The 72,089-nt window shown below is 38.8% G+C and overlaps 2 non-coding genes across 2 annotated transcripts; both read left to right on the top strand.

Moving 5' to 3' along the window:
* The first annotated feature begins 30,464 nt into the window (after nucleotides 1-30,464).
* Nucleotides 30,465-30,571, top strand: LOC148561468 (small nucleolar RNA R71). Its single transcript, XR_015886716.1, has one exon. It is a non-coding gene; the product is annotated as a small nucleolar RNA R71 (small nucleolar RNA).
* Nucleotides 30,572-41,029: 10,458 nt separating this feature from the next.
* On the top strand, nucleotides 41,030-41,137 carry LOC148561467 (small nucleolar RNA R71). Its single transcript, XR_015887337.1, has one exon. It is a non-coding gene; the product is annotated as a small nucleolar RNA R71 (small nucleolar RNA).
* Nucleotides 41,138-72,089: the final 30,952 nt, after the last annotated feature.

The following is a 72,089-nucleotide window of genomic DNA, read 5'->3' as shown; positions in this document are numbered from 1 at the left end:
ACAAATCACATAAGGGCTTGAGAAACAAGCAACTTCCATTAACACTGCAGAAAATCAATCACTCTTATGGGAGGACTACTCACCATTAGCTGAGATGAAAGAAGAAGGAGCCACCAAGAGGTTGTATTGTCATTTAACTCCATCAGTATTGAATTGCTCAAATTTGGAAGTATGAATATGCCCATTTTAACAGAAACTGTTAGTGTAGTATGCATCAATTATGTTTTTGTAGGCTGTTTTTTTATGTGTTGGCTTGTGTGTTCATTTTCACTTAACAAGAAGTATGTGTTGTCCCCTGCATCTTTAAATTTAATAAAAGAACAGTTTGAATGTGAAGTGAAATGGTCTCTGTTAGTTAGAAGTGGAATAAAAGTAAGTGGTGGTGTGTGTGATTGCATTATAACTCACTTTAGTGAATAAAGAGCTAAGATATCTCCTTCTAAGTAGAGAATGGCCTATTGTCTATGAATCTCAATTGAATAGAATTCCTTGGTTAGAAAGAAAAACAAAAAAAGAAAGAAAGAACAAAGAAAGCTAAAAGGTGGCAAAACAAAAGAAAAACAAAAAGAAATAAAGCTGGACACCAATAGCTTGAACTCTGAAATATATGCCTGTGATGTTTTTGTACTAGGATCTGCTTGGATTAGTAAGCTCTTAGGAGTGCCTCAACACTTGGTGACTTGGGTTAACTAACCCGGGATCATCAGCTGAAAATCCACTATCAAGAGCAACCTAACTACAAAGCATTTAGTAGCCCAAAGAGGTGCTGGGCATCAATGTTTTAAGAAGGAATGTGAGCCAAGTGTCTATGGTGAATAATGTGTCAAGTATAAAAAGAAAATGAACTTGCTACACATGACACTCAAATAAAGCTTTTGAATAAAGTAATAGCCAAGGATAAAGGAATAATGAGAGGTCATAGCAGTATGTCACTTGAAACTTGAAGGAAACTTTCTAGGCCTAGGAGTCAATAAGAAGTGAGCATTTGCATATCCACATAAAACCCCATGAACTATCAATAACACTTTGCTAGCATGAACTTCCTCTTCCATTTCATTCTTTCTTCTTAATAAATTCATTTCTTGCTTGGGGACAAGCAAGCTTTAAGTTTGGTGTTGTGATGACAAGTCATCCTAGCCCATTTTAGCTAGTCTTTTTCTTTTGTTTTCATTAGAATTATGCACTTTCTTAAGCTACAAGCAAGCTAATTGAGTAGATTTTCATGTTTCCCTTGATTGAACCAACCATATGTGAATTCATGCCATTTCATGAGGTTTTGAACTATATTTGTTGCATATTGTGGAAGATTGAATACCTCATGATTTTGAGCAAAACTTTGATTAGTTTGGTTGATCAATGATAGGTGAAGAAGGCTTGGAGAAAGGTTGAAGCAAAGAGGAATGGCTAGGAGTGAAGAGAGGACAATGGAATAAGTGAAAATTGAACCGGGTTGCATGAAGTTAGCCCCAACGTTAGCCCCCTAACTTGGAGGCTAACGTTGGGCATATGAATCACTCTTTGGAAGTAGCCAACGTTAGCTCCAACGTTAGCCCCCTAACTTGGAGGCTAACGTTGGAACTTGAGAGTTTCTCCCTGGGCTACCAACGTTTGCGCCAACGTTAGCCCCCTAACTTGGAGGCTAACGTTGGCACTTAAATCACAATGGGGGAGTAGGCAACGTTTGCGCCAACGTTAGCCCCCTAACGTGGAGGCTAACGTTGGCACCAATCACACCAAGCAAGGCCAACGTTAGGGTCAAAGTTAGACCCCTAACGTTGGCGCCAACGTCTAAACCAGAAGAATGTGGTTTGCTGATATGAAAAGTTAGGGTCAAAGTTAGACCCCTAACTTTGACCCTAACGTTGAAGACCAACGTTGGCTAACTCCATTTCCGGTTCAATTGGTTCACTTCGGTTCTTCTTCAATCTTCAAGAGCAATCAACCAAGGCCTCTTTCAACCCAATTCCACCAAGAACAAAGGCCCAACTCAAGGCTTGAAGATCATTTTGGAAAGTGTATAAATAGGATAGAATTCAATTTGTTTAGAGAGCTTTTCGGGAGAGTTTTCTTTTAGAGCTTTCCTTTTAAAATTTTCATAATAGTTTTCGAAGAGCTTTTGAACTTCAGTGAACTTTAATTTCTTGCTTTCATTGCTTTCAATTTCATTTGACTTTTGTCTTGGATCTTGGATTGGAGAATTGAAGAAATTCTGTTTCAATCTCAATCTTGGATCTCTCTGTTTCCTTTACTGTTAATTGAATTAGCATTTCTGTTTCTGTTACTTGATCTTCATCTCTTTTCTTTGCAATTTACAATTTCCTTGCTATTGTTCTTGTGGGATCTAGGAAGGCATTGAGAGCTAGACTTGGTTTTCTAGTCTCTGGGTCCTGAGATCTAAATTCTCATTTCAATTCTCTGTTTAATGCTTTCATTGTTCATTTACTTTGCTGTTATAAGATCCGGTTCAATCCCAACTCCCTTTTCCTCTTCTGTTTGATGCAATTTAGTTTTCCCTTGTTTAAATTCTGCAAATCCTCATCCCAATCCCCTTTACTTTTCAAGCAATTTACATTTCTTGCACTTTAAGATTCTGCGATTTACATTTCTTGCACTTTAAGTTTCTGTCATTTAAGTTCTTGTCCTTTAAGTTTCAGCAATTTACTTTCCCGCTCTCTTTAATTTCATGCAATTTACATTCTGCAAATCACAAATCACCCAACCAACACTTGATTCGCTTGACTAAATCAACCACTAAACTAAAATTGCTCAATCCTTCAATCCCTGTGGGATCGACCTCACTTCCGTGAGTTTTTATTACTTGATACGACCCGGTACACTTGCCGGTTAGTTTTGGGTGTTTTGGTAGAAATTCGTTTCTCATCAAAATATCTCATCATCCTGCTTGTGCGCATGGCACGCCACCGGCACCACTCCTGCCCAACTCTCTGTTCAATTCTTATTTTTCTCCCACGCACATATGACGCGTTGATAAACCCCAATTTTAGGGTTTATCATGTGTTGAAATTAGAGTATTTTATCAACCTTTCCTCACATTTATTTAATGAAATAGCATGGTTTTGTGATTCTTCCTTAATTAATGCTTAAATGTGAAAACATGCTTTTAGACCTTTAATTTGATGGTTTTAATTCACCTTTGATTCCACTAGATGCCTTGCTTTGTTTTTTAAGTGATTCCAGGTTGAAAAGGCTAGGAATGGATCAAAGGAGTGAAGAGGAAAGCATGGAAAGTGGAGAACACATGAAAAAGCCAAAGATTTGGATATCTTCATCCACGCGCACGCGCACTGTACGCGCACGCGCACTGTACGCGCACGCGTGGATCGCGAAAACCTCAAGGTACGCACACGCACAATGTACGTATACACGTCGGTGGCCGCACATAATTTTGAAATAGAAAACATGCCCATCGGTTTCTGAGAAGCTGTGGGGCCCAGTGCAACAAATTTTGGCGCCAAAATGCATAAAAGGACCAAGGATTGAAAGGGAATGCATCACCTTTTACTCTTTTGCTCATTTTTACACATTAGGATTAGTTTAGAGTTAGTTTTAGAGGGAGAAGCTTTCACTTCTCTCTAGGATTAGAATTAGGATTAGGTTTAGTTCTTAGATCTAGGTTTTGATTCATGCTCTCGTCTACTTCTACTTCTTAATTCCTTGTTGTCACATTCATCTTTCTTCTATTCTTTTGTTGTAATTTCCTTTATGTTGTTCCTATATTTTGTTGTAGATTTACTCTTGTTCCTTCTATTTTCTTTCAATTCAATTAGAGGTAATTCATAATAATTGTGCTCCTTTTTAATTGTTGTTGTTAATTCTTTGCAATTAGTTGTTGTTAGATTTTGCTCTTGTTGTTGATTTACTATGTTTTCTTTTTATGCCTTCCAAGTGTTTGACAAAATACTTGGTTGGATTTTAGAATATAATTTTATGCTCTTGGCTTGGGAAGGTAACTTAGGAACTCTTGAGTTACTAATGTCCAAGTAATTGATGATTGGGAGCCATTAACTCTATATCTCACTATTTGAATTGGTGGAGAACTAGGACTTATGGACTTGGATTGATATAGCTCACTTGACTTTCCTTTACCACTAGTTAGAGGATGACTTAGTTGGATTGATCCTTGCCAATTCTTATGTTGTGGTTAGTGACAGGGATAGAGATCCTTGACCACCAACCCTTGCCAAGACCTTTCTAGTTGTTAGTTTATTGCCTTTGTCATTTACTTTTCTTGTCCTTTATTCCAAAAACCCCAAACATACTCCACAACCAATAACAAGACACTTTATCGCAATTCCTAGGGAGAACGACCCGAGGTTCCAATACTTTGGTTTCTAAATTTAAGGGTTTGTACTTGTGACAAACAATCTTTTGTATGAAAGGATTATTTGTTGGTTTAGAAACTATACTTGCAACGAGAATTCATTTGTGAATTCTAAACCGTCAAAAATCCAATCATCAAAATGGCGCCGTTTCCGGGGACTTGCAATGGTGTTATGTTATTGGTTATTGTATATATGTGAATATTGTGAATATGCTTGCCTTTTTGTCTCTTTGTTAGTTTTTGTTAGTCTTCTTTGCTTCTTATTTGATTTTTTTTGTTTTCATTTGCTCTTGCTATCATGAATTCTCACTTTGGGTATGAGTTTGGTTCTAATTGTGTTGTAGGAGATGTGAACTTCAATGATGACACTCATTATGGATGGAACCAACAAAGATGGGAGGAGCCTCAAGGAATTGATCACTCCTATTTGAAACAACCTCCGGACACTTATAGGTATAATTCACATCCTAGTGCATGTCAATTTAATGGCTATGGTGACTCTTTTTGTGATAATCAAGTAGCACCACCATATGCTTGTGAACCTTATCCTCAACATGAACCTCAACCATACTCACAAGCCTTTCCATACCAAGCATCTTCCTATGATCCATATCCATCATATGACCAATTACCCATACCATATTCTTATGACCATTATGAGCAAGAACCTTTAGAATCACCACAACTCTATCAAGATTACTACCATGAACCACCTCAATACTCACCATCTCCATACCCTTACCAAGAAGAACCACCTTCCTACTATGAACATCTCTCTAAAGTAATGAACCCTCTTATCCACCCCAAGCCCCAATAGATGATTCCCTTACCTTGCTACTTCAAGGACAAGAGAATATGCAAAGGAACACCCTAGAGTTTGTGACTAACTTGACCAAGATAGTGCATACTTTAGCCTACCAATGCTTGAACACTTAAGGTGCTTGCATAACCACATGTGAAGAATCAAGTGAAGATCATAGCATGAAGGAGAGATTGGAAACTCCGGTGGGAAATGAGGGATGTTATTTTGTATTGGAGCAACTAGAGGAAGCCATGATTGTTGAAGAAAATGAAGAAGTGGTTAAAGATTTAGGAGACGTTGAAAGTCCATGGGAATGTAGCATCATGGAGCATTCTTCCAAGAAGCTTGATATGGATGTTGAGGAGGGTGCGCAACCTCCAAGGCATATCATCGTTGGAGAATTGGAAGAGGTTTATCAAGAGGTAGATTCAATCATGGATGAATTTCTATCTACAATTGAATCCGCCCCCATTGGACATAAAGTTGAAATTATAGAAGAATGTGCACAACCTCCCATACCCTTGGTGAGCAATGAAGAAGAGAATGAATCGGAAGAGAGCTACCAAAGGGAAAAGGTTGAAATTGAAGAAGCTTGCGAAGAGGTGGAGATAGTCAAGGAAGAGCACAAAAGAGTGGAGCTTGCAAGATCATTGGGACCACCCCTTCCTAAGTCACCATCCTAAACAACATTCAAATGGGTAAAATTCTTATCCCTAAGCTTTACTTTCTCGCTTGAATATGGTTTGATTAAAAATGATGGTCAACTTAGAGCTCTTTGTGGAGTTAAGAGTAGGAAAAGGTTGTGTAATGGTTGGAAACATCATTCTAAGCTCATGACGGTTGCACGCTCAAAATTTAAGAGCAATGGTTGGTGTGGAACCAAATTGCATGGGTCTAGAAGAATGCTTGGATGCCTAAATGAGAATTCACAAACCTTGTCACCCGGATCTAATGATGGTAATCAACAACAAGATGGGTGCAAGAACAAGGTTTGGGACCCCAGAATTCAATTCTACAATCAACACTCTTGGGTCTTGTTACTTGCTCAAGCTTACCTGAAGGCTTTATGCGCCTAATTTGGGATCCCGGTGGTAATTGGAGATGCAAACAATGGTGGGGATTCAAGGATGAATTCAAGCAAAAGACACCATAGCAAGGGTCCAACTTAAGGACTTAAACCAAAAGTGCTAGGTGGGAGACACCCCACCATGGTAAACTCTTTCCACCCTCTTGAATTTTTGATTAATAAGTGATTTGAGTTACCATTGTAGGTGGTTTTCTTTCCATATACTTGTTTTAATAAATTGGTTGTAGGTTGCTTGTAGAGCAAGTCTCCCTTGCTTGTATTTGAAAAGTTTCAAAAAGCCAAAAAGATTTTTTGTTTTTTTTTTACAATTTTGATTGGTTGTGAGTTGCAGGTAGTGTTAGGAGGATTTTGAGCTATTTTTGTATTTATGAAAAAAAAGGGGGGAGGGAGGTAGGGACGCATACGCACGCCATGCACGTGTACGCGTGGATGCCCTTATTTCAAAGATTTCTTTTCATCTCCTCCTTCCATCTCTTTCCTTCTCCTTTCTTCTTTCCTTCTCCTACCCCTCATCCAACACTTCCAACACCATCTTTAACCAATTCTTAGGTTAGTCATTAGTTACTTAGTTTAGTTTTCAGCTTCTTTTCTCTTTTCCATTATAAGTGTTGAATTATGGATTTTGTTTACCATATATTGCTGCTTATTCCTAAGTGCATGCTATCTTAGCATACTGTTTTTGGATATTCTTTGTTGGATTCCTTGATTGAGGTCGTAATTCACTACTTGGTTTTGACTTTTTCATACTTAATCTTAAGAATACCAAGTGATGAGAGTTGCCTTCGAGCTTGTAGCTCTTTATGAATTGCCTGATGTAGCTAGCCACCATGTGATTTGAATGCTTTCCCTCGATTAGGTAAGTTCTTGATGGTTGATGTTGAGCATTTACCTTAATACATTGTATTTCATGGTCATATGCATCCATATATTATGGCTTGACTGCTCTCATGCTTGTTTTACCTTACGAGTTTACTTTAAGAATTTCAAGCACATTAGGATGAGTGAGCATGCTCATTTATGCTTCTTTAGTGACATCGCTTTTTATGCTAGTGTGTTCTAAACCGCGCGGAATTTAGAATTCACACACCTTTTGTCATTAATGTCACACCGATTCACTCCCTCAATTCTAGTGATTGACCTCAGACCAACGATATTTGCTTCCTTGCTTTTGTATTTTCTTATCTTATGGTGTTACTTTCTGTTTTCCCTGAACGATGCACCGCAAGCAAAAAACGGAAGCGAGACAAAGAACACGCAGCAACCGGTTGACCTACCAGCTGAAGGTAGCAATCCGGAGAGTCACCGTACCCCCTTGCTCATCTTTGAGTGTACCGAGAACGGTGCAAACTTTTAAGTGTGGGGAGGTCGTCCGACCGTTCGGCGCTTTTGGGTGACAAGTCTCTAATCCCAACACTTGTGCATTTCATTTTAGGTTTTTAGGATTTTTATTTGCATTTTTCTTATTTTTTCATATATATATACACAATAAGCTTAGTCAAAATAATGAAATTTTTCAAGATTTCTATCTATAGGGCACCTCAATTGATTTGAGTGAAAACTTTTCATAGAACTTGCTTGAATTATATATTTTGTGGGACATGTTTTGAGCTAAGAACACAAGCAAGTGAGACTTGAGCCTAATTGTGTGGTTACATCTTATAACCACTTATTTTCTTTCTTGTGTGCATTACTCTCTTTCTATGATTGTAATCTTCGATTTGTTTGATTCTTTATGTCCATTATTCCTTATATTCATGCATTTATATGATTGAGGCCATTATTTCATTAGCTCACTTACCCAAATAGCCTAGCTTTTACTCTCCATTGTCAACCAATTTTGAGCCTACGCTTAACCCAATTGTACTTTATTTTAGCACATTACAAGCCTAAAGCGGAAAACAATAAAAATCCCTTGTTTGGATCTTTGATTAGCTTAGACTAGTGAGAGTGTTTACTATTCAAGTTTGGGGAGATTGGGAACATTGATTGGGATAAAAGGGTAATTTTGTATTTTTGTTGTAAAGATTGGAAATTGGGTGCACGCTCATGTATTGATTAAATGTATAGACTTTATGCATTGATGTTCTTGTATATAGTTTGAAAGAAACAAAAATGTGAAAAACAAAAGAAAAAGAAAAGAAAAAGAAAAAAAAGAAAAAAATAATATGGAAAAGAAAAAAATAGAAAAAGAAAGAAAAAAAAAGAAAAGAGAAAGCAATAAAAGGGGACAAAATGCCCCAATGTAAAGTTCAAATAAGAATCAATGCATAAGAGTTATGATCAAGAAAGAAAATGCATGAATATGTGAAAAAGTGAAAAATGGGTAGTTAGGTTATTGTCTTAGGTTAGGTGGGAAGTCTAAGCTTATCAAAGATTCAAATTTCAAGCTCACTTGACCAAATATGCATCCTACCTTAATCCTAGCTCCATTACAACCTAAAGAAAATACCTCATGATACTTGTATGCATGCATGGGATAAATGTTGATTGTTAGATGAAAAATAAATCCTGCAAAGTATGATTAGGGGAGAATTGAGTGAATCGACCCTAAACACTTGAGCGAATAGAGTGCAAACACATCCGGTGAGGGTTCGATTGCTCAATTATATATTTTCACCTACAATCATCACTTTTCATGCAAGTTTGTAAAAATATTTAATAACTCAACTCAATTTTGGATTAGACTTGCTAGTCCTTAGCCCTTGTGCATATATGCTTCTTGGGAATTGATTTATTTTGGCCATGCGAGTGCATTCATTCAGATAGTTGCATATAGGAAGATTACATATAGTTTAGTTCCATTGAATAAATGCCATACCCTTTACTTCATTCTTGGTATAGCATGAGGACATGCTATGGTTTAAGTGTGGGGAGGTTGATAAACCCCATTTTTAGGGTTTATCATGTGTTGAATTTAGAGTATTTTATCAACCTTTCCTCACATTTATTCAATAAAATAGCATAGTTTTGTGATTCTTCCTTAATTAGTGCTTAAATGTGAAAACATGCTTTTAGACCTTTAATTTGATGATTTTAATTCACCTTTGATTCCATTAGATGCCTTGATTTGTTTGTTAAGTGATTTCAGGTTGAAAAGGCTAGGAATGGATCAAAGGAGTGAGAGGAAAGCATGCAAAGTGGAGAACACATGAAAAAGCCAAAGATTTGGATATCTTCATCCACGTGCACGCGCACTGTACGTGCACGCGTGGATCGCGAAAACCTCAAGGGAAGCGCACGCGCAATGTATGCGTACGCGTCGGTGGCCGCACGTGATTTTTAAATAGAAAACGTGCCCAGCGATTTCTGAGAAGCTGTGGGGACAAGTGCAACCAATTTTGGCACCAAAATGCATAAAAGGACCAAGGATTGAAGGGGAATGCATCACCTTTTACTCTTTTGTTCATTTTTACACATTAAGATTAGTTTAGAGTTAGTTTTAGCGAGAGAAGCTCTCACTTCTCTCTAGGATTAGAATTAGGATTAGGTTTAGTTCTTAGATCTAGGTTTTTATTCATGCTCTCTTCTACTTCTACTTCTTAATTCCTTGTTGTCACATTCATCTTTCTTCTATTCTTTTGTTGTAATTTCCTTTATGTTGTTCCTATATTTTGTTGTAGATTTACTCTTGTTCCTTCTATTTTCTTTCAATTCAATTAGAGGTAATTTATAATAATTGTGCTCCTTCTTAATTGTTGTTGTTATTTCTTTGTAATTAGTTGTTGTTAGATTTTGCTCATGTTGTTGATTTACTATGTTTTCCTTTTATGCCTTCCAAGTGTTTGACAAAATGCTTGTTTGGATTTTAGAATAGAATTTTATGCTCTTGGCTTGGGAAGGTAACTTAGGAACTCTTGAGTTACTACTGTCCAAGTAATTGATGATTGGGATTCATTAACTCTAGATCTCACTAATTGAATTGGAGGAGAACTAGGACTTATGGACTTGGATTGATATAGCTCACTTGACTTTCCTTTACCACTAGTTAAAGGATGACTTAGTGGAATTGATTGATAAACCCATATTTTATGATATATTTTGTGCTTAGTTTGAGTGATTTATTCAACCCTTTACCTACTTATTCATATTAATTGCATGGTTTTACTTTCCCTTCCTTATTATGTGATGTATGTGAAAAACATGTTTCCTATGCTTTTAAATTAATTATTTTAATTACCTTTATTTCCATTCGATGCCGTGATTAGTGTGTTGAGTAGTTTCAGATCCTCTAAGGCAGGTATGACTTAAAGGATGGAAAGGAAACATACAAAAATGGAAGGAAAGCACAAAACGGAGTTTCTGAAGAAACTGGCATCCACGCGATCGCATGTGCGACGCGGACGCATGCCAAGCGCGAATCAACAGTGACGCAGCCGCATGACTGACGCGACCGCGCGCCTTAAGAATAACACATATGACGCGGCTGCATGACTGACGCGACCGCGTGACAAGAAAAGCTCCGAATGACGCGACCACGTGACCCACGCGGATGCGTGACAGAGGCCACGCGCCAGAAATTGCAAAAAATGCTCATAGCGAATTCTGAAGCCCTTTTTGGCCCAAATCCAAGTCCAGAAGGCATAGACCAGAGGTTATGAAGTGAGGAAATGCATCCATTCAAAGGGAGCTTGCTAATTTTTACTTTCTATGAATTAGAATTAGTTTTGGAGAGAGGCTCTCTCCTCTCTCTTTTAGGATTAGGATTTAGGATTTCTCTCTTTAGGAGTAACCCTCGATTCCAAGTTTAATGTTCCTTTGCTTTAAGCTTCCCTTTCACTTTTATTCATTCCATTACTTTAGTTGATTATTTACTTTTGCAATTTGATTTATGAATTCTGCCATGTTATAGATTTTTATTTGAATTAATGCTATTTGAAGTATTTCAGTTTGACATTGCATTTTTTTATTTATGCTATTGTTGCTTTTATTCTGAAGACATTTTTATTCCAGTAGATTTACTTCCCCTTTTGGTTTTGGTTAAGAAATCAGTAACTCAGGAGTTGTCAAACTCAAACATGATTGATAATTGTTATCTTTGTTAATTGAATTGAACTTCAATAATCCCAATCTTTTCTTAGAAAATAAATATGATCCGAAGATCAAACCAATTAATCCCTTGACCTTCCTTTATCTTAGTAAAGGTTAACAAAGTGGAATTAAGATTCAATTCTCATCATCATTGATAAGGATAACCAGGATAGGACCTCTAATTTCTCATACCTTGCCAAAAGTTTATTTATAGTCATTTATTTATCTCACTTGCTATTTAAATTACTTGTTCTTCATTTACTTTATTTGCTAATTAAACTATTCGCTCTTCATTCTCAAAACCCCAATTTACAACCTCCATAACCAATAGTAAGAACATGCGTCCCTGCAGTTCCTTGAGAAGACGACCCGAGGTTTGAATACTTCGGTTATCAATTTATTTAAGGGGTTTGTTACCTGTGACAACTAAAACGTTTGTACGAAGGGATTTCTGTTAGTTTAGAGACTATATCTACAACGCAACTGTTTTTATGACATTCTTTACTGGCAAAAATCCCTAACGTCAAAATGGCGCCGTTGCCGTGGAACTGCTAACGTGTGCCTTATTATTGGTTATTGTACATATTTTTTCTTTTACTTGTTTATTTATTTTTGTTTTTCCTTTTTAATTTTATTTGCTACTATGAACTCTCACCCCTCTCGCTTTGAGTTTGGCTTTAACTCTATTGAAGGAAATAGAAGTTACAGCAGGAATATGCATCAAGGTCAGACCAATCAAGGATGGATGGAGCCAAGAGGATCTAATCAATCCTTCAGGCAACAACACCCTCCAAGATATCATGGACAACGACCATTCTACAATGCATAACCAGCTGAAAGATATGGTGGACAACCTTGTAACAACCAACAAGCCTCACCCCGTGCCTATCGACCATCCTCTCAACATAACCTCGAACCACCACACTCACAAGCTTCTCTTCACCATTCACCACTCCTTTCCTACCCTAGTTCTAATCCAATCACTACGAAGCACCACCACTTCCCTATATTTCATATCCAAATCCATCACCCAGAGAATCAGAAGTTCGCCTCAAGGCAACAGTAAATAAACTTCAAACAACAATTCGAGAACTGGAGCAAGCAGTAATTCAATTAGCTTCTAGACGCGCGAACATTCAAGGACTAACCACAACCCCATGTGGACAATCTAATGAAAAGCGTAGCATGAAAGAGACACTAAAAACTCCAGTGGACAAGACAGAGCATGAATTCGTACTAGAACAAGTGGAAGAAGCTGTCATTGTACAAGAAGAAGAGTTGGTTGAAGATCTAGGAGACGCTGAACCTCCATGGGAATCCAGAGTTGAGGAGAACTCTGTCAAGGACGTTACAGTTGATGCTAAGGAGGATATTGCACAATCCCCAAGGCAAGTCATTTATGAAGAACTAGACGGAATAACCCAGGACACAAATTCCCTTGATGATGATAGTCACAAGTCTAGCTCTCTTAGTAATGAACTTGCATCCGCAAGTGAATTCTCTGAGATCGAAGAATCTTCCCCAAGTGAATACGAAGATGACGCGGAGGTAGATTTCTCTCAACCTCCAATCTATGACTCAAGTGATAAGGAAGACATAGAAGACTTTAACCAGGACTCAGATGCATTTGAAGAACCTTACAAGGAAGTAGAGGAATTCACAGAAGAGCACAAGGGAGAAGAACATACAGAACCACCAGAAACACCTACCCCAATGTCATTACCGCCCAATACAAGCTTCAAGTGGCTACAATCCTTAACCTTTAACTTTACTTTTTCACTTGAATATGGTTTGCTTGAAACAGATGGCCAGCTTAGAGCTCTCTGTGGCTTTAAGAATAAGAGGGAAATGGCTCGTGCTCAGAGCTGGTGTACAAGGTTCAATAAGGTTCCGCGCTTCAACTTGAAGTGCACGGATGGGTATCATGTTCAATCGAATGGATCTCGGAAAATGTTTGGTCACTATGGTGAGAATCTACTTTCTAAACCGCCCGGATAGAAAAATATAGATCAACACGGAGGCGGATTTAAAAACAAGGCTTGGGATCATGGATTCTTTCTGACATTCGTCACCCTGGGAGTCTGAGACTCTGTTTGAAGCTGCTCAGAAGCTTTACATGCCTAGTTTGGGACCCCGGAGGCTATTGGCATTCCAAGCATTGGTGGAGATTTCGGGATGAATTTAAGCATAAGCCGCCATAGCAGGAAGCTCTTCCAATGTCCAACTTAAGGACCTTAACTAAAAGTGCTAGGTGGGAGACAACCCACCATGGTATGATCGTTCCTTTTGCAATTTTAATTTTATTTAGTTTTGTTTGTTTTTGAATTTTATTTTATTTTATTGAACCTGGAATCATGCATAGCATTCACGTTAAGCACTGCATTCTGCATATTGCATTCCGCATTCTGCATAAAAAAAAAGGGGTGCGCGACGCGACCGCATCATCCATGCGATCGCGTCAATAGCGAAATACACTTCCCACGCGACCGCGTCCTCCACGTGGCCGCGTGACCTGAAAATCGGCGTAAGGATCCAACGTCCAGAAAGTTGGGCTGGAATCGTGCGGCCATTGTGCGTCTAGCACAAAATGACCCACGCGATCGCGCCCTTGCACCCAATCAATCCCACGCGACCGCGTGAGCGATGCGATCGCGTCGCATGGATTGCACAAATCCCAAAAGGAGACAGAGAGTTGGGATAGAACGACGCTGGATTCGTGCGTTTAGCACAAATTTCAGTGACGCGATCGCATGCCCCAGGCGATCTCGTCCTACCCCTTTTTATCCCTTCCATGCGATCGCGCGACCCATGCGATCGCGCGACCCACGCGATCGCGTCACCCCCCATTTCGCACCAGCCACGCGACCGCGTGGATTCAAATTTATACCCCCCAGGTCACGCGAAACCCTATTATCGCGCCCCCCCGAACCCCCTGCCCTCCCTTCTCTCTTCTCCAATCCAACCACCACCACCCAGTCACCACCACAGCCACCCCCAGACGCCGCCGACCTCCCAGACGCCGCCGCCACCTTTCCCCCCTTCCTCCCTCCCCTTCTTTCTCCTTCTTTCTTCCTCTTTCCCCCCTCTCCGCCATTGCTCCTCCGCGCACCACCAACCGCCGCCGCCGCCCGTCCCAGCTGCGCCCCCCCATCCACCAGCACCACCACCCCTTCTCCTATCCCCTATCCCCCATTACCCCTTTTTCCCCCCTGCCCCGAACAGCCAAGCCGCCGTCACCACCACCGCCAGCCACCCCGCCAAACGCCATCACCACCACCGCCAGCCACCTTTCTGCCCACTCTCATTCTACGGCCTTCCAGGTTCCACAGAACGTCACCCTTTTATCTATCCGTAGTTAGTTCATGTCTAGGCTAGTTAGATATGCATGCTGTAGTGGATTTTAGGTTGTTAGGTAGCCTAGGATGTGGTTAGTGGATTTAGGTCTGTTTATTTGCGTTGTTCATGTTTTTTGCTTTATGTTTTCGCAATCCTGCTGCTGCTGTAATGTTAGTTCATATGCTGTACTCTCCTGTATATTGCTGCTCTTTACATTGATTTGTCATGATTATATTCCTTATATGTAATTGCAAGCTTTAATTTTAATTCATATGAACTATTTGATTGCTGTTTATTTTCTGAGACAATCCAATTTTAGCCGGAATGCTGCCCAAATTTCTGTAAAATATTTTCATTCATGTTTTGGTTTTGGCATTTGAACTCTGTTTTCCTCTGCTTTAACCAAACCATTTCATGAATGCCAGGGCATGCTTTCTATCCTTTTTGATTTCCTGGTTCATAAACTGCATTTGTGATGTTTTGATTCCAATTTTTTCTTTCTCTATATCTATTTGAATCAGCATCAACATGTTTTCCTTATGTGGTTATGAGTTACTTATAGCTTCTAACTGTGAATACTTGGTACTTGGAATATTTTCATTATGCCACGTACTTTAACCCACTTCCTACTAACTCACTAATGTTAACTTCCTAAACTCTTTTTCACTTCTAACCAAACTAACCTTTTTAAAATCTTTCTTCTGGTTTTTCACTTTCTTTTAACCTTCTAACCATGGCATAATGATAATTTTTCTATTTCACATGAATTCAATTACATTTTGGATTGTGCATTCTTTTTTTCAAACTTCTAACTCCTATACAATCCTTAATGCACATTTACTTAACTCATTTACCTCATTCTAATTCTCCTTTGCCACTTTGTGTTTCTTTTGACTATTTGCCTATTTGTTTTCCTATTTTTATTATATCCTGGTTTTCTATTTTTCAGGATGTCTAATTCCTAGAGAAAGGGAAAAGGAAAGGCTACCACTGGCAAACGTAAAAGAGGAGATTCATCTATGTCCATCATAGATCTAATGCATGAAGCCTCATGGCGGGAGAAACACTTTACCCCGCAGAAGAAGGCTGACCAACTGCTTCCTGCCACTGATCCAATAAAATTTGCAAGCCGATACTGTAAGCTGAAGTATCCAGTGTTTGCAACATCTAGGAACCTATACTTGGAGAGAACTCTGAAGATCCCAGAAGAACTCCAGCAGTACACTTCTGACCAAATCAAACAAAGAGGCTGGTTCTTCCTGGAGAGAAACCTGACAGAGGTCAATGCATCTTGGGTTAGGGAATTCTACTGCAACTACTTCAAAACTTCCCTAGATGCAGTGAACCTCAGAGGGAAGCAGATTCTGGTTACTGAGGAGGCGATAGAAGATGTTCTGAAACTTCTGCCTAAGACTGATCAGACAGATGGTTATCAGAAAGCTGAGGAGGATATGCGCTTTATGCGATTTGACTGGGATGCAGTAAAGGCGAGGATCGCCCATGACCCGACAGTTCCTTGGATCATGGGTCAGAACACCATCATGCCCAAGGGGATCAAGCGGATTTACCTGAACGATGAGGCTCGGCTATGGCATCAGATATTCAGCAACTACATTATGCCGGGTACTCACGAGACTGAGATACCAGCCGCTATAATCACCCTCCTTTGGTGTGTGATGGAGGATAAGGACCTGTACCTACCACGCTTTATCCGGCACTATATGGCCAGGGTCCACGTCCGAGGCACTCTTCCCTTTCCCTATTTGGTTACCCAGCTGGGCCGTCGAGCTGACGTGCCATGGGAGGATGCTGATGAGAGGCCACCTGCTGCAGAATGCAAGAAGATTATCCCGCGCAGCAAGAACTTTCTGGCCTTGGGCTACAGACCTCAATTCCTGACTGCCACTACTGAGACAGCCATACCTTCTGTCAGCCCCTCTTCTTCCACAGCCACACCTGCCACCACCACTGCACCTCCACCTGCCCTAGAGCCCATCTATCATCTAGTGCACCGCTTGTTTCGACGACTTGACCAGATGGAGCATCGCAACAAGCGACGCTATGAGCACCTGAAGCTGATGATACGCTCTAGCGACATCCCCTCCGAGCCTGACACACCATCCGAGGCATCTGAGGAGGAAGCGGATGATCCCGAGGCTGAGACTCATCCCTAGGTAGGCACAGAGTAGGCTGCACCACAGGCAGAGGTTCCACATCAGATTCAGGCTGCAGATCCTGAGATCCCTATCTAGACAGCACCTCCTCTACAGCAGCCAGATCCTCAGCCCACCACCACAGAGACCCCAGCTACCATCCCTTCCAGTGATGACACCCCTTCACACCCTGCTTGAGTGAGCATCAGGGACGATGCTTCATTTTAAGTGTGGGGAGGTCGCCATCTCTGGCGTATTATTTTGGTGAACCACTACAGATTCTTTTTCTTTTATTTTGGATATTTTTCTGTATTTTTCTCTCTATTTTTATTTTTTTTTTCTGAGTATTTATACATTGCTACTTTTATGTATTTTTACTCTATTCCTGTATTCTGCACCTTAGTTCATATTTTAGTTCTTTAGTTTAGTTTGCAATTCTAACTTATTAGTAGATTAATTAGTATAGTTTACCCTTTTTAGCATAGGATAGCTTAGTTTAAATTGGAAAATATAAAAAGGAAGTAAGCTAGGAACTTGAACATAACAGAATCAAATCCATAAACCTTGTATATGTAGCATTACATCATGTAGTTAAACTAACAACATTTCATCAAGGAGAAACACTAGAACTTTAAAGCCACCTTAAGTTTTACATTGAGAATAATGGGAATTTTTAACTAAACCTGCATGACATACATAACTGATAAATGATTTTTGAGCTAGAGAACATACAGCCTGTGAGTTTTGAGCTTAATTGTATGGTTACATTCAAACCATAATTTTTATTCCTGTATGTTCCGCCCTTCTTTTATATTCTGATGTTCTTTACTTTGTTTTAATCTATATGTCCGATTATAGAATATAAAGATACATACCAAGAGAGTGACTGAGCCCATTGTTTGATTTTAGCTCACTTTATCCCAAAATAGCCTACCTTTCACATCACCCTTGTTAGCCCCCTTGAGCCTTTAAATCCCTTTTTTATTCTATAAACCACATTACTAGCCTTAAGCAGAAAAACAAATAAAAATCCAAAGTTGAATCCTTGGTTAGCTTAAGATAGAAAATCTTGTATAGTTTGAAATGTGGGAAACCTATTGGGAACATGGATGATAAAAATAAAAGGTAGCGGAGTTGAAAAGAACAAAAATAAATCAAAATGAGAATTTTTGGGAAGCATGCTCATGAGAAATTAAATTGAAAGAATTACCATGTGCATTCAAAAAAAAAAAAAAAAGAAGAGAGAGTTATTTATTTTTCAAGCATATGAATAAGGGGATACAAAAGAATTCTCCAAATGCAAAAATAAAAGCAATGCCCATGGGACAAAAATAAAAATTGAAACATGAGCATGTAACATCAAAAGTGGGAAAAGATGGGAAAACAGGTAAAGTAGTTTTGTTTTACTAAGTATGTATGTTAGGTGAGATCTTAGTCTAATTGAGGATTCACTTATTAGCTCACTTAGCCTTATACATATATCCTTACCTTTACCTTGGCCCCATTACAACCTTAATTAAAGACCTCATGATTTTTGGTATGACTATATTCTATAATTGTTGATTGGTTAGATGAAGAACAAAGTTATAAAAAGTAGGAATAAAAAGAAGAATAGAGTGATTAACCCAATAAACACTGAGTGACTAGAGAGTAAACACAAAATCCAGTGAGGGTTCAATAACTCATCAACATATATCTATGCTTAATTTACTAATTGTTTTGCAAGTTTGTAAAATATTTTATTCTTTCCCATCTCATTTTGCAAAAGTGCTTTATTATTTAAGGGTTGGCTATGTATATATATGATTCCTTGAGAATGTGAATTAATTTAACTACATGCAAGCTTTATATATGAGTGAATAAATTAGAATTGCATGACTCATTTAGGTAGTTGCATTTAGAATAGGTTGCATTGCATAACAATCCACCACTTTAATCTTACCTTACTCTTTACCTTGGATTTAGCATGAGGACATGCTATTGTTTAAGTGTGGAGAGCTTGATAAACCCATATTTTATGATATATTTTGTGCTTAGTTTGAGTGATTTATTCAACCCTTTACCCACTTATTCATATTAATTGCATGGTTTTACTTTCCCTTCCTTATTATGTGATGTATGTGAAAAACATGTTTCCTATGCTTTTAAATTAATTATTTTAATTACCTTTATTTCCATTCGATGCCGTAATTAGTGTGTTGAGTAGTTTCAGATCCTCTAAGGCAGGAATGACTTAAAGGATGGAAAGGAAACATACAAAAATGGAAGGAAAGTGCAAAATAGAGTTTCTGAAGAAACTGGCATCCACGCGATCGCATGGGCGACGCGGACGCATGCCAAGCGCGAATCAATAGCGACGTGGCCGCATGACTGATGCGACCGCACGCCTTAAGAATAACACATATGACGTGGCTGCATGACTGACGCGACCGCGTGACAAGAAAAGTTCCGAATGACACGACCGCGTGACCCACGCGGACGCGTGACAGAGGCCACGCACCAGAAATTGCAGAAAACGCTCATTGCGAATTCTGAAGCCCTTTTTGGCCCAAATCCAAGTCTAGAAGGCATAACCAGAGGTTATAAAGTGAGGGAATGCATCCATTCAAAGGGAGCTCGCCAATTTTTACTTTCCATTAATTATAATTAGTTTTGGAGAGAGGCTCTCTCCTCTCTCTTTTAGGATTAGGATTTAGGATTTCTCTCTTTAGGAGTAACCCTCGATTCCAGGTTTAATGTTCCTTTGCTTTAAGCTTCCCTTTCACTTTTATTCATTCCATTACTTCAGTTGATTATTTACTTTTGCAATTTGATTTATGAATTCTGCCATGTTACAGATTTTTATTTGAATTAATGCTATTTGAAGTATTTCAGTTTGACATTGCATTCTTTTATTTATGCTATTGTTGCTTTTATTCTGAAGACATTTTTATTCCAATAGATTTACTTCCCCTTTTGGTTTTGGTTAAGAAATCAGTAACTCAGGAGTTGTCAAACTTAAACATGATTGATAATTGTTATCTTTGTTAATTGAATTGAACTTCAATAATCCCAATCTTTTCTTAGGAAATAAATAGGATCCGAAGATCAAACCAATTAATCCCTTGACCTTCCTTTATCTTAGTAAAGGTTAACAAAGTGTAATTAAGATTAAATTCTCATCATCATTGATAAGGATAGCCAGGATAGGACCTCTAATTTCTCATACCTTGCCAAAAGTTTATTTATAGTCATTTATTTATTTCACTTGCTATTTAAATTACTTGTTCTTCATTTACTTTATTTGCTAATTAAACTATTCGCTTTTCATTCTCAAAACCCCAATTTACAACCTCCATAACCAATAGTAAGAACATGCGTCCCTGTAGTTCCTTGAGAAGACGACCCGAGGTTTGAATACTTCGGTTAACAATTTATTTAAGGGGTTTGTTACTTGTGACAACCAAAACGTTTGTACGAAGGGATTTCTGTTGGTTTAGAGACTATATCTACAACGCGACTGTTTTTATGACATTCTTTACTAGCAAAAATCCCTAACGTCATTGATCCTTTCCAATTCTCATGTTGTGGTTAGTGATAGGGATAGAGATCCTTGACCATCAACCCTTGCCAAGACCTTTCTAGTTGTTAGTTTATTGCCTTTTTCATTTACTTTTCTTGTCCGTTATTCCAAAAACCCCAAACATACTCCATAACCAATAACAAGACACTTTATCACAATTCCTAGGGAGAATGACCCGAGGTTCCAATACTTCGGTTTATAAATTTAGGGGTTTGTACTTGTGACAAACAATCTTTTGTATGAAAGGATTATTTGTTGGTTTAGAAACTATACTTGCAATGAGAATTCATTTATGAATTCTAAACAGTTAAAAATCCAATCATCACGTGTACGCGTCAGCGACGCTTGCGCGTCGAGTGCTTCTTTTTTTTTAATGCAGAATGCAAAATACAAAATGCAGATGAAAATAAAATAGAATTAAATAAGACTAAGAATAAAAAGGAAAAATCATACCATGGTGGGTTGTCTCCCATCTAGCACTTTGCTTTTACGTCCTTAAGTTGGACGGTTGATAGGACGGAGGTTCAATTCGCATGTGGGTCAGGAACTCGGTTATCCAAAGGAAACGGATTTAACGTTGTAAGTATAGTCCCAACCCGACGAATTTACCCTTCGGATCAAATTGAAAATTCACAAGATATGTCACAAGCAAAACCAAATTAAAACCGAGAGTATTAGACTCCCGAGTCGTCTCCCTAGGAGCACTTTAGAACAATGAGTGTGCAATTTCAGTTGTAGTGATCAACGGGTTGTGAATGAAGAAATGAACATATAAAGCAATAAAAGAACATGCAAAATTGTAATGATTGAATGCATTAAGAAATTAAAGAACCAACTATGTAATATAAACAAGTAAAGTATGAAAGAAATCAACATATAAAGGTATAAAAGATTGAAAGCATAAAGAAAAAGAGTCTTGGCTTGGAGTGAGCTAAGGGTCCTTTCCTTGTTGGAACCACAACTATGACAATTATGATGGATTAGTCTCACTTGATCAACCCTCACATCGGAAGGTAAGTTAAATGAGCATTGATGCAAGAAATTGTGATTACACATTTCACAACTCTGCACAACCAACCAGCAAGTGCACTGGGTCGTCCAAGTAATACCTTACGTGAGTATGGGTCGGTCTCACGGAGATTGTCGGCTTGAAGCAAGCTATGGTTATTTTGTAAATCTTAGTCAGGAGATTAATGATAGGAGTGATTATATTTATGAAAAATAAATAACATGAAATAAATAGTACTTGTAATTCAGTAATGGGAAACAGGCTGAGGTTCCGGAGATGCTCTGTCATCTGAATCTCTGCTTTCCTACTGTCTTCTTCTCCAAACACGCATGGCTTCCTTCAATGGCAAGCTGTATGATCCTCTCGGATGAAAACAACTCCATATGCGCTGTCACTGCACGGCTAATCATCTGTCGGTTTCCACTAGTATCAGAATAGGACCCTTGTCCTTTTGCACACTGCCACTGTGCCCAACATTCATAGGTTTGAAGCTCGTGACAGTCATCCCTTCCTGGATCCTACTCGGATTACCACAGACAAAGTTTAGACTTTCCGGATCTCAGAAATGCTGCCAATTGGTTCTAGCCTATACCACAAAGGTTCTAACCTCCAGACTCGCTCCGTGGAGTAGAAATTAAGAGATACGCACTCAAGTAGTCGCCCAATGACTACGTTGAGCTCAGATAGAATCGGAGTGGTTGTCAGGCATGGGTTCGTAGAATTGAGAATAATGATGAGTGTCACGGATCATCATCTTCTTCAGATTGAAGTACGAATGAGTATCTTAGAATAGAATCAAGAGTGATTGAATAGAAAACAGTAGTAATTAAATTAATCCATTGAAACACAGTAGAGCTCCTCACCCCCACCTATGGGGTTTAGAGACTCATGCCGTCAGAAATACAATATGAAGTGTAAAAATGTCATAAGTTCCTGAATGAATCTCTAAAATTAGTTTTTTATACTAAACTAGTAACTTAGGTTTATAGAAAATGAGTAGCTAAGTATAGATAGTGCAGAAATCCACTTCTGGGGCCCACTTGGTGTGTGCTTGGGCTGAGCATTGAAGCTTTTTAGTGCTTAGGCTGTTCCTGAAGTTAAACACCAGCTTTGGTGCTAGTTTGGGCGTTTAACTCCAATTCTGGTGCCAGTTTGGGCGTTTTACGCCAGAATTTTTAGGCTGACTTTAAATGCCGGTTTGGGCCATCAAATCTCGGGCAAAGTATGAACTATTATATATTGTTGGAAAGCCCAGGATGTCTACTTTCCAACGCAATTGAGAGCGCGGATTGGGCTTCTGTAGCTCCAGAAAATCCACTTCAAGTGCAGAGAGGTCAGAATCCAACAGCATCTGCAGTCCTTTTTCAGCCTTTGAATCAAATTTTTGCTCAGGTCCCTCAATTTCAGCCAGAAAATACCTGATATCACAGAGAAACACACAAACTCCTAGTAAAGCCCAGAAATGTGATTTTTGAATAAAAACTAATAAAAATATAATAAAAAGTAACTAAAATATACTAAAAACTACCTAAAAATAATGCCAAAAAGGGTATAAATTACCCGCTCATCAAGCATAAGTGTACTTAATCCACAAATCCTAACTTGCTTGCTAATTACCTTAGCAACAAATTAGTGTTAGTGGGAACAAGGACAATTAACAACCCAAGAATTGAAACTAAATGTTGGACATTCCAACTCTAGGAACCCAATTGCTCACATTTTGTCAAACACTTGATGGGCAAAAAGCTTAAACATGAGGAAAATGAGTAAAGACTTAAAACTAAAGCAACAATTGATCTCAATCAACAAAGATAACACAAGAGAGCATATAATCAACATCCAACATCAAATTCATCAACAAGAAATTGAAATTGCAGGAGAAAAGCAAAATTGAACTATAACTTGAATTAGAAGAAAGAGCAATGACAATGTAACTATAAAGAGTAATAACAAGAAATTACTTACAATGAGAGCTTGCAAAATCCAAGATCAAAAATGGAAATGGCACCTGAATGTAAAATCCTAATATAAACCCTAATAGAGATGATGAAAAACTTAGAGAAAAACTAAACTAAAACTTCCTACCACTACTCCTAAACTATACTAAAATGATATGGTATGTTATGGCTTCATTCTCCACTCTAATATGAGCTAGAAAACTTCAGAAATGGGCCCCCAAAGCCCTCAAATCGCGAGGCACATGCTATTTTAATGAAGTCATGTGCGGACACCTGTGCGGACGTACAGACACGTGCGTCCGCACACTTCGCGAGAAATCCAGGCCTGTGCGGACCCACAGGAAGGTGTGCGCATGCACACTACGCGATGCATGCCAGGATGTGCAACGCGCTCACTGCACTCCACGCACTCTGCTTGGAAGGCTGTGCGTGCTGCGCACGCACACGTCTCTAAGCTCACTCCTTTGATTTCTCTTGCTTCCTCCACTTTGCATGCTCTTCTTCCATTTTCTCCAATCCATTCCTACCTTATACACCTAAAAGCACTTCACCAACAATATCAAGGCATTGAATGGAAGGCAAATGGAATAAAATAGATTAAATTAAGTATAAAAAAGCATATTTTCATGATCAAGCACAAATTGGGAGGAGAGATCAAAAGCATGCTACTCAAGGGAATAAGTGCGAGTTTATGTGATGAAAATCCATTCAATTCTAACAAAAAATCATCATCAAATATGGGTTCATCAATTCCCCCATACTTAAACACTAGCATGTCCTCATGCTCAACACACAAAGGAGATAGATGAAAAAGGAGAATGACTTATGCTATATACTACTTAAATGCATGCAACTATCTAAAAACTAATCTCTAATATGTATTATGATGAGAGTTGGTAGAAACAAGAGAACTTTTAGGGTCAATGCAGAGGATTCATGCATTAAGATCAATGTCCAAAGAATTGAATTGAAGTTCTGAAAACTACCCAATCAGACAACTTGCAAGAAGACGCGATATGAGGTGTAAAAACATGGAATTGAGCAATCGAACCCCTCACCGGATGTGTATCCACTCAATTCGCTCAGTGTTTAGGGTTTTACCACTCAATTCTCCTTTTATCATGCTTTTCAAAGACTTGCAATTCATCTAACAATCAACTAGTATTAATTCATGAATAACAAATATCATGAGGTCTTTAAAGGGATGTAATAGGGCTAGGGTTTCGTTAGGATGAAGTTTGGTCAAGTGGACTTAAAGAATTAATTCTTTGATTAGCTTGAATGTCCACCTAATCCTACATCACCTATATACACATAACAATGCAACCTTCTCACCCATTTCCTTTTTATATCTCATCTTACTCATGCATTTTCTTTTCAAACATGGCATATGCATCCTTTATTTGTGCTTTTTATTCATACTTTGTTAGGCACTAGTTTTTTTTTTTTTAATAATTGAACTATGAATGCATATGTTTCAATTAATGGAATGCATGAGTATTACCTCGTTACCAAAAATTTTCACCAATGCTTCCTAAAATTCTCCCACACTTAGAATTTACACACTAATCCACCCAAGCTAATCAAGGAATAATTCAAGGACATCAATGGTTTTTCGCTTAAGGGGAGTAATGTGCTATCATCAGAACAAAAGGGGATTCATAGGCTCAAAGGGGTTCACAAAGGTGAATGCAAGGTTGGCCATATAGGTTAGTGAGTTTATCATCAAAGATGGCCTTAATAATGCTAAATGCATCCAAACACAAATACAGGACATAAAGAATCATGCAAATCAATGATCACAATAAAAAAGGAGTACAATCACACACAAGAATAACATTATGATTGAGAAAATACTCCAAGGTATGTTGTTCGAGCTCTTTTTCTATGTTCTACTAACAAAATACTCCAAGCAAGTTGGTAAAACAAATGTTTTCTTCAATTCAATCAATGGTATGCCCTTAGAAAAGGATTTCATGGGAATTCCTTGGTGTTTCCATACTTATTCATCATATCATGCAAGATGCAAACATTAACTACTAAATATTCATAAACGATAAAGAAATATTCACAACAAACCAAACAAGATGCAATAGAAATAAAACTACTCAAAAATAAAGAAAAAGTACTAGAAGAGACATTGCAAAGTGTCTTTAAGAAAGAAATTTTTACCCCCCTTGAAGTCATCGATCCTTCCCCACACTTAAATTGTGCACGGTCCTCCGTGCATGCTCGCGATCCGGGAGGATGAAGAGGGGGCCACCTTCAACTGGTGGGCTCAGAAATGGGATGGTCAACTGTATCAAGCTCTTCTCCAACTAGCTCGGATGAAGGTGTAGGAATCAGGCCGGGGTCTCTTCCTTCTAACCTTGTCACTATCCACTCAAAACGCTTGTGCTCCAAATGCTCCATGTGGTGGATATCATTTGAGATGTCGCGGAATAGATCCAAAAGATGACGGAGAAAAGGTAAAGCAGTTGATAGGGTCGGTGGACTTGATGGTGGTGCTATAGGTGCCTTCCTCTTGGAGGGGGTTGTTTTTGTTGATCTTTCCAAATCTCCCCTCAGAATAAATTTGTTGCCTCTAGAAAACTCAAGCATTATATCCATTGGTTGCCTCTCTATCCCCGCTGTATTTTGCTAAATGCATCACTATCGATGGAAATGGAATGCTGACATTCTTCTTCTCAATCAATTTCCAAATCGATTTGCGCAATAAGGGCAAGATGGCTATATGCTTCCCTTGCATAATAGCCCAAAGTAGCAAAGCAGTTCTAAATCTCACATGGGTGGTATGGGTACTCGGGATGATATAGTCCGCCACAATTTGATGCCATATACGAGCTTCAACATTCAAATCAGAGTATGCAATACTGGTGGGAACAGAATTCTTCCCTTTGCTATACTCCCAAGATGCACCAGGACGGCCTATTTTCTTAAGAATGGGAGTCAGAGATATTCTTCCTTCGAAGACATCGTCTTTTATCTTGGAGTATCTGTCTTTCGCAAATGCAATGTGGGAGATGTTAAGGATAGCTTCCAGAGCTTGATTGGAGGTATCCAACATCTTACCCAGGAGAAGGACTGACTCTGTTTCCCAATCTTGGTAGTTTGCATAGAATTTCCGCACCATAGTTTCATTGACTTCAATGGGTTCTCGCTCGAGAAACTCCCAATGAAGCGAGGCGATCCTTTGGTGAATAATCACTTTGTATTGGCTTGGAACTTCAACGGCCGCTCCCAATGAATTTTATGTTTTTCAATGGCCTCGTATTGAGAGTCGGCTCTTCAGTTAACCAAGGTATCCGGTTTATTACCGCGGCAATTCCACCAAATATCAGGAGAGCGAGCGGTAGTTTTCCCAACCGGCGAAGAAGCAGGTGCCTTACCCTTCTTTCTCATCCTGAAAATACAAACAAAATAATTTCGAGATCACAGGGCAACATTAAAGTAAAAATCATTGAGGAAGCATTAATAACTTTAAAAGAAGCTTATATAAACTGTGAGATTTAAAGAAACACGATGTATATATTCCAATAATGCGCGCGGTTGGAATACACACACCGGCCGATCACTCCGGCAATCACACCCTTAAGCAATTAACAACTCGAAGATTTAAGCAAGCGCCAAAAGGGAATTAGCAATTGTTCATTCTCAAGAAGTGGTAATCACACATAAAGTGGTCTTAATTTGAGTGCAAAAGATGTTTGATCAAGACATCAACTAAGGTTGAGCCATTGTACAGGGGTTACTATATCAAAAAATTTTTTTATGAACAAACAAGGAAATGCATCGGTGAATTTACTTAACAACCATCAAAAGTCATTATTGAAGTTGCACAATTCATACAGGATGCCTAACAAGAGATAAATCGAACACATATGATGGCCAAGTCATATGAATCAAACAAAGTGTTCATAGAGGCATTTCATCAAACATGTGGTATGCAATGTGCAAGTTCATCACAATTAAGCTCAAATATGCTCAGAACCAGTCCCAAAAATCAAACAACAACACTTTGCAAATCAAGGAAACAAGAAAGAATGCAATTAATAAATTCAAAGCAATATAAAAGGAATGGAAACACTTGCAAAGAAAATATTAACATAAAGAGAAAAGGAAAACAAGAACCTTTGATATAAAGGTTGAAAAGACAAGAATGAGGTGGGAAACAATGGCACTTCTTATGGCCACTGCAAAATTACGGCGGTTGGGTTCGCCAGAAAAGAAAGCAACACCGGAAGACGGAGAGCTCACCGTTGGTGTATATAGAAAAGAGAAGGAAAGAAAGAAGGAAAAGAGAGAAGAGAAGGGAAGAAAGGGGAAAAAAGAGAGGTCACCGGCGGTGGACTGGCGGCGGCCAGAACCGGCGGGCTGGGCAGAGAAGAGGGAGAGAGGGCAACTGTGAAGAAGAAAAAGGAAAGAGAGGGCTGCCTTCCAACAGGGCAAGTTGCCTTGTTATTGCCTAGAACGCGTCCTGTGCAGATGCATAGAGATGAAAACTTGGAGCGGTGCAAACGTACACAGCGTGCGATCGCTGTGACCAGAGAGGTTGCAAAAGGACGTGTGGACGCACGAAGACATGCGACTGCACATATTTTTTTTTTTAGAAAAGCTTGAGGACAAAGGTTCGCGTGCGTGCGCACATAGGTCCGTGCGCACGCATAGAGGTTGGGAGTGGGGTAGGTTGTGCCCACGCACAAGCCGTTCCCTCACTGCCATCAGAGGGCTAACGAGTTGCGTGCGGATGCACACTTTTGTGCGGCCGCACAGATGGAGCAGGAAAGGAAGTGCGTGCGGTCGCACGCGAATGAGCGCTCGCTCAGGGTAGGGATAATCGGCAGTGCGCACGCACAAGCTGTGCTGGCACTGCCACCAGAGGGCAAAGCAAGGCTCGTGTGGATGCACAGGTTGGTGCATCCGCACACACAGCGAAAAATTCAGGGTTGTGCGGACGCACAGGTGCCCCGTTTCAGAAAATTCATTTCTTCTCAAAACCAAGGTTCCTACCCTTAGCATATCAATAAACCATACCCAAACCATTCAAATAAGCATAAATTCATAGTCCATAGTCAATATATCTTGGACAACTCAAAATTCATCAAATCAAACCTAAACTAACCATTATATCACAAAAAGGCAAATAATGCAAAAGACAATAAACAAGAGATAGAGTTGGAATAATGTCACCATGGTGGGGTGTCTCCCACCAAGCACTTTGGTTTAGAGTCCTAAGTTGAACTTGCATGGCTTCATTGGTCATTTGAGAACTTCACCAAGGAGGAAAATCTCCAACTCCTTGGCATTTTTGGGTTGAGTAACATCCTTTGAACTTGATTCCTTGGCAACATCCTCTTCTTTTTACTCCTTGCCATCCTCTATGACTTGATCTTCAACTATGTCACAACCGAAAATAGAATACGCTTCAAGAACGGACTTGTTTGACTCCTCCATGGTGAACTTGACCAACTTGCCATCCGCCTCAAAAGAATAGACTCCCGAATGTGCATCCAGCTTAAAACGGGCTGTCTTTAAGAATGGCCTTCCAAGGAGTATGGATGATGGCTTGCTTGAGTCAATGGGAGGTGTCTCCAAGATGTGAAAATCAACTGGGAAGAGCAATCCTTGAATGTTGACTAGGACATTTTTGGCAATCCCAACAACAGACACAATACTCTTATCGGCTAGCACGAACCTCGCTCCGAACCTCTTTAGGGGTGCCAAATTCAATCTTTCGTAAACGGGGAGCGGCATAATGCTCATGCACACCCCCAGATCACACATGCAATCCATGAATTTAATTCTGCCAATCAAACAAGTGACCAAACATGGGCTGGGATCCTTGCATTTTTCAGGAAGTAAGGAAGAGATAGAATCATCTACCGGCCTTGTGTTAAGGTTGCCAAGCTTTTCTTTGTGAGTGCAAATATTTTTAAGGAACTTGGCATATCATGGCACTTGTTGAATTGCTTAGAATAGAGGAACAGTGACTTCAACATTCTTGAAAAGTTCCACCATAGTGGGGTCAAGCTCTTTTTGTTTCTTAGCCTTCTTGGCTAAAGATGGGAATGTAATGGGCAAAGGCTTTTCAAGCAACGTCTTTCTCTTTGGCTCCATGACCTTAGGTGGTTCTTCTTTGCTTTTATCAACACCTTCATCTTCATCCTCATCACTTCCACTTCATCTCCCACGTCTTCGTTGTTTGTCTCCTCACTCAACTTTGTAGGTATGGCAACATTCTTATCCAATTTGGTGCCGCTCCTAAAGATAATGGCATTGATGCTACCTTAGAATTACGTTGAGGTTGGGAGGGTAAACTACTTGAGGTTGAAGCTTGTTGGGTATTTTGCGTGGTTGGAGGAGGAAGAGTTAGACGTGAAAGGGCATCGGCTATTGTAGCCATATATGCTTCTTGTTTCTTGTGGAACTCTCGTTGTTCTTGCATGAAGGTGTGAATTGTGTCATTCATGTGAGGTTGGTTAGAGGGAAGGGCTTGGTTAACTTGAGGAGGGCTAGGCCTACTATGCGGGTGTTGGTATTTCCCTTGAGGTTGAGATTGTGGGGGTTGTTGGTATGGTTGTTAGTATGGTTGTTGGTATTGTGGTTTACCTTGGGGTTGTTGATAGTAGTAGACTTGGGTGTTTTGGTTGGGATGAGCTTGAGGAGCTTGGTTCCACCTTTTGTTTGAGTTATCCCTCCACCCTTGGTTTTGGTTTCCTCTATGTTGGTTGGATCCTTGGTTATAATTTGGCTTTTGTGGGTAAGAGTTAGCTACCACCAATGTAGTGTCCTCCTTGAGCTGAGGACACTCATCGGTGTAATGAGTGTTACACGAACAAACACCACATATCCTTGGTGGTCCTTCGATCCTTTGAGGTTGAGGTTGAGCACTTATCAAAGCTTGGGGAATTTGTTGCCCTTGGGTGAGTTGTCGCAAAATAATTGTCATTTCACCAAGGGTCTTGGTCAAAATAGCATCTCCGGAGGGAGAAATTTCATTCACAGCTTTTGGTTGTGGGCTCCTCGCCCTTGAGTGCTGAGTTGAGTCTGCAAAGTCTGATATAACTTCCCATGCCTCCGCAGCGATCTTGTTCTTAGTCAATGAACCTCCACTCGTGGCATCAAGGAAAAGCTTGTCTTGGTGATGCATTCCTTGACAGAAATAACTGATAAGAACCAGCTCATCAATCTTATGGTGAGGGCAAGCCTTTAGCAACTTCTTGCATCTCTTCCAATATTCATACAAGGTCTCCCCATCCCGTTGCACAATGCAAGAAATCTCTCTTCGCAACTTGTCTGTTTTCTGGGGAGGGTAGAACTTTTCCAAAAACTCTTTACGCAACAAGTCTCAGTTGGATCTAACCTCACCCGTCTGAGTATAAAATCACTCCTTCGCTTTTCCTTCCAAAGAAAAAGGAAAGGCAAAGACCAACACTGTAGCTTCATCAGCCCCATGTCTTCTTGCAGTTGCACAAGCAACATGGAAATCCTTGAGATGCTTCAAGGGATCCTCTCTAGGCAATCCATTGTACTTGGAGAACAAGTTTATTGTGCCAGACTTGAGCTCAAAATTTGGGTCTAAGGCCGGACACAAGATCTGTAGTGGTTGCAAGTTAAGATCAGGAGCTCCGGCCTCCTTCAAGGTGATTTTCCTAGGTGGGTCTGCCATTTTGGTGTCACCTGAGTCACTCAAAGAGAATTCAGTACTCCCCACGGAGGAATATAGAGTCTCCTCGTTGATTGGAGAATGATGGTCATGGATGGTTGGTGATAGTGAATGGGAGTGCTCGTCAAGCAAACCCGATTCACTATTTACAAAAGCTAGCCGGCGCCAAGCTTGCCTTAAACAAGCTAAAGTTTGTTCAATTTCCGGATCAAAAGTGGCCAAGCTCGGGTCTAGAAGCGACCGTGCCATTCAACTGAGGAGGCAATAAAACCATGGAATTATGAAGGGCAAAACACAAATAGACAAGTAAACAAGAACCAACTTAACAACCAAAAACTACGAAAGTTAATCTAAGAGGAATGTGGTATCTACAATTAGTGCTAAGTAGCAAACCAAAATCAAGTATTCACAATATTCACATATTTACAACATCCAAAAATTGTAGCACTCATTGCACATAAAGTGAACTCCCCGGCAACAACGCCAAAATTTGATAGGACGGAGGTTCAATTCGCATGTGGGTTAGGAACTCGGTTATCCAAAGGAAACAGATTTAACATTGTAAGTATAGTCCCAACCCGACAAATTGACCCTTCGGATCAAATTGGAAATTCACAAGATATGTTACAAGCAAAACTAAATTAAAACCGAGAGTATTAGACTCCCAAGTTGTCTCCCAAGGAGAACTTTAGAACAATGAGTGTGGAATTCCTGTTGTAGTGATCAATGGGTTGTGAATGAAGAAATGAACATATAAAGCAATAAAAGAACATGCAAAAATGATTGAATGCATTAAGAAATTAAAGAACTGACTATGTAATATAAACAAGTAAAGTATGAAAGAAATCAACTTATAAAGGTATAAAAGATTGAAAGCATAAAGATAAAGAGTCTTGGTTTGGAGTGAGCAAAGGGTGCTTAACTTGATCAACCACAACTATGACAATTATGATGGATTAGTCTCACTTGATCAACCCTCACATCGGAAGGTAAGTTAAATGAGCATAAGTGTACTTAACCATAAATCCTAACTTGCTTGCTAATTATCTTAGCAACAAATTAGTGTTACTGGGAACAAGGACAATTAAAAACCCAAGAATTGAAATTAAATATTGGACATTCCAACTCTAGAAATCCAATTGCTCACTTTCCCAAAGCCAAGAACCAAAAATTTAGCCTAAAACCATGTTTGACATTTTGTCAAACACCTGGTGAGCAAAATGAGTAAAGCCTTAAAACTAAAGCAACAATTGATCTCAATCAACAAAGATAACACAAGAGAGCATATAATCAACATCCAACATCAAATTCATAAACAAGAAATTGAAATTGCAAGAGAAAAGCAAAATTGAACTATAACTTGAATTAGAAGAAAGAGCAATGACAATGTAACTATAAAGAGTAATAACAAGAAATTACTTACAATGAGAGCTTGCAAAATCCAAGATCAAAAATGGAAATGGCACTTGAATGTAAAACCCTAATATAAATCCTAATAGAGATGATGAAAAACTTAGAGAAAAACTAAACTAAAACTTCGTACCACTACTCCTAAACTATACAAAAATGATATGGTATGTTATGGCTACATTCTCCCCTCCAATATGAGCTAGAAGACTTCAAAAATAGGCCTCTAAAGCCCTCAAATCGCGAGGTACGTGCTATTTTAATGAAGTCATGTGCGGACACCTGTGCGGACGCACAAGAAGGTGTGCGCACGCACATTACGCGATGCATGGATGGACGTGCGACGCGCTCGCTGCACTCCACGCACTCTGGTTGGAAGGCGGTGCGTACGCACAGGTAGCTGTGAGCACGCACACGTCTCTGAGCTCACTCCTTTGATTTCTCTTGCTTCCTCCACTTTGCATGCTCTTCTTCCATTTTCTCCAAAACATTCCAACCTTATACACCTAAAAGCACTTCACCAACAACATCAAGGCATCGAATGGAAGGAAAATGGAATAAAATTGATTAAATTAAGTATACAAGAGCATATTTTCATGATCAAGCACAAATTGGGAGGAGAGATCAAAAGCATGCTATTCAAGGGAGTAAGTGTGAGTTTATGTGATGAAAATCCATTCAATTCTAACCAAAAGTCATCATCAAATATGGATTCATCAACGGTCCATAAGCTCATTCTGCTTCTGTTGGTGGGTCATCCAAGAGGAAGACCTTTAGCTCTTTATTGTCCTTCATCTTCTGACCATGATATAGCTTTAAGCGTTGTCCATTGACCTTGATGAAGTTGGAACTTTAAGGATGACTCAGGTGAAAGACTCCGTATGGCTCTGCCTTCTCTACTATGTAGGGGCCTTCCCATCTGGATTTCAGCTTTCCTGGCATGAGTCTCAGCCTTGAGTTATAGAGGAGAACTAGCTCCCCAGGTCTGAACTCTCTTCTCTTGATATGCTTGTCATGCACAGCCTTCACCTTCTCTTTATATAGTCTGGAGTTGTCATAAGCTTCCAGTTCTGCTAAGTTGCAGCTTCCTTTCAGCACTAGCCTTCTCAAATCCCATGTTGCGGTCCCGCACAGCCCAGAAAGCCTGTGTTTCACCTCTACTGGAAGGTGACAAGCCTTTCTGTATACTAGGCAGAAGGGACTCATTCCGATGGGTGTCTTGTATGCTGTTCGATAAGCCCAAAGCACATCAACAAGTCTGGTGCTCCAGTCCTTCCTATGAGGCTTGACAATCTTCTCCAGTATGCACTTTATCTCTCTGTTAAACACCTTGGCTTGCCCATTGGTCTGGGGATGGTAAGCTGTTGCTACCTTGTGGATAATCCCATGCTTCTTCAGTAGACCTGCTAATCTTCTATTACAAAAGTGAGTGCCTTGATCACTCACAATTGCTCATGGTGATCCAAAGCGATAGATAATATGGTTTCTAACAAAGGAGACAACAGTGTTAGCATCATTAGTACGGGTAGAAATTGCTTCTACCCATTTAGGAACATAATCTACAGCTAACAATATATATAAGAAACCACTAGAGTTTGGGAATGGACCTATGAAGTCAATGCACCAAACATAAAAAATTTCAAAGAATAGCATAAGCTGTTGGGGCATCTGATCCCTCTTGGATATATTTCCAAATCTTTGGCATGGGGAATAAGATTTGCAGAAGGCAGTAGCATCCTTAAAAAGAGTAGGCCACCAGAATCCACAGTCCAGAATTTTTCTAGCTGTTCTTTGAGGACCAAAATGTCCACCACTCTTAGAGGAGTGGCAGCCCTCTAAAATGGAATGGAATTCTGATTGAGGCACACACTTTCTAATTATCTGGTCAGCACCATACCTCCATACATATGGGTCATGTCATATATAATATTTGGACTCGCTTTTCAGCTTGTCCTTTTTATGCTTAGTAAAATTGGGAGAGAAGGTATGGCTAACTAGATAATTAGCTATAGGCGTGGTGCACGAAATTGTGATCTCCAGGCTCGAACAAATCCTGGTAATGGCTCCAAAGCTTGGTGCTCTGATCTTAATTCATAATTGTCACAACTTCGATACAACTAACCAGCAAGTGCACTGGGTCGTCCAAGTAATACCTTACGTGAGTAAGGGTCGAATCCCACGGAGATTGTTGGTATGAAGCAAGCTATGGTCACCTTGTAAATCTCAGTCAGGCAGATATAAAGTGATAATGGTGTTTTCGAATATTAATTAATAAAATAGAGATAGAGACACTTATGTAATTCATTGATAGGAATTTCAGATAAGTGAATGGAGATGCTTTCGTTCCTCTGAACCTCTGCTTTCCTGCTATCTTCATCCAGTCAGTCTTACTCCTTTCCATGGCTGGCTTTATGTGATACATCACCACTGTCAATGGCTACTTTCGGTCATCTCTCGGGAAAATGATCCAATGCCCTGTCACGGCACGGCTAATCGTTTGGAGGCATCACCCTTGCCAATGGCTTCATCTTATCCTCTCAGTGAATAATATGCTCACGCACCCTGTCACGGCACGGCTATTCATCTGTCGGTTCTCGATCATGCTGGAATAGGATTTACTATCCTTTTGCGTCTTTCACTAACGCCCTGCAATCGCGAGTTAGGAGCTCGTCACAGTCATTCAATCATTGAATCCTACTCAGAATACCACAGACAAGGTTTAGACTTTCCGGATTCTCTTGAATGCCGCCATCATTCTAGCTTACGCCACAAAGATTCTGGTTAGGAGATCTAAGAGATATTCATTCTAGCTCAATTCATGTAGAACAGAAGTGTTTGTCAGGCACGCATTCATAAGGGAGAAGGATGATGAGCGTCACACATAATCATCACCTTCATCACGTTCTTGGGTACGAATGGATACCTTAGAAGCGAAATAGGATGAATTGAATAGAAAACAGTAGTACTTTGCATTAATCTATGAGGAACAGCAGAGCTCCACACCTTAATCTATGGAGTGTAGAAACTCTACCGTTAAAAATACATAAGTGAAGGTCCAGGCATGGTCGAGATAGCCAGCCCCCTAAAACGTGATCAAAGGATCATAAGGTAATCCAAAGATGGTCTAAAAGACAATAGTAAGAGGTCCTATTTATAATAAACTAGCTACTAGGGTTTACATGAGTAAGTAATTGATGCATAAATCCACTTCCGGGGCCCACTTGGTGTGTGTTTGGGCTGAGCCTGAGTGTTGCACGTGCAGAGGCCATTTGTGGAGTTGAACGCCAGTTTCTGTGCCAGTTTGGGCGTTCAACTCTGGTTTTGGATCCTTTTCTGGCGCTGGACGCTAGATTTGGGCAGAAGGCTGGCGTTGAACGCCAGTTTACGTCGTCAATTCTTAGCCAAAGTATGGACTATTATATATTGCTGGAAAGCCCTGGATGTCTACTTTCCAACGCAATTGGAAGCGCGCCATTTCAAGTTCTGTAGCTCCAGAAAATTCACTTTGAGTGCAGGGAGGTCAGAATCCAACAGCATCAGCAGTCCTTTTTCAACCTCTGAATCTGATTTCTGCTCAAGTCCCTCAATTTCAGCCAGAAAATACCTGAAATCACAGAAAAACACACAAACTCATAGTAAAGTCCAGAAATGTGAATTTAACATAAAAACTAATGAAAACATCCCTAAAAGTAACTAGATCCTACTAAAAACATGCTAAAAACAATGCCAAAAAGCGTATAAATTATCCGCTCATCACAACACCAAACTTAAATTGTTGCTTGTCCCAAAGCAACTGAAAATCAAATAGGATAAAAAGAAGAGAATATACTATAAATTCCAAACTATCAATGAAACAGAGCTTCAATCATATGAGCGGGACTTATAGCTTTTTGCCTCTTGAATAGTTTTGGCATCTCACTTTATCCATTGAGGTTTCAGAATGATTGGCATCTATAGGAACTTCAGATTTCGAATAGTGTTATTGACTCTTCTAGTTCAGTATGATGATTCTTGAACACAGCTTCTTTATGAGTCTTGGCCGTGGCCCTAAGCACTTTGTTTTCGAGTATTACCACCGGATACATAAATGCCACAGACACATAATTGGGTGAACCTTTTCAGATTGTGACTCAGCTTTGCTAGAGTCCCCAATTAGAGGTGTCCAGGGTTCTTAAGCACACTCTTTGTTTTTGCTTTGGACCTTGACTTTAACCGCTCAGTCTCAAGTTTTCACTTGACACTTACACGCCACAAGCACATGGTTAGGGACAGCTTGGTTTAGCCGCTTAGACCAGGATTTTATTCCTTTAGGCCCTCCTATCCACTGATGCTCAAAGCCTTGGGATCCTTTTTATTTGCCCTTGTCTTTTGGTTTTAAGGGTTATTGGCTTTTTCTGCTTGCTTTTTCTTTTTTTCTTTTTTTTTTCGCCTATTTTTTTCTTTTTTCTTCTTTTTTTTTTCTGCAAGCTTTGTTCTTTGCTGCTTTTTCTTGCTTCAAGAATCATTTTTATGATTTTTCAGATTATCAAATAACATGTCTCCTAGTCATCATTCTTTCAAGAGCCAACATATTTAACATTCTTAAACAACAACTTCAAAAGACATATGCACTGTTCAAGCATACATTCAGAAAACAAGAAGCATTGTCACCACATCAATATAATTAAACTAAGTTCAAGGATAAATTCGAAACTCATGTACTTCTTGTTCTTTTGAATTAAAACATTTTTCATTTGAGAGAGGTGATGGATTCATAGGACATTCATATCTTTAAGACAAAGTTACTAACTACTAATGATCATGTAATGAAGGCACAAACATAGATAAGCACATAATACAGAAAACGAAAAACAGAGAAAGCAAGAACAAGGAATGAATCCACCTTAGTGATGGTGGCGTTTCCTTCTTGAGGAACCAATGATGTCCTTGAGCTCTTCTATGTCTCTTCCTTGTCTTTGTTGCTCCTCCCTCATTGCTTTTTGATCTTCTCTTATTTCATGAAGCATGATGGAGTGCTCTTGATGTTCCACCCTTAGTTGTCCCATATTGGAACTCAATTCTCATAGGGAGGTGTTGATTTGCTCCCAATAATTTTGTGGAGGAAAGTGCATTTGAGGCATCTCCGGGATCTCATTGAAATGAGCTTCTTGCGCCTCTTGAGCTCCATGATTGGGCTCTCTTGCTTGCTCCATCTTTTTCTTAGTGATGGGCTTGTCCTCTTTAATGAGGATATCTCCCTCTATGTCAATTCTAGCTGAATTGCATAGGTGGCAAATGAGGTGAGATAAGGCTAACCTTGCCATGGTGGAGGACTTGTCAGCCACCTTGTAGAGTTCTTGAGGTATAATCTCATGAACTTCCACCTCTTCTCCAATCATGATGCTATGGATCATGATGGCCCGGTCTATAGTGACTTCAGACCGGTTGCTAGTGGGAATGATTGAGCATTGAATAAACTCCAACCATCCTCTAGCTATAGGCTTGAGGTCCAATCTTCTTAGTTGAACCGGCTTGCCTTTGGAGTCAATCTTCCATTGAGCTCCTTCTACACATATGTCCATAAGGACTTGGTCCAACCTTTGACCAAAGTTGACTCTCCTTGTGTAGGGGCGTGCGTTCTCTTCCATGTATGGCAAGTTGAACGCCAACCTCACATTCTCCGGACTAAAATCTAAGTATTTCCCCCGAACCATTGTAACATAGTTCTTTGGATCCGGGTTCTTACTTTGATCATGGTTCTTGGTGATCCATGCATTGGCATAGAACTCTTGAACCATTAGGATGCCGACTTGTTGGATGGGATTTGTTAGAACTTCCCAACCTCTTCTTTGAATTTCATGTCGGATCTCCGGATACTCATTTCTTTTGAGTTTAAAAGGGACCTCAGGGATCACCTTCTTCTTGGCCACAACATCATAGAAGTGGTCTTGATGGGCTTTGGAGATGAACCTTTCCATCTTCCATGACTCAGATGTGGAAGCTTTTGTCTTCCCTTTCCCTCTTCTAGAGGATTCTCCGGTCTTGGGTGCCATCAATGGTAATGGAAAAACAAAAAAGCTATGCTTTTACCACACCAAACTTAGAATATTGCTCGCCCTCGAGCAATAAACAAAAGAATAGATGAAGAAGAAGAAGAAATGGAGGAGAGGGAGAGGGTGATGTGGTTCGGCCAAGAAGGGTATAGAGGGGTTGTGTTGTGTGAATTTGGTGAAGAATGGAGGTCTTTATATAGGGAATGGAGGGGGGGTTAAGGTTCGGCCATATGGGTGGGTTTGGGTGGGAAATTGGTTTTGAATTTTGAAGGTAGGTGGAGTTTATGAGGTAGGTTTATTGGGAAGAGTGGGTGGATGTGAGTGGTGAAGGTTTAGTGGGGAAGAGAGATTGAGGTGATTGGTGAGGGGTTTTTAGGGAAGAGTGTTTATGGGGTTGTGTGAAAGAGAGTGGTGAGAAGAAGTGCGTGGAGGTAGGTGGGGATCCTGTGGGGTCCACAGATCCTGAGTGGATCCTGTGGGGTCCACAGATCCTGAGTGGATCCTGTGAGGTCCACAGGTCCTGAGGTGTTCAAGGAATTACATCCCTGCACCCATTAGGCATATAAAAATGCCTTTGTACCCAACTCTGGGCGTTCAGCGCCAGGTTGGTGGCCATTTTGGGCGTTCAACGCCCATTTGTGTGCCATTTCTGGCGTTGAACGCCAGAACCATGCCTGTTCTGGCGTTCAGCGCCCAGAAGCTGCCCATTTTGGGCGTTCAGCGCCAGAACCATGCTCTGTTCTGGCGCTGAACGCCAGACAGATGCTCCTCCAGGGTGTGATTTTTCTTCTGCTGTTTTTGATTCTGTTTTCAATTTTTCTATTTATTTTGTGACTCCACATGATCATGAACCTAAGAAAACATGAAAAACAATAAAAATAAGTATTAGATAAACATTGGGTTGCCTCCCAACAAGCGCTTCTTTAATGTCAATAGCTTGACAGTGGGCTCTCATGGAGCCTCACAGATGTGCAGAGCTTTGTTGAAACTCTCCAACACCAAACTTAGAGTTTGGATATGGGAGTTCAACACCAAACTTAGAGTTTGGTTGTGGCCTCCCAACACCAAACATAGAGTTTGACTGTGGGAGCTCTGGTTGACTCTGCTTTGAGAGAAGCTTTTCAAGCTTCCTCTCCATGGTTGCAGAGGGAGATCCTTGAGTTTTGAATACAAGGGAGTTCTCATTCCATTGAAGGACTATTTTACCTCTGTCAACATCAATCACAGCTCTTGCTGTGGCCAGGAAAGGTCTTCCTAGGATGATGGATTCATCCTCTTCCTTTCCAGTATCTAGGACTATGAAATCAGCAGGGATGTAAAGGCCCTCAACCTTTACTAACACGTCCTCTACTTGTCCATATGCCTGTTTTCTTGAGCTGTCTGCCATCTCTAATGAGATTTTAGCAGCTTGTACCCCATAGATTCCCAGTTTCTCTATTACAGAGACGGGCATGAGGTTTATTCCTGAACCAAGGTCACACAGAGCCTTAAAGATCATGGTGCCTATGGTGCAGGGTATTATGAACTTTCCAGGATCCTGTCTCTTCTGAGGCAATGTCAGTTGATCCAGATCACTTAGTTCATTGATGAACAAGGGAGGATCAACTTCCCAAGTATCAATGCCAAATAATTTGGCATTCAGCTTCATGATTGCACCAAGAAACTTGGCAGTTTGCTCTTCAGTAACATCCTCATTCTCTTCTGAAGAGGAATACTCATCAGAGCTCATGAAGGGTATAAGGAGGTTCAATGGAATCTCTATGGTCTCTAGATGAGCCTCAGAGTCCTTTGGTTCCCCAGAGGGAAGCTCCTTATTAATCACTGGACGTCCCTGGAGGTATTCCTCCTTGGGATTCACGTCCTCTCCTCTCCTCACAGGTTCGGCCATGGCGCTTATGTCAATGGCCTTGCACTCTCCTTTTGGGTTCTCTTCTGTATTGCTAGGGAGAGTACTAGGAGGGATTTCAGTGATCCTTTTACTCAGCTGGCCCACTTGTGCTTCCAGATTTCTAATGGAAGACCTTGTTTCATTCATGAAACTTACAGTGGCCTTAGATAGATCAGAGACTAGATTTGCTAAATTAGAAGCATTTTGTTCAGAGTTCTCTGTCTGTTGCTGAGTTGATGATGGAAAAGGTTTGCTGTTGCTAAACCTGTTTCTTCCACCATTATTAAAGCCTTGTTGGGGCTTTTGATCCTTCCATGAGAAATTTGGATGATTTCTCCATGTTGAGTTATAGGTGTTTCCATAAGGTTCACCTAAGTAATTTACCTCTGCTATTGCAGGGTTCTCAGGATCATAGGCTTCTTCTTCAGAAGATGCCTCTTGAGTACTGTTGGATGCAGCTTGCATTCCATTCAGACTCTGAGAGATCATATTGACTTGCTGAGTCAATATTTTATTCTGAGCCAATATGGCATTCAGAGTATCAACTTCAAGAACTCCCTTCTTCATAGGTGTCCCATTATTCACAGGATTCCTTTCAGAAGTGTACATGAACTGGTTATTAGCAACCATGTCAATGAGTTCTTGAGCTTCTGCAGGCGTTTTCTTTAGGTGAATGGATCCACCTGCAGAAGTGTCCAGTGACATCTTTGATAGCTCAGATAAACCATCATAGAATATATCCAGGATGGTCCATTCTGAAAGCATGTCAGAAGGACACTTTTTGGTCAACTGTTTGTATCTTTCCCAAGCTTCATAGAGGGATTCACCTTCTTTCTGTCTGAAGGTTTGAACATCAGCTCTAAGCTTGCTCAGCTTTTGAGGAGGAAAGTACTTGGCTAAGAAAGCTGTGACCAGCTTATCCCAAGAGTTCAGGCTGTCTTTGGGTTGAGAATCCAACTCTATGTCACAGTAAAGAGGATCCTTATTGTTAGTAGAAGAAAAGAAGAAGAAATTCGAACATAGATAGAAGAGGGGGTTCGAATTTGGTGATGATGTGAGGAAGAGATGTTAGTTAATGAATGAATAAATAGAATAGGATGAGAGAGAAGGAGGGAATTTTCGAAAATTAATTTTGAAAAGGAGTTAGTGATTTTTTTTTTTTTTGAAAACAGTTTTTGAAAAATGTTAGTAATTTTCGAAAATTAAGATTTAAAAAAATAAAATAATTAATAAATTAAAAAAGAAATTTTGAAAAAGGGGGAAGATATTTTTGAAAATGAGAGAGAGAGAGTTAGTTAGGTGGTTTTGAAAAAGTTAAGAAACAAACAAAAAGTTAGTTAGTTAGTTGAAACAAATTTTGAAAAGATAGGAAGTTAGGAAGTTAGAGAAGATATTTTGAAATAAAAAAAAAAGATAAGATAAGAAGATATTTTGGAAATTAATTTTAAAAAAGATTTGATTTTTAAAATCTCAATTAATGACTTGATTCATAAGAAATCACAAGATATGATTCTAGAACTTAAAGTTTGAATCTTTCTTAACAAGCAAGTAACAAACTTCAAATTTTTGAATCAAAACATTAATTGATTATGTTATTTTCGAAAATTTGGTATAAAAATAAGAAAAAGATTTTTGAAAAATATTTTTGGAATTTTCGAAAATAACTAAGAATTTTGAAAAAGATTTGATTTTTGAAAAAGATTTTGAAAAAGATAAGATTTTCAAATTGAAAATTTGATTTGACTCATAAGAAACAACTTGATTTTAAAAATTTTTGAAAAAGTCAACTCAAATTTTCGAATTTGATGAGAGAAAAAGGGAAAGATATTTTTTTGATTTTTGAATTTTATGATGCAAGGGAAAAACAAGAAAAATGATGCAATGCATGAAATTTTTAGATCAAAACAATGAATGCATGCATGAATGATATGAGTGTCAAGATGAACACCAAGAACACTTTGAATGTCAAGATGAACATCAAGAACATATTTTTGAAAAATTTTTGATGCAAAGAAAACATGTAAGACACCAAACTTAGAATTCTTTAATGCTTAGGCACTAAGAATTCAAGAATGCATATGATAAACATGAAAAGACACAAAACAAAAAATCATCAAGATCAAACAAGAAGACTTACCAAGAACAACTTGAAGATCATGAAGAACACTATGAATGCATGAAATTTTCGAAAAATATGCAAGATGCATATGCAATTGATACCAAACTTATAACATGACTCATGACTCAAACAAGAAACAGAAAAATATTTTTTTGATTTTTATGATTTTCTAATTTTTTTGGGTTTTTTCGAAAATTATATGAAAAAGAAAAAATAAGGATTCCAAAATTTTTAACATGAATTCCAGGAATCTTGCATTCTTAGTCTAAAGCTTCAGTCCAGGAATTAGACATGGCTCACTAGCCAGCCAAGCTTTCAATGAAAGCTCCGGTCCAAAACACTAGACATGGCCAATGGCCAGCCAAGCTTCAGCATGTAATTCAGACATGACACGCCTGACATACTCATTCCCAAAGGAATTAGACATGGCTTTACAGCCAGCCAGGCTTCAACATGCTTCATGAAACACTAGAATTCATTCTTAAAAATTTTGAATAAAATTTTTGAAAACATTTTTATATTATTTTCGAAAACAGATGAGAAAATTTTAGAAATATTTTTGAAAATTTTTTTTTTTTGAAAATAAAATAAAAAAAATTACCTAATGTGAGCAACAAGATGAACCGTCAGTTGTCCAAACTCGAACAATCCCCGGCAACGGCGCCAAAAACTTGGTGCACGAAATTGTGATCTCCAGGCTCGAACAAATCCTGGTAATGGCTCCAAAGCTTGGTGCTCTGATCTTAATTCATAATTGTCACAACTTCGATACAACTAACCAGCAAGTGCACTGGGTCGTCCAAGTAATACCTTACGTGAGTAAGGGTCGAATCCCATGGAGATTGTTGGTATGAAGCAAGCTATGGTCACCTTGTAAATCTCAGTCAGGCAGATATAAAGTGATAATGGTGGTTTTCGAATATTAATTAATAAAATAGGGATAGAGACACTTATGTAATTCATTGATAGGAATTTCAGATAAGTGAATGGAGATGCTTTCGTTCCTCTGAACCTCTGCTTTCCTGCTATCTTCATCCAGTCAGTCTTACTCCTTTCCATGGCTGGCTTTATGTGATACATCACCACTGTCAATGGCTACTTTCGGTCATCTCTCAGGAAAATGATCCAATGCCCTGTCACGGCACGGCTATTCATCTGTCGGTTCTCGATCATGCTGGAATAGGATTTACTATCCTTTTGCGTCTGTCACTAACGGCCTGCAATCGCGAGTTAGGAGCTCGTCATAGTCATTCAATCATTGAATCCTACTCGAAATACCACAGACAAGGTTTAGACTTTCCGGATTCTCTTGAATGCCACCATCATTCTAGCTTATGCCACGAAGATTCTGGTTAGGAGATCTAAGAGATATTCATTCTAGCTCAATTCATGTAGAACAGAAGTGTTTGTCAGGCACGCGTTCATAAGGGAGAAGGATGATGAGCGTCACACATAATCATCACCTTCATCACGTTCTTGGGTACGAATGGATACCTTAAAAGCGAAATAAGATGAATTGAATAGAAAACAGTAGTACTTTGCATTAATCTATGAGGAACAGCAGAGCTCCACACCTTAATCTATGGAGTGTAGAAACTCTACCGTTAAAAATACATAAGTGAAGGTCCAGGCATGGTCGAGATGGCCAGCCCCCTATAACGTGATCAAAGGATCATAAGGTAATCCAAAGATGGTCTAAAAGACAATAGTAAGAGGTCCTATTTATAATAAACTAGCTACTAGGGTTTACATGAGTAAGTAATTGATGCATAAATCCACTTTCGGGGCCCACTTGGTGTGTGTTTGGGCTGAGCCTGAGTGTTGCACGTGCAGAGGCCATTTGTGGAGTTGAACGCCAGTTTCTGTGCCAGTTTGGGCGTTCAACTCTGGTTTTGGATCCTTTTCTGGCGCTGGACGCCAGATTTGGGCAGAAGGCTGGCGTTGAACGCCAGTTTATGTCGTCTATTCTTGGCCAAAGTATGGACTATTATATATTCTTGGCCATTTTGAGTGCAGGGAGGTCAGAATCCAACAGCATCAGCAGTCCTTTTTCAATCTCTGAATCTGATTTCTGCTCAAGTCCCTCAATTTCAGCCAGAAAATACCTGAAATCACAGAAAAACACACAAACTCATAGTAAAGTCCAGAAATGTGAATTTAACATAAAAACTAATGAAAACATCCCTAAAAGTAACTAGATCCTACTAAAAACATGCTAAAAACAATGCCAAAAAGCGTATAAATTATCCGCTCATCAAGGCGCATACCAAGGAACTACTTCAGATATTGCATGCAAGCTATCAAATGGAAAAGCATCATTAATAGGAGTGGAGTCATCCTTAATGTGTTCAAGGTGACTCAAGTGGTCTGCCACTAAATTCTGGGAACCACTCCTATCCTTAATTTCTAAATCAAATTCTTGCAGCAGTAATATCCAACGTATTAGCCTTGGTTTGGACTCTTTTTTAGCTAATAAATATTTTAGAGCTGCATGGTCTGAGTACACTACCACCTTAGTACCAAGTAAGTAGGCTCATAATTTATTCAGAGCAAAAACAATAGCCAGAAGCTCTTTTTCAGTGGTAGTATAATTAGACTGAGTAGCGTCTAAGGTATTAGAGGCATAAGCAATTACGAAAGGATCCTTACCTTCGCGCTGAGCCAGCGCCGCTCCTACTGCATGGTTGGAGGCATCACACATAATCTCAAAAGGTTGGCTCCAGTCTGGTGATGCCAGGGCATTTCGGCCAGTTTCACTGACCTTTTCTTTACTATTTTAGGGTAGTTTCATGCATTTTCTTAGGAAATAAGCAAGTTTTGGGTAGAATTTCACTTACATCTTGATTAAAGCAAACATTGTGAATTTTATATGATTTCATGAGAATTATGCATGAATTTAATGACAAATTGGATGATGCATGACTCATAACTTGGAATAGAGCTTTGATGCACTTTATTTGCTTGATTTCAGGACAAAGGAAGCAAGGAAAAGCCACGTTAGTCTAACTAACGTGACCACTAACGTGGAATGGGAGCTAGCTTGCAACGTTAATGAGAAAAGTGATGGCCAATAACGTCGTCGAAGCCATCATAGCCCATGTTAATTACCACGTTAACTACATTAAAGTGGTAGTTAACGTGGTGGAAAAGGAAGCTCCAAGCGTTAGTGGTAAAAGTGAGTGCCACTAACGCTCCAAAAGGGCAATTGGCCACGTTAAGAGTCACGTTAACTCAGTTAATGTGAACTCTAACATGGAAGAGGAAGATAATGCCAACGTTAGTGACACTTACCTTTGTCACTAACGTTGGACTAAGCCCATATTGGCTACGTTAAGAGCCACGTTAACTTAGTTAATGTGAACTCTAACGTGGAAGGAGCAAGGAATCGCCAACGTTAGTTACACTCACCTTTGTCACTAACATTGGAGATGGCAATCAACACCACGTTAGTGGCCACGTTAATGTAATTAACGTGAAAAACTAATGTGGGACAGGGGCGTTTTCGAGCGTTAGTGAAAAAGGTAGGTGTCACTAACGCTCTCGAAGATTTGGCAAGCCTACGTTAAAGGTCACGTTAACTATACTAACGTGAACTCTAACGTAGGGAGAAAGGGGTACTCTCAACGTTATTGGGAAAGGTAAACCCCAGTAACGTTTGCGAAGGGCCAAGAGGCAACGTTAGTGGTCACGTTAGTGCCACTAACGTTGAAGTTAACGTCGACCATTTTAGGTTAGGAAAGTTAGTGAAAAAGGTGATTGTCACTAACGTTCTCGACCCCACATTTTCACTTAACGTTAACACCACTAACGCCCTAAGCTAAAGTCCATGCCTACTTCACACTTTCTCTGCAAGTGAAGCTGAGCCCACTAAAGATGATAACTGCTTCAACTCAAGATCCAAAGGCCCATATCCAAGACTTGAAGAGCCAACTAGAAGATCAGAAGAGTAGTATAAATAGGAGTAGTTTTGACCTAGAGAGAGGCTTTTGGATTAGGAGAACTACTCTCTGTATAATTTTACTTTCTTTGCAACTTCTAGTTTTACTTTGAGAATGCATTCTCCATCTTTGTTTTCCATTCCCAGAGCCATGAACCACTAAACCCCTTTCATTGGGTTAGGGAGTTCTGTTGTAATTTGATGGAATAATAATAGTTTTCATTATTCTTCTTCTTTCTTTTCTCTTGATTTTACTAGAAAGCTTTCAATCTTCATCCAATTGGGTAGTTGTCTTGGAAAAGAAGTGTAACAACCCTAATTTTCGAGTACATGAGATCTTTTCTGAAAGTACGGATTTCTCCGAAAGATCAGTAAAGGGAATACCTCTTCTGTATCATCAAGCATATTAATCCTCATTGTCATTTTATTATCTTTAACTCAGGACCTTAGTTGAGACAAGCCAAACAACGAAATCGCGAAGAACCTAGTTTTTGAACCGTATCGGTTAGGAGTTCTGATTGTAGTTTTTGTAAATAGTCTCAGTTTGATGAACCAGACTTGACTCATGAGAGAAGAGAGATAATAGTGTAATATTATCATTATATTAGTATTAGAAGACGCTTGAATGATATTATAAGGTTACCTGGTCTGTTTTAGTTAAAAACAGGAAATCGGTTTAACCGGGTTCACAGTTTACTGGTGTAGCTTAGCACCAACACTCTCTGATGACTTTAGCAATGATAAGGCCTCATTATACATGTTTTATTCTCATAATAAATATGTTACTAGTGTCATTTATGCTAGTAGCTCAGAAAATAATTTTTAGAGATGTTTTTACAAGTGTTCCGATACATCTAGTTTTAGTAGTTATACACCTGAGATATTTTAATATTATTTTAATCCACCTCCAAGCCAACCAATCACAACTCACCTTACACCCCCAAGACACTCCAAGGATGGTCATTTACTCCCTTTGGCCGAAATTGAAAGGAGAGAAAAGAGAGAAAACTTTATGAACACTTAATCTTGAAAGCTTGATTTCTTCTGAACCAAAACTCAAATCAAAACTTCGATTTCACCAAAATGATCCTCTTTTCTTCCTCTACATAACAATATAACTTATCAAGGCTGGAAATAAGGTGAGATGGCTGTCTCCCTCCCTCTTCAATTCGGTTTTCAAGGAAAACCATGCAAAACATGTGTTTCCTGATGTTCTTCCTTAGGAATCATTCTTAACTTGACTTGAGGGCCAAGAAACATTGATTTCCAGCAAGTCTAAGGTGAGATATATCTTCCTAACGTGCTGAGGGAGATTTGGTCAGTTGAGAGTTTGTGGATTTAAAGTTGTTTTTGATGTGTTTTAGGAGGAAAAAGTGCTTTAAGAACACTTCAAAGAGTAACCGGATTTGGAGCAGCAAATCAAAGTAGGGTGTCACGAAATTAATCTTGATTATTTGTGTTTGAGTTCTGTGAATGTTGCATGATTTTTCTGTGCTAAAAATTGGTTGCATATATGATTGATTCTTGGTGAAAGTTTGTTGAAATTTTGATGAAATTTGATGATATTCAAGCTATGAATGTCGTTCTTGAGGGCTGCTTGAAAAACGAACCCTAAGCCTTAAATTGGGGTTTAATTTGTGTTAAAATCATGTAGAAAAGACGGGGTTTTAGTGGCTAGAAATTTATTTTGAATTTTGGTAAAAATCAGTTGCTGAAAAGACTGAAAAACAGGTAAAAACAGAGAAAGAATTTGAAGAATATACGAAGAACATGAAGAACACTTTGAGTGTGGTGAAGAACAGGCCTTAGATCTTGAAAAGGACAAGGAAGTAAAATTTTTGGTGTTTGGGGGGGTTATTTGGTAATTTCTGAAAGTTAGGGTGGTTAAAGTAGAAATATTAAAAGTTACTGGTGGTAAAAAGTGAATTTTAAAGGTTAAAAGTAAAAGTAAGTTAATTTTCAAAAATTTAATGATAAAATAATAAATAATAATAAAATATTAAATAATAATATTTAATTAAAAATAATATTTTAATAAAACAATAAAATAATACGGAAAAGGCAGTTTTCTGTAAAAGCTTTAGAAAGACAAGTTTAAGTGCAGAATCTCATAATTACCTTCATAAAACACTTAGGGAGTGGTAATAACATGTTAGTGAGGCAAAGATAAATGAAAGATAAAAAGTTAAAGAAAAGATAAACACCAAAGAAAAGTCTGTAAAGTTTTAATGACAGGAAAACAGACAGAGATTAGTAAACGAACTAGGAGCAACATAGTTAGTTCTTGAGTTGCACCCAAGGTTAGGTATAATATGAAAAGTTAAACAGTTTCAGTATAGACTTAATGAACCTATACTTGAGATAGGCTAACTATCATATCAAAATTTACATAAGCTTTAAATACATATGTTATGAAGAGAAATCAAAGCAGAGTAAAGAAACACAGAGAACAGAGTAGTCAGAGAAAAGTAAAGAGATATAGAGAAAAGAGTAATCAGAGCAGAGTAAAAAGACAAAGAGAAAAGAGTAATGTGATAAAGAGAAATGGTTTGAGTTACGATGTTGTAAAAGTAAAAGCTGTAGAGTTTGTATAGCATGATTGAACAGAGAAAGAAAGAGGTACTGCATAAGAATGTGAAAGTGATGATGAATAATGAGAATGATAATGAATGATGATAATGAGAATGATTATGTGATGATCTGCTGCGTGAAGGAAGTCAAATAGATGGTGGTACGACTACTCAGAGTGCTTTCCTGGGATACTTAGCTATAATGCTATTCTGTAAGTCAGAGGACTCTTACAGAGGTATTGAGAACACACGACTAGAATATACTCCTGTAAGTGAAAGGACTCTTACAGTGAGAGTGTGTGTATGCTCCTGTAAGTCAAAGGACTCTTACAGTGAGAGTGTGTGTATGCTCCTGTAAGTCAAAGGACTCTTACAGAGAGTGTGTTGGGCAGATATAAGTTAACTAGCTCCGCCATGCAAGTCAAAGGACTCTTGCAGTGGTTTGCGTCACAAGTCAAAGGACTCTTGCGAGGGACATTGCCAACAGGAAAGCCTTACCTGGTCAGAGGACTCCGGGTAACGTCTGGAGCGGGTATGTAACCGACAAATGAGCTCATTACCTGCGCTAGGGCTAGACATGCATCATACTTGGTTGTGCATTTCCTTTGTTATGATTGTGGTATGAATGTATGCTTTCCTTGTTTGTATTCTATTCTCTGTGTCTGTTTTGTATTTTCTTGTATCCTTCTATTTGTGTTCTGTTTTCTATTTCTCTATTTCCTCTATTTATCTTCATCTTCTATTTACTGCTTTCTATATTTTGCCATTCGTTTGCAAAACAACATATAATTAATGAACTTAACTAATAACCCCGACCCTACTAAGAACTCCCCGGTTCTTACCCCTTCTCTCTCCCTTCCCCTTTCATATGGAAGCAAGAGTTCCTTTCTGTAGTTCACCGACGACTGTTTGTAAAAAGGGATTCCGCTCTAGGTAGTCTTCTGAGTCTAGGGTGAATATCATTCTCTGTTTATATGTATTTACTATGAGACCAGCCGATGTCTACGCCCCGTTTGTACGTGAACTTTAACCTAAATCCTGTGTACGAGACTCCTGTTGTGTGGATACTTCATGAGGTACCAGAGAGACGTCCTATGGCAATGTCTGATCCTGCAGAGGAGTAGCAGATGATGTTCTAACTTTTGATGACGTTCCACCTGACTTGATTTTTGAAGACTTAGAATGTACTTTCCCTCGCTTTAGTAGTGTAGAGGGACTAGGCGAGTATAGAGTCTAGGCTAGCCTAGGTGCCAGCTTAGGGACCTCTTGAACAGGTCAGGACCTGGGATGTTGTTTGTATATATATGTATATAGATATTATTTAGCTATATCTAGGGGTGTTCTAACTAACAGTCTATATTCTAATAAAGGCTGAATCACCGAATGTTGTCAACTACTTGTGATGTATTTATGTGTGGTTATTTATAACTGTTTTATCTGTAATTATTTGTGAATTGATTATAAATGATTCTGTTTATTAATCCAAATATTTTAAAAAAAAAAGTACCTCGCTAACTAACTACGCTTCTAACAACGAATCAGGCTCCTATAATAAATAATAGATAATAATTACGATGACAAATTGGTAGCACTTAGTTTCTGGTATGTCCTAGGCGTACTGAAAATTGGGTCGTTATAATTTGGTACCAGAGCAGTTCGTTCCCATTAGAGCCTGGGGAATGGACTGACTATGCTTCACTGCATACTCTGCTTATGTGTCTCATGCTGTTAGGGTATCTTTAAGATACATTGGGCATGAATGTCTATGAGTGCTCATTTTGGGAATGTTCATACTTAACTTGAGATATTAAGACTGATCACCTTAATATTAATTGTTTGGTGCGGATAAGACCTCAATGACTGTGAATAGGCATGGTTTAATTGAGCTCCGAATGACAAATCGACATGAGCCACAACTATCTTCATAGCTATTATGATCTTCATGGCTATGGCTGTGTGAGATTTGGATGCTGTAAGGAACGGACCGATCTCTTCGTCAGGATGGCTTGAAGGAAATAGACCGCTTGAAGAAGGATTCTTGCACGTGGCTGAAATTTTGAGGGCAAAATTTTCTTTTAGGAGGGTAGAATGTAACAACCCTAATTTTCGAGTACATGAGATCTTTTCTGAAAGTACGGATTTCTCCGGAAGATCAGTAAAGGGAATACCTCTTCTGTATCATCAAGCATCTTAATCCTCATTGTCATTTTATTATCTTTAACTCAGGACCTTAGTTGAGACAAGCCCGACAACGAAATCACGAAGAACCTAGATTTTGAACTGTATCGGTTAGGAGTTCTGATTGTAGTTTTCGTAAATAGTCTCAGTTGGACGAACCAGACTCGACTAATGAGAGAAGAGAGACAATAGTATAATATTATCATTATATTAGTATTAGAAGATGCTTGAACGATTTTATAAGGTTACCTGGTCTGTTTTAATTAAAAATAGGAAATCGGTTTAACCGGGTTCACAATTTACTGGTGCAGCTTAGCACCAGCACTCTCTGATGACTTTAGCAATGCTAAGGCCTCATTATACATGTTTTATTCTCATAATAAATATGTTACTAGTGTCATTTATGCTAGTAGCTCAGAAAATAATTTTTAGACATGTTTTTACAAGTGTTCCGATACATCTAGTTTTAGTAGTTATACACCTGAGATATTTTAATATTATTTTAACCCACCTCCAAGCCAACCAATCACAACTCACCTTACACCCCCAAGACACTACAAGGCTGGTCATTTACTCCCTTTGGCCGAAATTGAAAGGAGAGAAAAGAGAGAAAACTTCATGAACACTTAATCTTCAAAGCTTAATTTCTTCTGAACCAAAACTCAAATCAAAACTCCGATTTCACCAAAATGATCATCTCTTCTTCCTCTACATAACCATGTAACTTATCAAGGATGGAAATAAGGTGAGATGGCTGTCTCCCTCCCTCTTCAATTCGGTTTTCAAGGAAAACCATGCAAAACATGTGTTTTCTTGATGTTCTTCCTTAGGAATCATGCTTAACTTGACTTGAGGGCCAAGAAACGTTAATTTCCAGCAAGTCTAAGGTGAGATATCTCCTCCTAACGTGCTGAGGGAGATTTGGTCAGTTGAGAGTTTATGGATTTAAAGTTGTTTTTGATGTGTTTTAGGAGGAAAAAGTGCTTTAAGAACACTTCAAAGAGTAACCGGATTTGGAGCAGCAAATCAAGGTAGGGTGTCACGAAATTAATCTTGATTATTTGTGTTTGAATTCTGTGAATGTTGTATGATTTGTCTGTGCTAAAAATTGGTTGCATATATGATTGATTCTTGGTGAAAGTTTGTTGAAATTTTGATGAAATATGATGATATTCAAGCTATGAATGTTGTTCTTGAGGGCTGCTTGAAAAACAAACCCTAGGCCTTAAATTGGGGTTCAATTTGTGTTAAAATCTTGTAGAAAAGATGGGATTTTAGTGGCTGGAAATTTATTTTGAATTTTGGTAAAAATCGGTTGCTGAAAAGACTGAAAAATAGGTAAAAATAGAGAAAGAATTTGAAGAATATACGAAGAACACGAAGAACACTTTGAGTGTGGTGAAGAACAGGTCTTAGATCTTGAAAAGGGCAAGGAAGTAAACTTTTTGGTGTTTGGGGGGGTTATTTGGTAATTTCTGAAAGTTAGGGTGGTTAAAGTAGAAATATTAAAAGTTACGGGTGGTAAAAAGTGAATTTTAAAGGTTAAAAGTAAAAGTAAGTTAATTTTCGAAAATTTAATGATAAAATAAAAAATAATAATAAAATATTAAATAATAATATTTAATTAAAAGTAATATTTTAATAAAAATAATAAAATAATGCGGAAAAGGCAGTTTTTTGTAAAAGCTTTAGAAAGACAACTTTAAGTGCAGAATCTCATAATTACCTTCATAAAACACTTAGAGAGTGGTAATAACATGTTAGTGATGCAAAGATAAATGAAAGATAAAAAGTTAAAGAAAAGATAAACACCAAAGAAAAGTCTGTAAAGTTTTAATGACAGGAAAACAGACAGAGATTAGTAAACGAACTAGGAGCAACATAGTTAGTTCTTGAGTTGCACCCAAGGTTAGGTATAATATGAAAAGTTAAACTGTTTCAGTATAGACTTAATGAACCTATACTTGGGACAGGCTAACTATTCATATCGAAATTTACATAAGCTTTAAATACATATGTTATGAAGAGAAATCAAAGCAGAGTAAAGAAACACAGAGAACAGAGTAACCAGAGAAAAGTAAAGAGATACAGAGAAAAGAGTAATCAGAGCAGAGTAATAAGACAAAGAGAAAAGAGTAATGTGATAAAGAGAAATGGTTTGAGTTACGATGTTGTAAAAGTAAAAGCTGTAGAGTTTGTATAGCATGATTGAACAGAGAAAGAAAGAGGTACTGCATAAGAATGTGAATATTTTATTATTATTTATTATTTTATCATTAAATTTTCGAAAATTAACTTACTTTTACTTTTAACCTTTAAAATTCACTTTTTACCACCCGTAACTTTTAATATTTCTACTTTAACCACCCTAACTTTCGGAAATTACCAAATAACCCCCCCTAACAACAAAAATTTTACTTCTTTTCCCTTTTCAAGATCTAAGGCCTGTTCTTCACTACACTCAAAGTGTTCTTCGTATATTCTTCAAATTCTTTCTCTATTTTTACCGGTTTTTCAGTCTTTTTAGCAACCGATTTTTACCAAAATTCAAAATAAATTTCCTACCACTAAAACCTCATCTTTTCTGCATGATTTTAACACAAATTGAACCCCAATTTAAGGCTTAGGGTTCGTTTTTCAAGCAGCCCTCAAGAACAACATTCATAGCTTGAATATCATCAAATTTCATCAAAATTTCAACAAACTTTCACCAAGAATCAATCATATATGCAACCAATTTTTAGCACAGACAAATCATACAACATTCACACAACTCAAACACAAATAATCAAGATTAATTTCGTGACATCCTACCTTGATTTGCTGCTCCAAATCCAGTTACTATTTGAATTGTTCTTAAAGCACTTTTTTCTCTCCTTTCAATTTCGGCCAAAGGGAGTAAATGACCAGCCTTGGAGTGTCATGGGGGTGTAAGGTGAGTTGTGATTGGTTGGCTTGGAGGTGGGTTAAAATAATATTAAAATATCTCAGGTGTATAACTACTAAAACTAGATGTATCGGAACACTTGTAAAAACATCTCTAAAAATTATTTTCTGAGCTACTAGCATAAATGACACTAGTAACATATTTATTATGAGAATAAAACATGTATAATGAGGCCTTAGCATTGCTAAAGTCATCAGAGAGTGCTGGTGCTAAGCTGCACCAGTAAATTGTGAACCCGGTTAAACCGATTTCCTGTTTTTAACTAAAACAGACTAGGTAACCTTATAATATCGTTCAAGAATATTCTAATACTAATATAATAATAATATTATACTATTATCTCTCTTCTCTCATGAGTCGAGTCTGGTTCATAAAACTGAGACTATTTACAAAAACTACAATCAAAACTCCTAACCGATACGGTTCAAAAACTAGGTTCTTCACGATTTCGTTGTCGGGCTTGTCTCAACCAAGGCCCTGAGTTAAAGATAATAAAATGACAATGAGGATTAAGATGCTTGATGATACAGAAGAGGTATTCCCTTTATTGATCTTTTGGAGAAATCCGTACTTTCAGAAAAGATCTCATGTACTCGAAAATTAGGGTTGTGATAAAAAGCTATTCATACTTGGGTCTCTTCGGAACGTTGGAAGAGGAATGAAGGGATCATGCTAGAAATGCTTTCTCATGTTGGACCAAATTGGGGGTTGGGCGGATATGGTGACATATAATTCTCCCAATACTTAGATTTAGAAATACATTTTGTATAATCAGTGACCATACTTCATCTCTTCTCATGAGCAATTAGACCAAGGAATTGGCTATTGATCAACATTTGAGAGATTCAATTACCAAGGAATTGGAATTTAATCACTTAAGATTTCCAAGGAGATTCATGAATGCATTGATTGAGGAAGAGATGAAAATGAACTTGATCCGGAGAATGCAACATCTCCTAAGCCCAATGAATCCCCCATTTCTAATCTTACCCATTCTCTTTACTTTCGGCATTTACTTTCATGCTAAATTCCCCATTCCCCATTTAAGATTCTACAATTTACTTTCCGTCATTTATATTCAGCTCTTTATTTCCAGCATTTATATTTTCTGCCATTTACTTTCCCCGCCATTTAATTTCCTGCAATTCTCAAATCAAATTCTGCTTAGCTCAAATAAAACATTCCTCCAATTAAAGTTGCTTGACCAATCAATCCCTGTGGTATTCGACCTCACTCTATTGTGAGTTTTTACTTGACGACAATTCGGTATACTTGCCGAGGAAAATCTGTTAAGAGACAAGTTTCCGTGCATCAAGTTTATGGCGCCATTGCAGGGATTGATTTTGCATCAACAATGATTAAATTGGTGGATAACTATATTGAGTATTTTTTTCTTTTGTTTGATTTAATTTCATTTGAGTAATTTACTTTTAGTCTTAGTTATTTCCTTCCCTTTACCCCTTACCCGTTTGTGGTGTTATCTGCATTCTTTTTTTAATATTTAGTTCACTAACCCACTAACTGTTTGATATATTGCATCACCCACACTAACAGCATTTCTGCAGAGAATACTGTCTGCATCTATCTTTCTTGCTTGTGACTTGTGGGTTGTATGACAGGTAGAAGAAGCAGGGCTTTAACTTCCTTTGATTCTGAACCTGAGAGGACCTTTCTTAGATTGAGGAGGGAAGCAAGAGGAAAGAGAGTCGTTAGTGCTGAGGAAGAGGAGGAGTATTTTGAACCAGACATGTTATGAGCGGATATTTTACACGCTTTTTTGGGTTAATTTCATGTAGTTTTTAGTATGTTTTAGTTAGTTTTTAGTATATTTTCATTAGTTTCTAGGAAAAAATTCATATTTCTTGACTTTACTATGAGTTTGTGTGTTTTTCTGTAATTTCAGGTATTTTCTGGCTGAAACTGAGGGAGCTGAGCAAAAATCTGATTTAGGCTGAAAAAGGACTGCTGATGTTGTTGGATTCTGACCTCTCTACACTCGGAATGGATCTTCTGAAGCTACACGAGTCCAACTGGCGCGCTCCCAATTGCGTTGGAAAGTAGACATCCAGGGCTTTCCAGCAATATATAATAGTCCATACTTTGCTCAAGGATAGACGACGTAAACTGGCATTCAACGCCAGTTCCATGTTGCAGTATGGCGTTAAATGCCAGAAACGAGTTACAAGTTGGAGTTAAACGCCCAAAATAGGTTACAACCTGGCGTTTAACTCCAGAAACAGCCTAAGCATGTGTAAAGCTTAAGTCTCAGCCCCAGCACACCAAGTGGGCCCCAGAAGTGTATTTCTGCACTATCTATCCTAGTTTACTCATTCTCTGTAAACCTAGATTACTAGCTTACTATTTAAACAACTTTTAGAGGATTATTTTGCACCTCATGACATTTTTAGATCTGAACTTTGTACTCTTTGACGGCATGAGTCTCTAAACTCCATTGTTGGGGTGAGGAGCTCTGCTGTGCCTCGATGAATTAATGCAATTATTTCTGTTTTCTATTCAAACACGCTTGTTTCTATCTAAGATGTTCATTCGCACTTCAATATGATGGATGTGATGATTCGTGACACTCATCATCATCCTCAACCTATGAACGCGTGCCTGACAACCACCTCCGTTCTACCTTCGATTGAATGAATATCTCTTGGATTCCTTAATAAAGATTTCCGTGGTATAAGCTAGAATCTATTGGCGGCTTTCTTGAGAATCCGGAAAGTATAAACCTTGTCTGTGGTATTCCGAGTAGGATTCAGGGATTGAATGACTGTGACGAGCTTCAAACTCACAAGGGTTGGGCATAGTGATAGACGCAAAAGGATCAATGGATCCTATTCCAGCATGAGTGAAAACTGACAGATGATTAGCCGTGCGGTGACAGCGCACCTGGACCATTTTCACTGAGAGGACGGATGGTAGCCATTGACAATGGTGATCCACCAACACACAGCTTGCCATAGGAGGAACCTTGCGTGCATGAAGAAGAAGACAGGGGGAAAGCAGAGATTCAAAAGACAAAGCATCTCCAAAACTCCAACATATTCTCCATTACTGCAGAACAAGTATTTAATTCGTGCTCTTTTATTTTCCGCAATCCAAACTGATAATTATAATTGATATCCTGACTAAGAATTACAAGATAAACATAGATTGATTCAAGCCAACAATCTCCGTGGGATTCGACCCTTACTCACGTAAGGTATTACTTGGACGACCCAGTGCACTTGCTGGTTAGTGGTATGAGTTGTGAAAAGTGTGATTCACAATTCGTGCACCAAGTTTTTGGCGCCATTGCCAGGGATTGTTTGAGTTTGAACAACTGACGGTGAATCTTGTTGCTTAGATTAGGAAGTTTTTGTCTTTTGTGTCAGAGTCTTTTATTTTCTTTTCAAAAATTTTCAAAAATATTTTTTTCTTTATTGATTTTTAGTTTTTCCGTGAGTTTAGTGTCATGTTTTAAGTTTGGTGTCAATTGCATGTTTTTATTTTCTTTTAAATTTTCGAATTTGTGTTCATTGTTCTTTCTTAATCTTCAAGTTGTTCTTGTTTATTTTCCTTGTTTGATCTTTAGTTTTTCTTGTTTTGTGATTTTTCTTGTTTTTCTTGTGCATTTTCGAATTATTAGTATCCAAAAAAAATTAAAAAATAAAATATTTTTATACATTAAATACCTTTGTTACAACACTTTAAATTTATAGCTCAATTGGTTAGAGCGTTGTGCTTATGTTCTTGGTAATTGGCTATCTCCTTTTTTAAAAAAAAACTTTTTCAAAAATAATTTTTCTTTGATTAAATCTTGTGCCAAACTTTAAGTTGGTGTTTTCTTGTTAACTTTGCTTTAGTTTTCGAAAATTTTATTGTGATTTTCTAAAAATTTTAAGTTTGGTGTTCTTTCTTCATGTTCTTGTTGTTCTTGTGAGTCTTCAAGGTGTTCTTGAGTTTTCCTTGTGTCTTGATCTTAAAATTTTTAAGTTTGGTGTTCCTTGGTGTTTTTCCTCCAAAATTTTCGAAAATAAGGAGCAGTAGATCTAAAAATTTTAAGTCTTGTGCCATTTTATTGTTTTTCTCTTTCCTCATTAAATTCAAAAATATCTTTTCTCTCTATTTTAAAGTGAATTTTCGAAATTTGCTTTTAAAATTCAGATTTTTATTTCAAAATTTAAAATCTTTTTCAAAAATCATATCCAAAATTTTTCAAATCTTCTTAATTAAGTAATTATTTTAGTCTTAAATTTTTTGTTCTTAATTTTCGAATTCTATATTTAATTTTAAACTATTTTATTCTTTATTCTTTTATTATTTATTTATTCGTTCCCTTTTTACAAAAAAAATAAAAATAAAAATATATTCTATTTGCTATTCATATCAATTCCCTTTTCTCCATCATGGATCTAAGTCGAAATGAACAGTCCAGAAGGACTCTGGGGTCATATGCCAACCCCACTACTACTTCATATGGTAGTAGTATCTGTATACCCTCCATTGGAGTCAGTAGCTTTGAGTTGAATCCTTTGCTCATTATCATGGTGCAGCAAAGTTGCTAGCATTCCAGTCTTCCACAGGAAGAACCTACAGAGTTTCTGGCACAGTTTTTACAGATTGCTGACACAGTACATGATAAGGAAGTAGATCAGGATGTCTACAGATTATTACTATTTCCATTTGCTGTAAAAGACCAAGCTAAGAGGTGGTTGAATAACCAACCTAAGGCTAGCATAAGGACATGGAAACAGCTGTCAGAAAAATTCCTGCATCAATACTTCCCTCCAAAATGGATGACACAGCTAAGGCTGGACATCCAAGGCTTTAAACAAGGAGATAATGAATCTTTTTATGATGCCTGGGAGAGATACAGAGAGATGCTAAGAAAATGCCCCTCTGAAATGTTTTCAGAATGGGTGCAGTTAGACATCTTCTATTATGGGCTTACAGAGAAAGCTCAAATTTTTCTAGATCACTCAGCTGGTGGATCTATACACATGAAAAAGACAATTGAAGAGGTTCAAGAGCTTATTGATACAGTTGCCAGAAATCAGCATCTGTACCTAAATAGTGAATCTTCTATGAAAGAAGAGGCTAAAACAGTAACTGCTGAACTTAGTCCTGCAGAACAAATTACTGAATTCAATCAGCAATTAGACTTTTTAACAAAACAGTTGACCGAATTCAAGGAGATACTACAAGACACAAGAATGGCTAATATAAATATGGAGGTACAGTTGAAGCAAACAGAACAATAGTTATCAAAACAAAAAACAGAAGAGTGCCAAGCAGTTCAATTGAGAAGTGGGAAAACATTAAATACCTCACTTCAAGGCAGCAGGAAGCCAAGAAATGAACAACCTGCTATCCGAAATCCCTCTGAGGAAAGTAAGAGCCCAGAGAGGAATAACTCTGGCGTTCAAACGCCAGAAACAAGCAAGGATTTGGCGTCAAACGCCCAATGGAAGCTCAGTTCTGGCGTTCAAACACCAGGAACAAGTAAGGAGTTGGCATCCAATGCCACTCCAGCTTCTAACCCTGGTATTCAAATGCCAGTGAGGGATCAGACACACACAAGTGCTGATAACAACCCCTCTTAAAAGGCTTCTCCAACCACCTCTGTAGGAAATAAACCTACAGCAACTAAGGTTGAGGAATATAAAGCCAAGATACCTTATCCTCAAAAACTCTGCCAAGAGGAGCAGGATAAGCAATTTGCTCGCTTTGCAGATTATCTCAGGACTCTTGAAATAAAGATTCCGTTTGCAGAGGCACTTGAGCAAATACCTTCTTATGCCAAGTTCATGAAAGAGATCTTGAGTCATAAGAAGGATTGGAGAGAAACTGAAAGAGTTCTCCTCACTGAAGAATGCAGTGCAGTCATTCTGAAAAGCTTTCCAGAAAAGCTTAAAGATCCCGGAAGCTTTTAATACCATGCATATTAGAGGGTTATTGCACCAAGACAACTTTACGTGATCTTGGGGCAAGCATCAACCTAATACCTGCATCCACTATCAGAAAGGTTAGTTTAACTGAAGAAGTTAAACCAACCCGGATATGTCTCCAACTTGCTGATGGCTCCATTAAATACCCATCAGGCGTGATTGAGGACATGATTGTTAGGGTTGGGCCATTCGCCTATCCAACTGACTTTGTGGTGCTGGAAATGGAGGAGCACAAGAGTGCTACTCTCATTCTAGGAAGACCTTTCCTAGCAACTGGACGAACTCTCATTGATGTCCAAAAGGGGGAAGTAACCCTGAGAGTCAATGAGAATGAGTTTAAGTTGAATGCTGTCAAGGCCATGCAGCATCCAGACACACCAAAAGACTGCATGAAAGTTGATCTCATTGACTCTTTGGTAGAGGAGGTCAATATTACTGAGAGTCTCGAATCAGAGCTGGAAGACATCTTTAAAGATGTTCAGCCTGATTTGGAGGGTTCAGAGGAATTGAAAGAGCCTCTGAGACTTCCTCAGGAAGAGGAGAAACCTCCTAAACCTGAGCTCAAGCCATTACCACCATCCCTGAAATATGCATTTCTGGGAGAAGGTGACACTTTTCCAGTGATCATAAGCTCTGCTTTAAATCCACTGGAAGAGGAAGCACTAATTCAAGTGCTACGGACACACAAGACAGCTCTTGGGTGGTCTATAAGTGACCTTAAGGGCATAAGCCTAGCTAGATGCATGCACAAAATCCTATTGGAGGATGATGCTAAGCCAATGGTTCAACCACAGAGGTGGCTAAATCCAGCCATGAAGGAAGTGGTGCAGAAAGAGGTCACCAAATTACTGGAGGCTGGGATTATTTATCCTATTTCTGATAGCCCCTTGGTGAGCCCTGTTCAAGTTGTTCCCAAGAAGGGAGGCATGACAGTGGTTCATAATGAAAAAAATGAACTGGTTCCTATAAGAACAGTTAGAGGGTGGCACATGTGTATTGACTACAGAAGGCTCAACACAGCCACCAGAAAGGATCATTTTCCTTTACCATTCATAGACCAGATGCTAGAGAGACTAGCAGGTCATGAATATTACTGCTTTTTGGATGGCTATTCAGGTTACAACCAAATTGCAGTAGATCCTCAAGACCAAGAAAAAATAGCATTCACATGTCCTTCTGGAGTATTTGCTTACAGAAGAATGCCTTTTGGTCTGTGTAACGCACCTGCAACCTTTCAGAGGTGCATGCTCTCTATCTTCTCTGATATGGTAGAGAAATTTCTGGAAGTCTTCATGGATGACTTTTCAGTATTTGGAGACTCATTCAGCTCATGCCTTGACCATTTAGCACTTGTTCTGAAAAGATGCCAAGAGACCAACCTAGTTTTAAACTGGGAAAAATGTCACTTTATGGTGACTGAAGGAATTGTCCTTGGGCATAAAATTTCAAACAAAGGGATAGAGGTGGATCAAGCTAAAGTGGAAGTAATTGAAAAATTACCACCACCTGCTAATGTTAAGGCAATCAGAGGCTTTTTGGGGCATGCAGGATTCTACAGGAGGTTTATAAAGGATTTTTCAAAAATTGCAAAACCCTTGAGCAATCTGCTAGCTGCTGACACGTCATTTGTGTTTGACACAGAGTGTCTGCAAGCGTTTGAGACTCTGAAAGCTAAGCTGGTCACAGCACCAGTTATTTCTGCACCAGACTGGACTTTACCATTTGAATTAATGTGTGATGCCAGTGACCACGCCATTGGTGCAGTACTGGGGTTTATGCCATTGACAAGTTTAGATCATACTTAGTAGGATCAAAAGTGATTGTTTACATTGACCATGCTGCTCTTAAATATCTACTCACAAAGCAGGATTCAAAACCCAGGCTCATAAGATGGGTGTTGCTTCTAGAAGAGTTTGATATATAAATAAGAGACAGAAAAGGGACAGAGAACCAAATGGCTGATCATCTGTCCCAGATAGAACTAGTAGAAGGGGAGTTTTCCCCCTCTATTGAGATCTCTAAGACCTTTCCTGATGAGCATTTATTTGCCATTCAGGAAACACCATGGTTTGCAGATATTGTAAACTATAAAGCTGCAAGGTTCATACCCAAGGAGTACAGCAGGCAACAAAAGAAAAAATTAATTACTGATGTAAAGTACTACTTGTGGGATGAACCATATCTCTTTAAGAGATGTGCAGACAGAATAATCCGTAGGTGTTTGCCTAGAGAAGAAGCACAGAGGATCTTATGGCATTGCCATGGATCACAATATGGAGGCCATTTCGGAGGTGAGCGAACAGCCACCAAGGTCCTCCAATGTGGCTTCTACTAGCCTACACTCTATAGGGATTCCCAAGAGTTTGTACGTAAATATGACAGTTGCCAAAGAGCTGGTAATCTGCCTCATGGTTACGCCATGCCTCAACAGGGAATCTTGGAGATTGAGTTGTTTGATGTATGGGGAATTGACTTCATGGGACCTTTCCCACCATCATACTCAAACACTTATATTCTAGTGGCAGTCGACTATGTATCAAAATGGGTAGAGGCTGTTGCCACACCCACCAATGATACTAAAACAGTGCTGAAGTTCCTCTAGAAATATATCTTCAGCAGGTTTGGTGTCCCTAGAGTACTAATCAGTGATGGGGGCACTCACTTCTGCAACAAACAGCTTTACTCTACCATGGTCTGATATGGGATTCGCCATAAGGTGGCGACTCCATATCATCCACAGACAAATGGGCAAGCTGAAGTTTCTAACAGAGAACTAAAAAGAATCCTGGAACGGACTGTAAGTACCCGTAGAAAGGATTGGGCAAGAAGCTTGGATGATGCTCTGTGGGCTTATAGAACATCATTCAAGACTCCTATAGGGACCTCTCCATACCAACTTGTGTATGGTAAGGCCTGTCATCTGCCCGTGGAACTGGAACATAAGGCCTACTAGGCAACCAGATTCCTAAACTTTGATACCAAATTAGCTGGAGAAAAAAACATTGCTCCAGCTGAATGAGCTAGAGAAAAAAAGATTGCTCAACATAAGGCCTACTGGGCAACCAGATTCCTAAACTTTGATGCCAAGCTTTATAAAGAGAAATAAAAAAGGTGGCATGACAGAAAGCTGTCATCTAGAGTCTTTGAACCAGGACAAAAGGTTCTGTTGTTTAACTCTAGGCTCAGGCTATTCCCCGGGAAATGAAATTCTGGTGGAGGGGACCATATGTGATTACAAGTGTATCACCATATGGTTTTGTGGAGCTTGAAGACATTGATTCTGATAAGAAGTTCATTGTTAATGGACAGAAAATCAAGCACTATCTTGAAGGCAATGTTGAGCAGGAGTGCTCAAGACTGAGGCTAGATTAAAAGCTCAGCAAAGGTCCAGCTAAAGACAATAAAGAAGCGCTTGCTGGGAGGCAACCCAGCCATTAGCAAAACTTTTTCTGTTATTTTATTTTATTTTATTCCTCATTTTATTTATATGAGCTTAAGATTAACAAGGTAAAGAATCAATTGCATAAGTCCACAGGGTTACAGAAGAATTCAGAGCACAAAACAGGAAAAAGGAGCTTACTAGCAAGAAAACGCCAGTAAGAAACACAACTGGGCATTAAACGCCCAAAAGAAGCATCTACTGGGCGTTTAACGCTAGTAAAGATATCCATCTGGGCGTTAAACGCTAGAAAGAAGCAACTTCTGGGCGTTTAACGCCAGATTTACAGCATCTTGGGCGTTCAGAAAAATGCCCAATGACAAAGGAGTTTCTGGCGTTTAACGCCAGCTAGAAGCAACAGCTGGGCGTTAAACGCCCAAACCAAGCAGCAACTGGGTGTTAAACGCCCAAAACATGCAGCAGTTGGGCGTTTAACGCCAAGATTGTGGGGAGTAGGCAATTTCGTTTTCAATTCAAATTTTTTCCAATTTTTATGTTTCAATTCATGATTTCTTTCACAAACATGTTACAAATCCTAATTTTTCAAATCCCTTTTCAAAGGATATCATATGTATCTTAATTCATAAACCCTTTTTCTTAATCCCCTTCAAATTATTTTCAAATCCTTTTCAAAATAAATCTATCTCTTTTCCTTCTCAAATCTTTTCAACTCATCAAAATCTTTTTCAAGTCTTCACATCATCTTTTTCAAAATTCAGATTTATCTTTTTCAAATATCTTTCATATCTTTTCAATTTTAAATCACATCTTTTACTATCATACTTATCTTTTCCAAATCACTTTTTCTATCATATCTTTTTCAAATAATTTTCGAAACCCACCCCCCTTCCCTTTAAATATTGGTTCGGCCTCTCCCCCTCTCCTCCACAAGTTGCGCTTGGCTCTCCCTCTTTCCCTCTCCTTTGCTTTCTTTTGCTTGAGGACAAGCAAACCTCTAAGTTTGGTGTATTTATCCGTGATCACTAAACCAATATCCACTAAGATCATGGCTCCTAAGGAAAAACAAACCGACTCAAGAGGCAAGAAAGAGAATATTCCAAAACCACTTTGGAATCAAGAGAAGTTCATAACCAAAGAACATTCAGACCATTTTTACAAAATAATGAGTCTAAGGTCAGTGATCCCGGAAGTTAAATTCGATCTGAAAGAAGATGAATATCCGGAGATCCAAGAGCAAATTCGAAATAGGAGCTGGGAAGTCCTAGCTAATCCTGAAACAAAGGTGGGAAGAAACATGGTTCAGGAATTCTATGCTAATCTATGGCAGACAGATAGGCAGAAGATAGCTGGAACCGCATTCTATGACTATAGAACTTTGGTCAGAGGGAAGGTTGTTCACACCTACCCTGATAAAATAAGGGAGATCTTCAAGCTGCCTCAACTGCAAGATGACCCAGACTCCTTTAATAGGAGAATGATGAGATCAAACCTAGGCTTGGATAAAATCCTAGAGGACATATGCCTCCCTGGAGCCAAGTGGACAACCAACACAAAGGGTGTCCCGAACTAACTCAAGAGAGGAGACCTCAAACCAGTCGCCAGAGGCTGGCTGGACTTCATTGGGTGCTCTATACTGCCCACTAGAAACCGCTCTGAAGTCACCATCAGAAGAGCAGTGATGATTCATTGCATTATGCTGGAAAAAGAAGTGGAAGTTCATCAGTTGATTGCCTGTGAGCTTTAAAAAATTGCAAGCAAGAACTCCAAGGATGCCAAATTGGCCTATCCAAGCTTAGTTTCTCTGTTATGTAAAGATGCTAGGATAAAGATAGGAGTGGATAAGTATATCTTAGTTGAGCAACCAATCACCAAAAAGTCTATGGAAGGACAACAAGTGTAAGACGACCCCATCAAGAGAAAAGCAGAGGAGTTCTTCCCGGAAATCCCTCAAATTGAATACTGGGAGTGCCTAGAAGCATCTGTCACAAGTTGCAAGAAGCTATGGATCAACTGAAGGAAGAACAGCAAAATCAAAACAGCATGCTCTGCAAATTGCTTAGAGAACAAGAAGAGCAAGGGCGTGAACTAAAGGAATTAAAGCGTCAGAAACTATCTCTTGAAGGGCCAAGCACTCCACAGACTAAAGAGGCATCCACCTCCCAAATTCAAGGTTGTTGAGTTCTAATCTTAGCCTTAACTCTATGATAATTGTTCTTATTTGAGTTTTACCTTAGAAGTTATATATGAGTAGTAGTAATTAGTATCTATATTCTGATTTTATCTCCAATTAAGCTAAAATTTATTTTTTTCTCATCATCATTAAATATGAATAAAATAGCAGATTTTCTTTAGAATATGGAGGCAATATTTTTCGAGTTTTTAATAAGAAAAATTCTAATTATTTACATGTGGTGGAAATGCTTTTTGTCTTCTGAATGAATGCTTGAACAGTGCATATGTCTTTTGAATTTGATATTTATGAATGTTAAATATGTTGGCTCTTGAAAGAATGATGAAAAAGGAGAAATGTTATTTGATAATTGAAAAATCATAAAAATGATTCTTGAAGCAAGAAAAAGCAGTGAATACAAAAGCTTGCAGAAAAAAAAATGGCAAAAATAACAGAAAAAGAAAAAGAAAAAGAAAAAGCAAGCAGAAAAAGCCAATAGCCCTTAAAACCAAAAGGCAAGGGTAATAAAAAGGATCCAAGGCTTTGAGCATCAGTGGATAGGAGGGCCTAAAGGAATCAAATCCTGGCCTAAGCGGCTAAACCAAGCTGTCCCTAACCATGTGCTTGTGGCGTGAAGGTGTCAAGTGAAAACTTGAGACTGAGCGGTTAAAGTCAAGGTCCAAAGCAAAAAGAAGAGTGTGCTTAAGAACCCTGGACACCTCTAACTGGGGACTTTAGCAAAGCTGAGTCACAATCTGAAAAGGTTCACCCAATTATGTGTCTTTGGCATTTATGTATCCGGTGGTAATACTGGAAAACAAAGTGCTTAAGGCCATGGCCAAGACTCATAAAGTAGCTGTGTTCAAGAATCAACATACTGAACTAGGAGAATCAATAACACTATCTGAATTCTAAGTTCCTATAGATGACAATAATTCTGAGCTTCAATGGATAAAGTGAGATGCCAAAACTGTTCGGAAGCAAAAAGCTACTAGTCCCACTCATCTAATTAGAATCTGAGCTTCACTCAAAAAAAAAAAACACTGAGATATTATTGCTTCTTGACTTATTTATATTCTATTTTATTTGTCTAGTTGCTTGGGGACAAGCAACAGTTTAACTTTGGTGTTGTGATGAGCGGATATTTTATACGCTTTTTGGGGTTAATTTCATGTAGTTTTTAGTATGTTTTAGTTAGTTTTTAGTATATTTTCATTAGTTTCTAGGCAAAAATTAATATTTCTGGACTTTACTATGAGTTTGTGTGTTTTTCTGTAATTTCAGGTATTTTCTGGCTGAGCAAAAATCTTATTCAGGTTGAAAAAGGACTGCTGATGCTGTTGGATTCTGACCTCTCTGCACTCGGAATGAATTTTCTGGAGCTATAGAAGTCCAGTTGGCACGCTCTCAATTGCGTTGGAAAGTAGACATCCAGGGCTTTCCAGCAATATATAATAGTCCATACTTTTCTCAAGGATAGATGATGTAAACTGGTGTTCAACGCCAGTTCCATGTTGTAGTCTGGCGTTAAACGCCAGAAACAAGTTACAAGTTGGAGTTAAACGCCCAAAACAGGTTACAACCTGGTGTTTAACTCTAGAAACAGCCTAAGCACGTGTAAAGCTTAAGTCTCAGCCCCAGCACACACCAAGTGGGCCCGAGAAGTAGATTTCTGCACTATCTATCCGAGTTTACTCATTCTCTGTAAACCTAGATTACTAGCTTACTATTTAAACAACTTTTAGAGGATTATTTTGCACCTCATGACATTTTTAGATCTGAACTTTGTACTCTTTGACGGCATGAGTCTCTAAACTCCATTGTTGGGGGTGAGGAGCTCTGCTGTGTCTCGATGAATTAATGCAATTATTTCTGTTTTCTATTCAAACACGCTTGTTTCTATCTAAGATGTTCATTCGCACTTCAATATGATGGATGTGATGATTCGTGACACTCATCATCATCCTCAACCTATGAACGCGTCCCTGACAACCACCTCCGTTTTACCTTCGATTGAATGAATATCTCTTGGATTCCTTAATCAGAATCTTCGTGGTATAAGCTAGAATCTATTGGCGGCATTCTTGAGAATCCGGAAAGTCTAAACCTTGTCTGTGGTATTCTGAGTAGGATTCAGGGATTGAATGACTGTGACGAGCTTCAAACTCACAAGGGTTGGTCGTAGTGACAGATGCAAAAGGATCAATGGATCCTATTCCAGCATGAGTGAGAACTGACAGATGATTAGACGTGTGGTGACAGCGCACCTAGACCATTTTCACTGAGAGGACGGATGGTAGCCATTGACAATGGTGATCCACCAACACATAGCTTGCCATAGGAGGAACCTTGCGTGTGTGAAGAAGAAGACAGGGGGAAAGCAGAGATTCAAAAGACAAAGTATCTCCAAAACTCCAACATATTCTCTATTACTGCAGAACAAGTATTTAATTCATGCTCTTTTATTTTCCACAATCCAAACTGATAATTATAATTGATATCCTGACTAAGAATTATAAGATAACCATAGATTGCGTCAAGCCAACAATCTTCGACCCTTACTCACGTAAGGTATTACTTGGACGACCCAGTGCACTTGCTGGTTAGTGGTACGAGTTGTGAAAAGTGTGATTCATAATTCGTGCACCAACATGGATGAGAATATGGAAAACCATCATAAAGAAGAGGCTCACAACCATGGCAGAGTAGGCCCAGTACATCATGCTGGGGAAGAGAGAAGAGTTCTGGGATCTTACATTAATCCAAACCCAGAAAACTGTGGAAGTAGCATCCAAAAGCCAACCATACATGCCAACAACTTTGAACTAAAGCCACAACTCATCACCCTTGTTCAGAACAACTGTTCATTCGGTGGAAGTGTTCAAGAAGATCACAATCAACATCTAACCACCTTCCTGAGGATATGTGATACTGTGAAGTCTAATGGTGTTCATCCTGACACCTACAGACTGCTTCTATTCCCCTTCTCACTCAAGGACAAGGCATCTAAATGGCTGGAATCTTTCCCGAAGGAGAGCTTAACAACCTGGGAAGATGTGGTGAACAAATTCTTGGCGAGATTCTATCCTCCTCAAAGAATCAACATGTTGAGAGCTGAGGTTCAAACTTTCAGGCAACAAGATGGTGAGACTCTCTACGAAGCATCGGAGAGGTTTAAGGATCTGACAAGAAGGTGCCCGCCAGATATGTTCAATGAATGGGTGCAGTTACACATTTTCTATGAAGGTCTTTCTTATGAATCAAAGAAGGCAGTAGACCACTCATCCGGGGGATCTCTGAACAAGAAGAAGACCATTGAAGAAGCCATGGATGTCATTGAGACTGTAGCTGAGAATGAATACTTCTATGCTTCTGAAAGAAGCAACACTAGAGGAGTGATGGAGCTGAACAACATGGATGCACTGCTAGCTCAAAACAAGATGATCACCAAGCAGCTGGCTGACCTTATGGTGCACGAAATTGTGATGTCCAGGCTCAAACAATCCTTGGCAACGTGAGCAACTTGGTACGCGCAATCATGATTACGCTTTGATTATGTAAAATTCATGGCTCTTTCTTTCCCTGGCAATGGCGCCAAGAACATGGTGCCAATACCATGGTTCACAACTTCGATACAACTAACCAGCAAGTGCACTGGGTCGTCCAAGTAATACCTTACGTGAGTAAGGGTCGAATCCCACGGAGATTGTTGGTATGAAGCAAGCTATGGTCACCTTCCAAATCTCAGTCAGGCAGATATAAAGAGATAATGGAGTTTTCGAATATTAATTAATAAAGAGTAAAGATAGAGATACTTATGTAATTCATTGGTGAGAATTTCAGATAAGCGTATAGAGATGCGTTTGTTCCTCTGAATCTCTGCTGTCCTACTATCTTCATCCAATCAGTCTTACTCCTTTCCATGGCTGGCTTTATGCAAGGGCATCACTATTATCAGTGGCTACATCCCCTCCTCTCAGTGAAAAATATGCTAACATGCTCTGTCACAGCACGGCTAATCATCTGTCGGTTCTCAATCATGCTGGAATAGGATTCACCCTCCTTTTGTGTCTGTCACTAACGCCCAGCACTCTCGAGTTTGAAGCTCGTCACAGTCATTCAATCATTGAATCCTACTCGGAATACCACAGACAAGGTTTAGACTTTCTGGATTCTCTTGAATGCCACCATCATTCTAGCTTACGCCACGAAGATTCTGGTTAGGAGATCTAAGAGATATTCATTCTAGCTTCTTTCATGTAGAACGGAAGTGTTTGTCAGGCACGTGTTCATAGGGGAGAATGGTGATGAGCGTCACACATAATCATCACCTTCATCACGTTCTTGGGTGCGAATGGATATCTTAGAAGCGAAACAAGATGAATTGAATAGAAAACAGTAGTACTTTGCATTAATCTTTGAGGAACAACAAAGCTCCACACCTTAATCTATGGAGTGTAGAAACTCTACTGTTGAAAATACATAAGTGAAAGGTCCAGGCATGGCCGAATGGCCAGCCCTCAAATGTGATCTAAGATAGCATACAACTGATCAAAGATACCTAATACAATAGTAAAAGGTCCTATTTATAATAAACTAGCTACTAGGATTTACAGAAGTAAGTAATTGATGCATAAATCCACTTCCGGGGCCCACTTGGTGTGTGCTTGGGCTGAGCTTTAGTGTTGCACGTGTAGAGGTCCTTCTTGGAGTTGAACGCCAGTTTTTGTGCCAGTTTGGGCGTTCAACTCTGGTTTTAGCTCCTTTTCTGGCGCTGGACGCCAGATTTGGGCAGAAAGCTGGCGTTGAACGCCAGTTTACGTCATCTATTCTTGGCCAAAGTATGGACTATTATATATTGCTGGAAAGCCCTGGATGGCTACTTTCCAACGCAATTAGAAGCGCGCCATTTCGAGTTCTGTAGCTCTAGAAAATCCACTTTGAGTGCAGGGAGGTCAGAATCCAACAGCATCAGCAGTCCTTCTTCAACCTCTGAATCTGATTTCTGCTCAAGTCCCTCGATTTCAGCCAGAAAATACCTGAAATCACAGAAAAACACGCAAACTCATAGAAACGTCCAGAAATGTGAATTTAACATAAAAACTAATGAAAACATCCCTAAAAGTAACCAGATCCTACTAAAAACATACTAAAAACAATGCCAAAAAGCATATAAATTATCCGCTCATCACAACACCAAACTTAAATTGTTGCTTGTCCCCAAGCAACTGAAAATCAAATAGGATAAAAAGAAGAGAATATACTATAAATTCCAAACTATCAATGAAACAGAGCTTCAATCAAATGAGCGGGACTTATAGCTTTTTGCCTCTTGAATAGTTTTGGCATCTCACTTTATCCATTGAGGTTCAGAATGATTGGAATCTATAGGAACTTCTGATTTCGAATAGTGTTATTGATTCTCCTAGTTCAGTATGATGATTCTTGAACACAGCTTCTTTATGAGTCTTGGCCGTGGCCCTAAGCACTTTGTTTTCCAGTATTACCACTGGATACATAAATGCCACAGACACATAATCGGGTGAACCTTTTCAGATTGTGACTCAGCTTTGCTAAAGTCCCCAATTAGAGGTGTCCAGGGTTCTTAAGCACACTCTTTTTTTTTTGCTTTGGACCTTGACTTTAACCGCTCAGACTCAAGTTTTCACTTGACACCTACACGCCACAAGCACATGGTTAGGGACAGCTTGGTTTAGCCGCTTAGACCAGGATTCTATTCCTTTAGGCCTTCCTATCCACTGATGCTCAAAGCCTTGGGATCCTTTTTATTTGCCCTTGCCTTTTGGTTTTAAGGGTTATTGGCTTTTTGCTCTTGCCTCTTGGTTTTAAGATCTTTTGGCTTTTTCTGCTTGCTTTTTCTTTCTATTTTTTTTTCTATTTATTTTTTTTCGCCTAATTTTTTTTTCTGCAAGCTTTGTTCTTTGCTGCTTTTTCTTGCTTCAAGAATCATTTTTATGATTTTTCAGATTATCAAATAACATGTCTCCTAGTTATCATTCTTTCAAGAGCCAACATATTTAACATTCTTAAACAACAACTTCAAAAGACATATGCACTGTTCAAGCATACATTCAGAAAACAAGAAGCATTGTCACCACATCAATATAATTAAGCTAAGTTCAAGGATAAATTCGAAACTCATGTACTTCTTATTCTTTTGAATTAAAACATTTTTCATTTAAGAGAGGTGATGGATTCATAGGACATTCATATCTTTAAGACATCGTTACTACTACTAATGATCATGTAATGAAGACACAAACATAGATAAGCACATAACATAGAAAACAAAAAACAGAGAAAGCAAGAACAAGGAATGAATCCACCTTAGTGATGGTGGCGTTTCCTTCTTGAGGAACCAATGATGTCCTTGAGCTCTTCTATGTCTCTTCCTTGTCTTTGTTGCTCCTCCCTCATTGCTTTTTGATCTTCTATTATTTCATGAAGCATGATGGAGTGCTCTTGATGTTCCACCCTTAGTTGTCCCATATTGGAACTCAATTCTCCTAGGGAGGTGTTGACTTGCTCCCAATAATTT

Source organism: Arachis ipaensis, chromosome B6, assembly GCF_059453495.1.
Source record: "Arachis ipaensis isolate K30076 ecotype BB chromosome B6, ASM5945349v1, whole genome shotgun sequence".
Classification (NCBI taxonomy): Eukaryota; Viridiplantae; Streptophyta; class Magnoliopsida; order Fabales; family Fabaceae; genus Arachis; species Arachis ipaensis.
The sequence above is the reverse complement of the archived record's forward strand: the minus strand, read 5'-3'. Positions and strand labels throughout refer to the sequence as shown.